The 59973-nt window shown below is 35.5% G+C and overlaps 6 protein-coding genes across 13 annotated transcripts; 2 read left to right on the top strand and 4 right to left on the bottom strand.

Annotated features, from left to right (window-relative positions):
• Positions 1–2973: 2973 nt before the first annotated feature.
• LOC115951955 (receptor-like protein 9DC3) lies at positions 2974–5789 on the bottom strand. The gene is made up of 2 exons (XM_031069066.1): positions 4920–5789; positions 2974–4341 (listed from the first exon to the last, which is right to left on the bottom strand). Exons 1-2 carry the CDS (start codon positions 5787–5789, stop codon positions 2974–2976), a joined length of 2238 nt encoding a protein of 745 aa, XP_030924926.1.
• A 4201-nt stretch (positions 5790–9990) lies between these two features.
• On the bottom strand, positions 9991–11907 carry LOC115954022 (receptor-like protein 6). The gene is made up of 2 exons (XM_031071874.1): positions 10569–11907; positions 9991–10452 (listed from the first exon to the last, which is right to left on the bottom strand). Exons 1-2 carry the CDS (start codon positions 11671–11673, stop codon positions 10436–10438), a joined length of 1122 nt encoding a protein of 373 aa, XP_030927734.1. The 5' UTR covers positions 11674–11907; the 3' UTR covers positions 9991–10435.
• Positions 11908–15941: 4034 nt separating this feature from the next.
• On the bottom strand, positions 15942–30562 carry LOC115952972 (importin-11). Of its 2 annotated transcripts, none has more exons than XM_031070361.1 (24): positions 30057–30562; positions 29781–29890; positions 29102–29174; positions 28447–28508; positions 26990–27131; positions 26521–26739; positions 26274–26340; positions 24692–25091; positions 23943–24090; positions 23654–23814; positions 23084–23183; positions 22388–22462; positions 22116–22250; positions 21627–21716; positions 20219–20395; positions 20025–20129; positions 18797–18955; positions 18156–18200; positions 17843–18064; positions 17193–17299; positions 17041–17097; positions 16864–16936; positions 16487–16742; positions 15942–16248 (listed from the first exon to the last, which is right to left on the bottom strand). In XM_031070361.1, the coding sequence occupies exons 1-23, from the start codon at positions 30195–30197 to the stop codon at positions 16581–16583; spliced, it is 3030 nt and encodes a 1009-aa protein (XP_030926221.1). In that variant the 5' UTR covers positions 30198–30562; the 3' UTR covers positions 15942–16248; positions 16487–16580. The 2 variants fall into 2 exon arrangements, with proteins under 2 accessions (XP_030926221.1, XP_030926220.1); XM_031070360.1 differs by having other exon boundaries at positions 16010–16248; positions 16448–16742.
• Positions 30563–33044: 2482 nt separating this feature from the next.
• LOC115953610 (eukaryotic translation initiation factor 3 subunit J-like) lies at positions 33045–38473 on the bottom strand. The gene is made up of 7 exons (XM_031071348.1): positions 38196–38473; positions 37243–37308; positions 36330–36448; positions 35520–35650; positions 33884–34031; positions 33642–33798; positions 33045–33431 (listed from the first exon to the last, which is right to left on the bottom strand). Exons 2-7 carry the CDS (start codon positions 37253–37255, stop codon positions 33340–33342), a joined length of 660 nt encoding a protein of 219 aa, XP_030927208.1. The 5' UTR covers positions 37256–37308; positions 38196–38473; the 3' UTR covers positions 33045–33339.
• A 4519-nt stretch (positions 38474–42992) lies between these two features.
• On the top strand, positions 42993–47012 carry LOC115953132 (transcription termination factor MTERF4, chloroplastic-like). 7 transcript variants are annotated; one of them, XM_031070648.1, is made up of 4 exons: positions 43099–43325; positions 43414–43496; positions 44627–44704; positions 45139–47012. In XM_031070648.1, the coding sequence occupies exon 4, from the start codon at positions 45167–45169 to the stop codon at positions 46739–46741; it is 1575 nt and encodes a 524-aa protein (XP_030926508.1). In that variant the 5' UTR covers positions 43099–43325; positions 43414–43496; positions 44627–44704; positions 45139–45166; the 3' UTR covers positions 46742–47012. The 7 variants fall into 7 exon arrangements, 6 of the variants coding, with proteins under 6 accessions (XP_030926507.1, XP_030926508.1, XP_030926509.1 ...); XM_031070647.1 differs by having other exon boundaries at positions 43098–43496; positions 44627–44709; XM_031070649.1 differs by having other exon boundaries at positions 43099–43496; positions 44627–44686.
• Positions 47013–49603: 2591 nt separating this feature from the next.
• LOC115954317 (pre-mRNA-splicing factor ATP-dependent RNA helicase DEAH7-like) lies at positions 49604–58601 on the top strand. Its single transcript, XM_031072239.1, has 15 exons — positions 49604–49700; positions 50090–50154; positions 50951–51236; positions 51767–51940; positions 52080–52174; positions 52552–52646; positions 53462–53570; positions 54200–54377; positions 54487–54716; positions 54849–55025; positions 55662–55733; positions 55834–56010; positions 56305–56366; positions 56466–56618; positions 56788–58601. Exons 2-15 carry the CDS (start codon positions 50149–50151, stop codon positions 58385–58387), a joined length of 3414 nt encoding a protein of 1137 aa, XP_030928099.1. The 5' UTR covers positions 49604–49700; positions 50090–50148; the 3' UTR covers positions 58388–58601.
• Positions 58602–59973: the final 1372 nt, after the last annotated feature.

The raw sequence follows: 59973 nt of genomic DNA, 5'->3' as shown, positions 1-59973 counted from the left end.
TTTGCTTTTATATTTTGCTAGTTTTTGTTACAATTATTGCTTAAGCGACTGAAATTGAGCAGGAATTTCATATTCCAAATAAATTGGTTTAAAATATAAAACATAAAAAAATAACCACATAAAATTCCAAGACCATTATTTCTTAGTGGCATTGCCTGGAAGAACTCAAATTTAAATTATCCCTCACAATGTTTTGTGAGAAAAAAAAAAGAGTTATATAAATGACATTTTTATATTAATAGTTAGTGCATCACCTGTATAAACTAAACTAGTGGTAGACCCACGCAATGCGCAGGAATAAATAATTATTTTGTATAGTAATGTAATGTATAATTATTTCTCTAAAATTTTTGAAAATAATTTGTTCTCCCTAAAAATTAAAGAATTTCTATTAAGTCCACTTAGGTCTATTTTGGTCTCATTTAGTCCACTCGGTCAATTTTGGTCCCCTTCAGTCCATTTTAGACTGATTGGGCCTTAAATTGATTTTTTTTTTTTTTTTTTTTTTTGTAGGTTATCTTTTCAAGTTTAGTTCAAAAATTCTTTTTTTTTTTCTTAATTTTTTGGGTTGAATAGTATGAAATTTTATTATATTTGAGCTAAACTCTATAGTTTGAGTTAAAAAATACAAAGAAAATAGACATTAGAAATTAGAAATATGAGCCTTAAAATGCAATAAAAATGATAAATATTCAAAAGTCTCATTTGGTCCACATTGGTTCTATTTGGTCCATTTTGGTCCTATTCAATCCATACAGTCCTAATCGGTCCATTCGATCCTATTTAGTCCATTCTATCCACTAAAGTTCTAGTCAGTCCAATTCAGTCCATTGGATGAAATTCAGTCTACTTCAGTCTTATTTGGTCCATATTGATCATATTTTGTCCATTTCAGTCCTATTCAGTCAATTCTGTCCACGTTGATTCTATTTGGTCCTATTTAGTTCTTTCTGTTCACTTTGGTACACTTCAGTCCTATTTGGGCCATTTGGTCCACTTTGGATATATTTTGTCCATTTTGTCCACTGTGATTTATTCGATCCATTTAGTACACTGGGGTCATATTCAGTCCACATTGGTCCTATGTAGTCCAATTCGGTCCATTCTATCCATTTCAGTCCAATTAAGTCTCGTTCAGTCCATTCTGTCCACTTCAGTCCTATTCGGTCCATATTTGTTCTATTCTGTCCACTTCGGTCCTGTTTGGTCCATTTTGTCCACTTTGATTCTATTTGGTCCAATTCGAAATGAGTGGAATGCAAAATGGAAGAATTCTCAAAGAATGCGCTATATGGTGGAATCTAATGCTCTCAGTATCACATGTGAGGTTCCTAGACACCTTTTTATTTTGAAGGTTCCTAGACACCTTTTTATTTTGAAGATTTATCAACCAACATGTGAGCAAGCTATTTATGATGCACAATACCATTTATTTTGAGATTTGTTTTTGCTCTAAAAGAAAAAAAAAATATATATATATATATATATCTTGCTAAGTAATTTCACAATAAATTTATTAAAATATAAATACTAGGAAAATAAAATTAGATATTTTTTAATATAAATAAATAAATAATTCATTAAAACCTATATTTAGGTGGAATGTTTAATGTATAGTACCTATTTTTCTTTCATAAAAACAATGTCACGTGACACTAATTACAAGATTGAGCAGTGGTTGGACCTAATGCTCCCCCACACATGGATGTGGTTGAGCACTGGTTGGACCTCAACTTCATCATCCAAGATTGCCTTCGTAGAAAAAGGATTCTATTTGAAGTTGACCAGTAAATTTGTTTAATGAAGCTAGATCTACAATTTAAAGCAGTGGCCAGTTAGACATTTGATCATCCACAATCAATAGACTCATAAAATTTGTTTGATCGCAAGACAAAGACGTGTACCCTGGATATGTTCCTTAAGTAACACAGGAAGAAGGCATCCTCAATGTGGTTGTTACAATCAGGATGTACTCCTAGAATATAGGAACTTATACATGTTTGATGTTCTTATCAGATTCTGTTGGCATCTCAAGTTTGAATCCGTGCATGAGTGCATCTAAGATGCATGGACAATGCACATAATAAAATAAGTTCATCCCACCCATCCCCGAAGCTTCTACTAGACCCACTTAATATTTTTTTTTCCCAATCTCTGTGCCAGTGAGGTAGGGATGTTGCCATTGCTCTTCCCTGACTTGCAGCTGTTAAAAGATAAAAACTGATAATTTGCTGCAGCCTATAAGCCACCATCTGATCTAAATTATCCAATCAATAACACCAAAACTACGGCCTAATACAAAAAATGCAGGCAATATCATGTCAAAATCATCACCATCAAATTTTTTTTTTTTTTTTTTTGCTTGAAATGTTATTATTTTCTGTTAATTACTCATCCAAAAAGTTATTAAAAAAAAAAAAAAAACCACAAATGCATCTGGGAGAATGCTTACCTGGTCTGTCACCACATATTTTATTATATTTTGTTTTATAATTTTTTTTTTTTTTTAAGAAAGTCACCACATCTTGTTGAATGCAAATTTTGTCATACAAAAATGTTATTAATGCAAAGATTGCATGGTATGATAACAGAGAAACCCACATGTAAAGATGTCTCAGCAATCTCGTTCAAATTTATATACCCACACAATCTCTTTGATTTTCTTCTTTACTGCCGCTTTTATTCCAAATACATCAAAACCTAAAGAGAAAACATAAAATTAAATAAAAAGTAACAACTCTTGCATGACATACCGAAAAGGTAATGCTCTAAAAAGTTGTACTTATACCTAACCCCTCTTTTTTTTTAGAAGAGTGATATGGTATTTTATTCAAATAACTGAAAAATCAGAAAATAACTGGAAAATTAGATACTTATACCTAACCAAATAAACTAAATAAGCCATAAAATAAGCAAGCCAAACAAAGATAAACTGCCACTAGTACCACACACTTTGCCGCAACTACCCTATCATTAGTGCCTCCGCCCTTGATTTATGCATGCTCGTCTTCGATGGTATTTAATTCCAAGATTCAGTTGAGGGAAGATCCTGATAAGAATGTCATCAACGTGTTTGAAATACCATCTACTCCACCTCTTCCAAAACATAAGGGGCCAAATGACAATCCCAAAACCAAAAATAAATCCTAGTTCAACATTTATGAAATTCAAATGAGTTTCTTTAGAATTCAAATGAGTTTCTTGAAATGGTGGAGGTGACGATCTTGGCCCTAGATTGCACTTTTTATTCAAAGGATATCCACATAATCCTTCATTCCCTTCATAGGACACTTCCGAAAATGTGGCAAATTGCCTCAAATTTGGAATTGGTCCGACCAATTGATTGAATGAAAGGTTTAGAACTTCAAGGAAAGTTAGATCATCTTCAAATTGCATAGGGATCTCCCCAGTAAGCTTGTTGCTTGACAAGTCCAATGATTCTTGCTGAGTTAAGTTTCCCATAAATGGTGGAATGTGACCACTGAGAGCATTATGCGACAAGTTGAGAACAAGTAGCGATTTGAGTTCTCCTAATTCTTCTGGTATTGGCCCATCAAGATTGTTGCAGGATAAGTCAATTGAAGTGAATAGAGTTAGAATCTTAACCAACTTCATGTCTAGACCTTTATTGGTAACCGTTATCACATCTTGATAATAACATCCCATGACTTCTATTTTTCCAAATTGGAGGTGTTCAAATTGTGACTGAGCATCATCCATCATTGCCTTCCAGGCAGAAAGGGATTCTCTGGGAAGCCGACCAGTAAATTTGTTTGAAGCGAGGTCAACAATTTTAAGCATCGGCCAAGAAATATTTGGCCCTCCACAATCAATGGACCCATAAAATTTGTTAGATCGCAAGATAAGGACATACAACGAAGATAGGTTCTTCAAGTAACATGGGAAGGCATCCTTTATCTTGTTGTTCCCCAGGTCTAAGACTTCCAATTTTTTGCAATTCCCCAGAGACTCTGGTACCACTCCTTTAAATAGGTTTCCATTGAGATTTAGAGTTTGTAAACCACAATTAACTGAAAAAGAATCAGATATATTGCCACTGAGTCTGTTTCTCCTCACATCCAGCACCATTAGATTCTCACCCATCTCATAGAAGCATTGGGGAATGGTGGCACTCAACAAATTGTATGACAGGTCAAGAACTTGCAGATTTATAGCATTGCATATTGATTCAGGGATACTGCCAGATAATTGGTTGTTTGAAAGAGATAAGAAAGCAGCTAAAGTAAGGTTGCTGCCAATGCTATCATGTATAACAGAGCTGAAATTATTCCTAGAGAAATCCAAATATGTGGGAGATGCTGGGAGAGTTGGGAGTTGCCCCTGGAGTTGGTTGGAATGAAGATCTAGGAAAGTTAACCTAGAAGGAAGATTGTGTAAAGGCCCTTCCAGGAGGTTATAGGAGAGATTTAAGTAAAGAAGATTAGTAAGATTCCAAATCCAGTTGGGTATCTCTCCAGAAATCTGGTTGATTGAAAGGTCTAGAGTGATTAATTTGGATTGGTTTTTCAAAAAATCAGGAAAGGTTTGCAAATTTCTAGAAGCCAATCTTAATGTCGCAATTTGGGGAAAGGAAGATAATGAAGAGTTAGTTTCTTTATATTCAATATTAAAGAAAGCTTCTGGAAACTATTTGAGAGAGAAATCTATTCTGGAATTGATTAGAATGAGAAAAATGAAATTAAATTGTTTTACACTGATGCTCTGCTTTTGATACACGAATTAACAGAGCTAAGAGGGAAAACCAATAATCTAACTAACTCTTAACAGACTAACTAACTCTAATAATACAACTGTACACTCCTTAATCCTCTCACGTGTTTGCTGTCCCATGTGCCAATCACTTAAGCTAAGTGATGTCGTTTTTCTTTCATCTTTCCTTTCTTCTTTTTCTTGTGCACTCTGTCGTTTAGATCATCACTGCAGCAGCTGTGTCGTTCTTCTTTCTTTGTCTTCATGTCTTCTTTCTCAATCACATATTCAACACTCCCCCTCAAGTCATGATTTACAGAATCATTGACTTGGCTAGTTGAAGTCTTCAGATTTGGGGAGTAAATATCAAACAAACCCAGACAGTTGATCAACTTGCTAAAAGCTGGAAATCCTAAAGCTTTGGTGAAGATGTCTGCTGTTTGAAATTGACTTGAAACATGAAAGGTTTTAATTACACCTTCTGTTATCTTGTCCCTGACCAAGTGACAGTCAACTTCTATGTGTTTTGTTCGCTCGTGGAAGACAGGATTTGCTGCTATATGCAATGCAGCTTGGTTGTCACAAAGAAGCTGAGCACTGCATGGATGATCAACTTTTAAGTCTCTTAGTAATTGAAGAACCCACACAATTTCACAGGTTGTTGTAGCCATTGACCTGTACTCTGCCTCTGCTGAAGACCTAGAGACTGTACTCTGCTTCTTGGACCTCCATGAGATTAAAGAATCTCCTAAGAACACACTGTAACCTGTGATTGATCTTCTGGTGTTAGGGCAGCCAGCCCAATCAGCATCACAGAAAGCCTTTACTTGCATTGTGGAGTTGCTAGAGAAAAACAAACCTCTGCCTGGAGTGCCTTTCAAGTACTGCAACACTCTATTGACTGCCAGCATATGAGGCTCTCTTGGTTCAGCTAGAAATTGACTCAACCTATGCACTGCATAAGTGATGTCAGGTCTGGTTAAGGTGAGATAGAGCAGTCTTCCTATTAGTTTTCTGTACTGACTTGCATCTAGAATCAGCTTGCCTGCATCTTTTGAAAGATGTAAATTTTGTTCCATTGGAGTCCTAAGTGGTTTTAGACCCCAAGAAGCCTGTATCATGCAGAATTTCCAAACAATACTTCCTCTGGTTCAAACTTATACCCTTTTCACTTCTAGCAACTTCTAAACCCAAAAAATACTTCAATAAGCCTAAGTCTTTTAAGCCAAACTTATTATCAAGCAACTGCTTCAAGTCAGCAATGCAGCTAGGATCATTTCCTGTGAGCAAAATGTCATCTACATATACTAGTAAAGAAGTGAAAGAAACTCCTTTAGTGTATATGAAGAGAGAGTAATCTGCCTTGGATTGGATAAAACCAAAATTCAACAAGGTGGAAGAGAACTTAGCAAACCATTGCCTAGAGGCCTGCTTCAAGCCATACAGACTTTTGTTGAGTTTGCAAACCAAAGGACCAAAATTAGAACTAGAAAGACACTCCCCCTTGCTGTGAAAACCAGGTGGAAGGCTCATGTAAACTTCTTCATCCAAGTCACCATGAAGAAACACATTGTTTACATCCATTTGGTGAAGAGCCCAACCATTCACAGCAGCCAAAGACAATACCATCCTGACAGAAACAGATTTGGCTACAGGGGAGAAGGTATCAGTGTAGTCAAGACCCTCCCTTTGTGTATATCCTTTGGCAACCAAACGAGCTTTATGTCGTTCAATAGAGCCATCAGATTTATACTTAGTCCTAAAAACCCATTTACAGCCAATAGGAATCTTGCCAGGAGGAAGAGAAGTCAAGGACCAAGTGTTGGTAAGTTCAAGGGCTGCAATCTCCTTATCCATAGCAGCTCTCCAATCAGGGGATTGAACAGCTTCTTGGAAGGAAGAAGGGTCAGGGGAGGTGGAATCAATGGCCATGACAAATTTCTTGTAATGTTTATTAAGGTTGGAATAGGTGAGACAAGCAAATATGTCATAAGGGAGGCCAGGTGAAGGTGAAAGTGGGCTGGAGGTGACAGATTTGCAAGAATAATCCTTTAGGGAAGATGGAGGGTTATGTGATCTAATGGATTTCCTGAGAGGCCTAGAAACAGGCATAGAAACAAGATCATGCTCAGAATCAACAACAAGTGGAGTGACATGTGGAATTGGGGAAGGTAATGGAGAAATGGAAATCTGATCTGCAGAAGCATTATCTGCAGAATCAGGGAGTGTAGCTGGACTTTCATTTAAGAAGGTGGAATCTGAAACACAAGAATCAGGAACAGAAAGAGGCAAAACAAAAGAAGCTGAATCAACAGAGGAAGAACCATTAAGGTTCTCAATTGAAGAAGAAGATCCGGAGGCAAAAGGAAAGATGTGTTCATAGAAAATCACATCTCTAGAGACAAAAATGGAATTTGTTGCCAAATCCATGACCTTGTACCCTTTAATACCACTGGGATATCCTAAAAAAATACATTTTCTTGCTCTTGAGGCAAATTTGTGTCGGTTTTGACAAAGTGTGGAAGTAAAGCATAGACAACCAAAAGTTCTCATATGGACATATGAGGGAGATGTGTGAAAGACCATTTCAAAGGGAGTTTTATTTTGTAATTGTTTGGAGGGTAGCCTGTTGATGAGATAGACTGCAGTGAGGATGCAGTCACCCCACATTTTCAAGGGCAAGGAAGAATGAAACCTCAAGGCCCTTGCAACATTTAAAATGTGTTGATGTTTCCTCTCAACAATTGCATTTTGTTGAGGGGTCTCAACACAAGTTAATTGATGCAAAATACCCTTTGATTTGAAAAAATCTTTCATAAAGAATTCTGTCCCATTATCACTTCTAAGACATTTGATTTTTGTACTAAATTGTGTTTCAACCATGTTGGAAAATTGTTCAACAAGACCCTGTGTTTCTGACTTGGATTTAAGTAAATAGACCCAAGTACATCTAGAGTGATCATCCACAATGGTAAGAAAGTATTTGTAACCTTCAATAGTTGGAACTGAAAAGGGTCCCCAAAGGTCACAATGCACAAGATCAAAGATACAATTAGAGACATGACTGCTATTAGGAAAAGATAACCTCTTTTGTTTGGCAAAATGGCAAATGTCACAACAGGCTGCTTTATTAGGATTTAAACCAGATACAAACTTATTTTGTAATGACAATTTTGCATAAGAAGGATGCCCTAAACGGAAATGCCACAAATCAGCATTATTGATAGAGTTATTACTAACAGAAGGAATAGAAATAGGCATCTGTGATGAGGCAGCAAGGGCAGATGAAGGTGGAGGACTTTGTTGCAGAAGATAAAGGCCCTTTGATGCTTTACCCAGTCCAATCATGTTCCAATTGGCCAGGTCCTGGATAAAGCAAAAAGAACCAAAGAATACAAGGCAACAAAAACATGTTTTAGTGAGTTGGTTGACTGATATGAGATTAAAAGTAAAGGAAGGGACACAAAGAACCCCATAGAGAGTGAGTTGATCTGAGACATGGACTGTGCCTATGTGAGTAACTAAAGCTCTCTCTCCATTTGGTAAGTAAACGTGAGTGTTAATGGTAGAAGTAATGGAGGTTAAGCAAGCTACTGAATGAACCATATGATCTGAGGCACTAGTATCAATGATCCATTCATTGGTTTTATGAGCATGCCTATCAACTATATGTGCAGAAAAAATGGAATGGGAAAAGTTTGGAGGCAACCAGAAGGGATTACCTAAAAAATTTGCAAGATAAGGCATGGAAGAACTGGGGCCTGTAGCAGCATTAGCACCATTCAGTGGAGACTGAACTGAAGCAGCTTGGTGATGAGAGGCCTGAGAGCCATTTGATTGAGAAGTAAGGAAAGAAAGTAACTGCTCACATTGGCTCTGAGTGATAGGACACTGAGGTGCATTGAATTGAGATTGGGCTGCCCTAAATTGAGGTTGTGGCATGGTCAATTGTGGTGCATAATGCATCTAATCAGGTTGGTTATGAAAATTGGACATAGACTGAGAAACAACATTCCCAAAGCCACCATTGTTGCAAAAGAGATTTCCAAATGATCCATTGCCACTGCTGGAAACCTGATTAGCCAATGCCTTCCCTTTGTGCTTATATCCTGGAGGATACCCGTGCAATTTGTAGCACTTGTCTGCTACATGACCAACAAATCCACAATGAGTGCACACAGGCCTTTCCTTCTTTGCATTGCCATTCTTTCCCCCTTGATTACCCTGAGGTACACCCTGATTCCAGCCTTGATGAACTTGATTCCATCATTGATGACCTTGATACCCCTTTGAATTAGGGTTATTAGCATATAAAGCTGTTGGTTCAATGACCAAATCAGCTTGACCAACTTGCCTACGCTTTTCTTCTTGTAAAATCAAAGAATATGCTTTGTTCAAAGCAGGTAGTGGCTCAGTAATTAAAATATGACTAGTAACAGTGGAGTAACTGTCATTGAGTCCCATAAGGAATCGAAAAACTTGATCCTTTTGCTGAGCACACAATTGATTTCTTTAAGAACCACAAGTGCAAATACAAGTACATGTAGAAAAGGACTGAAAATGCACAAGTTCATCCCATAAAATCTTGAACTTAGTGAAATAAGAACTCACCGATAAGGAACCTTGTGAAAGTTTCGAAATTTCTTTCTGAATTTCAAAGAATCTTGGAACATTTGGCTGAGAAAACCTATCACGCATGTCGATCCATAATTCCCTTGCAGTGTGAATATACATAACACTGGTAGCTAGATCCTTACTCAAGGAATTCACCATCCATGAAAGGATTGTAGTGTTTGCTCTGTGCCATGCATTATACAAAGGATGGGAGAGATCAGGTGTAGAAATTGAACCATCAAGAAAGCCAAATTTGTTTCTACCACTGAGAGATAGAAACACAGCCCTCGACCAACTGAGATAATTTTCTGGACCGATCAACGGTTGAGAAACCAGAACAACATCAGATGGTGGAATGAAATAAGGGCTCGAAGGATTGGTATTCACATCATCCATTGAAGGAGCTTGATTGGATGATCTACGATTCTCAGTACCAGAAGCGTTTGGAAGAGTTTCAGAATCTGAAGCAGCGTTAGAGACGGAAGCCATTGATGAACTATTGAAGCTCTGATACCATATTAAAGAAAGCTTCTGGAAACTATTTGAGAGAGAAATCTATTCTGGAATTGATTAGAATGAGAAAAATGAAATTAAATTGTTTTACACTGATGCTCTGCTTTTATACACAAATTAACAGAGCTAAGAGGGAAAACCAATAATCTAACTAACTCTTAACAGACTAACTAACTCTAATAATACAGCTGTACACTCCTTAATCCTCTCACGTGTTTGCTGTCCCACGTGCCAATCACTTAAGCTAAGTGATGTCGTTTTTCTTTCATCTTTCCTTTCTTCTTTTTCTTGTGCACTCTGTCGTTTAGATCATCACTGCAGCAGCTGTGTCGTTCTTCTTTCTTTGTCTTCATGTCTTCTTTCTCAATCACATATTCAACAAATCGAAAAGCTGTTGGGAAGGTTTCTCAACTGCCGAATCTTATTAAGCTGAAAGGAGCCACTAAATTTGTTTGAAGAAAGTGAGAGAACCTTAAGACCTCGAAGTTCAAAGATAGACATTGGTATTGGCCCTTCCAAGTTGTTGCTACTTAAATCAAGAGTGCCCAGTAGGTAAGAAGAAACAGAAAAGTAATTGAGTTGACCAGAAAAAAGGTTGTCAGAAAGCTCCAATTTCTGCAACAATGGAAGGGAAAACAGAGAGACGGGAATACACCCTCCAAGTGAATTGGAACTTAAGTGAAGGTTAACAAGATTCGGAAGATCATTCCAATGAGTGGAAGTAATCTGACCTGTTAATTTATTATGAGAAAGGTCTAAATCGGTCAAATTCTTGGCCATGCTGAATGATGGAATCGGTCCGGTGAAGCTGTTGAATGACATGTCCAAATAAACCAACTGAACAAGATTTGCCATGGAGTTTGGGATTGCCCCGCTGAAGTTACAATTAGAAAGATCTAATCTGGACAACATTGTAAGGTTACCAATTGCATCTGGCAGTGCCCCTTGAAGTAGTTCGTTATTTGATAAGTCAAGCGTCTGCAGTGTAAGAATTTGAAAGACATTTTCTGGAAATGTTCCATTCAATCCACAAAAACCGAGATGCAAGGACGTCAAATTTACAAAATTTGCAAAAAATTCTGGAACTGGAGCATTAAAGGGATTACCATCGAGATGAATAATTGAGAGGGACCGAAGCTTTGATAAAGAGGAATCAAAAGGCCCTGAAAGATAACAATTAATCATGCTCAACACCCTTAGATTTGGCGCTAAAGAAGATAAGGCCTGACACCATTCATTTCCTGGTGCTGATATATTTACAGCATCAAGATAAAGTTCCTCTAGTTTCCCAAAATTCTGAACTAGCGTAGCTAAATTTGGTTTCTCAATTTTCAGCATAGAATCACTCAAATAAATATCGATAGACAAATCAAGGGTAACCAACCTGCTCAAGTTTGAAATCTCAATGGGAATCTGCCCCTCAAAGCCAGCGTTTGACAGGTTCAAATAAATCAAATTCGTCAGATTACCAAACTGAGATGGAACAAGAGAAGAACTCAATTTGTTGTAAGCCAAATTCAGGTTCTCCAGATACTGGAGACTGAAAAGGCTTGAATTGTGAAGTCTACCAGAGATGGATTCGTTGAACAGGTTGAGACCAATAACACGTCCCTCCTCGCTGCCGGTTACACCTTCCCATAAACAGCAATTTAGGCTTTCGTTCCAGTGTACCAGTTTTGTGGACAAAGCACTATCGAATTTGAGGCTGTTCTTCAATCCGATCAACAAATCTCGCTGATCATGAAGACATTGGTCAGACACGACAAAGATACAAAAGTTGACAAACAGTGAGCATATGGTGATCAAGAAAAGCCATGAAAAGAACGGAATTTTCATTGTAGGCTGTATAAGATACACTCTTACAACCAAGAATTGAAGAGGTGATGAAATTAATGGTTGGTTCAGGAGGGTAAAGACCCATGAGCATGGCCTTTTTGACTTGTGACCAAAAAGCAAAAACCACTCGAGTTTGGCACAGCAGGTCAGCAGAGTGTAGAATGGGAGGTAGATGATACTCTGCTTCAATTGGAGTAATGGTAAAAATGGTGATGGTTGATGTTTGAGAAATAATTGGCTCCAGCGTAGGGATTACAATGTAGTTTTCTCATTTGCAAACTTCGCACTCAACACGGTGCCAGTGGCTCTACTGTAGACAATGTAGTTGTCATTGTCTCTTTGACTCATCGCTACTCATTAGACAATGTGTAATTTGTTAGATTGAAAATTTTATTAACCAAGGCTAGGACGCATGGTTTATCTGGGTAATAACTGCTAACTGCTAAACCAACAAAGATTCATATTACGTGAGATATATTTATATTTCACTCACATTTTTTTCTACTATACTGGAGTGGAGGATGTCCCGCGTGCAAGTACATTATAAGTTTATTATATAAAAATATTTTGTAAGAAATTATCTTTATAGTTTAGGTATAATACTCAATAGATTTTATTTTATTTGAGAATTAGTTATATTACATTTCAATCAAAAAGTTTCTCAAAAAAAAAAAAAGTCATTTATAAAAGGGGAGTGTAAATTATTATAATTGATATAATTCAGTACATAAACATATGTTTGAATGAACTCAAATATATTTAATTAAATGTTTTGCTAATTTTTGTTTTGATTATGGGTAAAATAACTGTAGGGATAAAGGCCCAGGATCATATGTTGGGCCTTGAGCTTAGTCCGAGGACATTGAACGGTCCAAAAAGGGCCAAATAGTCATTAGGGGTTCCAATCCAAAGTCTCATAAGTAAGGAACGAATGGAGGATGATCCAAGGAGGAACTCCTCCTCGGATATGATGAATGCAGCTCAAATATCTATTCCAGCAATTAGAGTGATCCTCTAGAAAGTTCCAATGATAGGGACGTGCCGCATGAACATACGACAGAAAGCTCCAATGATAGGGACGTGCCGCATGAACGTACGAGAAAGAAAGAAACCCAAAAATATCTAAAGAAAAGTTGCTACCACCGCATTAAATGCGTTGCAACTATTTTTCTAGCCGCATTTATATGAAGAAAATCTCAGAACAGTGTTGCCTTGGCTATCACGACTCATAGAAAGCCTAAGAGGATGTTTGATAGGATAGATACTCAAGTAAAGGCTTAAACGATCAACAAGTATAGGATCAAGATGGCATAAAGGGAGTTATATAAGGTGATAGACCCTCCATGAGAAAGGGATCGGAAAGAAAAAGAGAGAACATTGTTGTAATCTAAATTGTCTTTGATAACGATCAAGGAATTAGTGAATTGAACAACACGGATAGTGATGATATTGAAGGCCTGAAAGATAAGAAACAAGAGATCGGAGAAGACCAGGGTTGACCAGCCACAAACCCTCCGATGATAAAGTTAGTATTTTCTTCTGAAACAAAGAATTCTCAACTTAAAGAGATTGTGTCAGAAGAAAAGGCTAACTTTACCATTGGAGGGTCTGTGGCCGGTCAACCCCGGTCTCCTCTGATCTCTTGTTTCTTATCTTTCAGGCCCTCAACATCATCACTATCCATGTTGTTCAATTCACTGATTCCTTGATCGTTATCAGTTTCCAGACACCATCTCTTTAAGTTGAGAATTCTTTGTTTCAGAAGAAAAGGCTAACTTTACCATTAGAGGGTTTGTGGTCGGTCAACCCCGGTCTTCTCTGATCTTTTGTTTCTTATCTTTCAGGCCCTCAACATCATCACTATCTGTGCTATTCAATTCACTAATTCCTTGATCGTTATCAGTCTTCATATCCAGTTGTGATCAATTTATACTAGGTTATCTTCTCGGACTGAAAGTCTATTAATATTATTTGTGTTTGATTGTCATTCAGTTCAGTATTAACCATTGTCAAACTCGTTAGGGCCTAGTTCTTTGACCCACTCTCTACAAATTTTATTGTTCTGGGCTTATTGGTCCTAGATCCCATATATCTTGGACTTGAACTGTAAATCTGGTCCTTACAATAACTAAACTAGAGCTTCAAAGAAGTCCTTTTTAAAAATAACCTTACAAATTTCAAGACCCTTAAGTTTTAGTGCCATTGCTAGAAAAAACTCAAATTAAAATTCCCTACCAACCTATTGTGAGCAAAAAAGGAAAAAAAATCACTAAATTTTCTTTCTACAATAATAATTAGTACACCAACTATAAAAAGATAATACCTAGAAATGAATGCAAGTAGTACATTAAACACACAGAAATTAATTATTATAGTGTCATAAAAAATTAAGAGTATTCTATTCCTTCAAGAAATGTGTCATATGACAAAACTTTACACTATTGCAGCTTGGAATAAAACTTTTGGAACAAAATTATTAGTTGAGAAATTGGGATAACATATACTAGACCCCTTTTATTTTGATTATTTATCAACCAAGACATTAGCAAGCCATTTATGATGCACACAACAATACTATTGCAAAGAGATGATAGCTACTTTAATTTGACCCACCAATTTGTGTATATATTCAATCATCACACACCATGTTTTAGTTTGAGTAATTCATAAAAATTTGATGCATCCCCAATGTCCCATATCAGGGTCCTTGTAAATTTATAGATTTGTCACTGGTCAGAACGACAAGAAATTTTTTGTGTAAGATCATTATTGTTGAGAAATCTGTTAGTGTTCTTGCTAATAGGAGCCCTCTAATTATTTTTCCGAGAAATAGGTCATTCACTAATTCATAGCAATCGTGAATTTTAGTCAAAGTATTTTTTGTTAATGGGAGGCAAAATGACTTGTAGTTTATTCCTTTCAGTGTTTTTCTTTTGTGACAATTTTTAATTTCTACTAAGAGCCTATTGGGATAAGCGTTTTGATAATCAAAACACACGTTTTTGGATGAAAATGCTAAAAGTCAAACGCTCGGCATTGCGTTTATAATGAAATCACGTTTTCAAATTTCCAAAAACTCACATTTTCAAAACACAATGAGCTCAAGCTTTTTCAAAAACACCAGTGAAAATGCAAATATGAGTTTACTATCAAAGTTTTTTTTTAAGTGTGAAATTCTTAAAATATCCTCACAAAATTGCATAATGACCAAAATACTTAAGAAAAATTTATTGGCTTGACACCATCGAACTCCTCTGTGCTTTTGCCCAGTTGCCTCTGTCTATCTCCTATCATCCAATTGTTAACTTTTTGTTCCCTTGTCTCTCTTAGCTTGTTGCTTCGTTGTCATTGCAAGGATTAGTTGTCCTCATTGTTTTGCTTGACTAGAATCTTATGGGCAAGGGTGAAAATTGGAGCTAAAGAAGATTAGTGGGTGGCGCTGTAGGGATGAGAAAAGGAAGACAAGCAAGTAGAAAAGTCGTGATGTGTTGGTAGGCCTGGAGAAGATATACATGGGCAAAAAATGTGGTAGGTGTCTAGGAGATAGATTCTTTTAAAGTGAGTGTCCTTTTCTTTTATTTATTTATTTTTAAATTTTTAAGAAAACTTTTTCTTATTTTATAACAAGTCATTACCCTAAAAAAAATGCTATTATTATATGCCTTAAGTTACAAGATGACAAAGGAGCCTTAACAACATAGTTATGCCCATTTTGGTAAATTACACCTACCTCATACATTTTACACCAATTTTATCAAAACATTCAGTTTATAGAAGCCACACTTTTTTTTATGGTTTTACCAATCAGTTAAGTGTGATTTGATAATAATATTTTCAAAACGCACGTCTTAAAAACACTTTTAAAAATGCACTTTTTAAAACAGCATATCCCAATAAATCCTAAGCCAGGCTTTTAGTAGTGATTAACTATCCCAAGAGTGGTCGGGCTTCTATAAGGATAGTTGAAAAGATTAACTAGAAAATTCCAAAGGCTAAATGCACAACACAACCTTTGTCAGCATTTTAACATTTTTTGTTATTGTAGATAATAGTGGAAACGCATACTGAACCACAAGTTGTTACACTCCCGGGTTCAGCATAATAGTAGCTCAAGCAAGTCTAACATCCGTGCCACATAGCACAGTACCTAAATTTTAAATCTCAATTCTCAGCAAAGGGAGTCTGGTGTTTAGAAGTTAGAACAGAGGAATTTCATGATTATTTTCATCTCAGGGTTTGATGAAATTTACGAGACCGTGGAGAGAAATTAGGGGTCAATAAGCATAAGAACAGCACAAATTTCCTTTTCTTTTCTTTTCTTTTCTTTTTTTTTTTCCTCTCTGAAAAAATTTCATTTCATTTGCATTTCTCTGAACTCAATGCCACCACCCTCTACACCCGGTATATAATGACAAGTGCAGATCCGCTAGCTATTTACAAAGTTTTGTGCTATCAAATTTGCACATACAAATGAATTTGAAACTATAATTGAGATTAAAACCCAGCCCAAGCAATTATAAAGGAAAAGAAAGAATGTAGACCTCGCAAATCCAAGCACAGTAGCTTCCATATAACCTGGACGAACAGATATATCACCTGTTAGATGCTAGCAAATAACACATATAAGCACATCCCTACATTTAAAACATAAAGCAATCTGGGCGTATTGAAAAAAAAAAGTTAAAAGAGCACATGCATTCAACATCAACCTTTTAATAGGAGAATACCTGCTGGAGGGAATTACAGAAATTAAAACAAGTGAGAGACATTATACCTAATCAGTAGAAAATTTACAGGTGGTTGAAAAACTGACCCCATATCTTCTCAATCTATGGAACAGTGGAAAATTTGAAGGGTGCAGGACACGAGCACCAACTGATAAGAGATCATACCAAGTGTTGCAGCAGCTACGGCATCTTCAATGCCTTCTTCAATTGTTCTAATGCTGCTGGATGCATGTTACCAATGGCAGAATTAAAAGATTCTCCATGAAGGGCAGCACATGTTTGAAGGTTCTCTCTGACTGAGGTCTCTAGTGACAACTGGTTGATTGGGTCGGAATACTTGATCTGACAGAGCAAGTAACAAATCCATCACTAAATTAATCATAAACCATCATCATCTAAATCCAAAATTCATGTTTTATTCATCTGAATTCAGCACTTTCAGGCATATCACCAAAATGTTCACCTGTCTTTTTCTTAACTCTTTACTCGGAATGGTGCCCTCCCCATGGCACCTGCTGGAGCTCATATTTTCACCACTGCCATCACAAAAGAGAGAAATAAGAACAAAGAATAGAAGCTGATTCTAAAATGACAACTGAGAATTTGGATAACAAGTTCAATTAAGTATTAGAGATCCAACCTGGACTCTTCCTCAGATAAGTCATTGTTTTCGCTCAATATTACAGTTGTGCATACACTGTATAAATCAAAAGGCACAATTGCAAGACTTAATCAAAGGTTACCCAATATTCATTTGCAAATAACGCGCAAAATACAAAGATGAATCCATACCTCAAAATCTGATCAAGTTTATCGAGGACTTGAGGCAGTCTCAATGTGAGAATGATTGAAAGGGCTAAGCCAAATGTCTTCCTTTGGGTGGAAGATGCATTGTCTACCTGTGACCAAATAAAATAATTTGGCAATAAAAAAATGAAGCAAGAACTTAAAGTAGTCAAATCAATGCTTGTGATCTTAGGTGTTGTACTTATATTCATATCATTAAGATCATTATAATAACAATTTTCTAATTTCAGGTATGTCACTATGATATAAATGTCAGAAATTAGTTATGTACAAGACTAAACTGTTATAATTTCTGTTTATGGATCAAATCAGTCAGTTTGAAAATAAATTAGAGCTCAAAAATATCATAAAAGTTAAAGGCTCACTTTTTATTTTGGGCGGAAAGGATTAGTGTAAGGTAAAAAATATTAATGTTAGAGCATGTCTTTCAGCAAAACTTATCTTAGTTCTCAAATCAAGGTTAGCCAGAAACACTTAAATTTAAAAAACAAAGTCTAAATACAGAGTCTATGCTCTGAATCTATAAAATGATGCAATCTAGGTTTCTCAAAAAATCCACATACAAGTGATGTGCAAAAGAACACTTCAACAATCACTGAAAGTATCCTTATCATGGAAACACATGCTCTACTGACCTTGTCAAGCCAAATGTCAACCAGACAAAGAAGTATATTGTCTTTAATCGGAACACTCGCCTTCTGAAGCAGTAACAAAAGTGATGGTTCTGACATTAATTGAGCGAGGTAATTGGTATTCATCACTAAAATTCTTGCCAGGATGGCAGCAGAAGATGCTTTAACGGCAGTCTTAGAAGGATCATAGTCATCTCCTCCACTCAAACACATAACAATCAATTTCTACCAGCATCGAACAAAGAGTGTAAGCTTTATAGGGGACTTCTTGATGGATTCAGTATATCAACACAAGCAAAAAATAGATCCCACTTACTTGTAAAACATTGCTGATCAATGGAGGCACTTCAGCAGGGAAACACTGCAAAGTAGCAAAAATAAATAAAAAGATATTAGTTGGAACTTTAAGATCAAATTACTGTTATAGCAGTTTTATAACCTTCAAACTACCATAAACAAGTATTAAACTGGGGAAAATGAAACAAATACATTGTTTTCTAGCAACCCAAGAGGTCCCTTGGATGGATCTATTATTAAAGGGGAATCACCATATATTCAGCAAATCCTAAAAAATCGTCTACAAGTGCAACAGGATTCTTTAAATAACCATTGTCAACATTAACAAAATTCATTTCATGCAAGTATCAATCGCAGAAACGGAGTAATAATGACATTTCATAGTGAACCCAATGAGGAGTAGAACTTTTCCAATAAGTGAAAAAGATATAGTTTGCTTCAAAATGTAAAAATAAATTTGAATATAGTGATACTACATGAAACAATATGAAAACTTTCTCTAGACAATAAAAGAAATGCATGATTAGATGATGGAGAAGAAGATCTGCAGTCAAATTGCACTAGGCAGTCTTGGCTTCTCAATTACAACCTCCAAATACTCCATCTTCATTCTATCTACTACCCTAAAAATCTGCACTTCCCAATATGAAATTGAAGTACCTGTATTAGAATATCAATGACTGGAAGAATTGACAGAATTCCTTTGTCCGTGACATTTCCGACAACAAGATCAAGAATTCTAGCCACACTGGAAGCATGCATGCTTAGAAACTCAGTTCCGCCCAAAATAATGTAATCCTCAATTATGCTGACAGCAACCTATAATAATTTAAAGTAACAGAAGAATATTAAAGTAACAGAGTAACAAGCAGTTGAAGGCCAAAAAAGAACAAATTAACAACCAAGTCCAAGGGCATCAGACATTTAAAATGTTTTTTTTTTTTTTGTTTTCTTTTTTTGGAGGGGGGTGGGTGGTAGTGGGGACCAGCATTTCGTATAATATAAAGGGGGAAAATGAAAAACACAGGAGTAAAGAAAACATTTGAGTACCACAAGGTATATAATTAGAAAAATTTTTAACCCATGAGGTGTCAATACTCAAATAGAATTGCATTAAACAACAGGGTGATGTAGGTGCATTTTCCCCTTAAATTAATGAGGAAAGATATATATAATTTTTCACAGCTAAAATGAGTGTAGTTGAAATGAGAATGTTATAAGACCAACTATGCTCTATGTTACTAAATGTTGGGCTATTAAGAAGCAACATGCTCATAAAATGAGTGTAGCTAAAATGAGAATATTAAAATGAATACATGGAAATACAAAGAAAGATAGGATTCAAAATAAAGAAATTAGCTTAAAGATAGGGCCCTATTAATGAAAAGATGAGAGAGTCGCTAGAGATGGTTTGGTCATGTACAAAGGAGAGCAATCAATACACCAGCGGGGAAGAGTGAGTTGATTCAAGTCAAGAAAATGAAAAAAGGTAAAAGAAGTCCTAAAATAACATTAGTAGAAATAGTGAAAAAGGACAAGTCAATTAAGGACGTGATAGAGAGTATAATTTTAGATAATATAGAATGGAAAAAAATAATACATATGACTGAACCTAATTATTTTGCAAGAATCCAAGGTTGATCCCAAAATTTTAGGACTAAGGCTTGATTGTTATTGTTGTGTGTTGTTGTTAACATTTATTTAGGTAATGGAGTAATCCACCACATTAATATGCCATAATGGTTCATAAGTTACAATTCATAGTTGGGGAAAAAAAAGATGGCAAAAAGATCACACACAAGTCCTATCCACCAATTAATAGCATATGTATGGAGAATATATTAACACCCATGGAGGATATTGTAATCAGAGATCCTGTAAGTCCAACCTGCAAGTGTTCATAACTTCTTTCCATAATTTCCACGAGACATGGGAAGCATGCTAATAGTTGAGGCACCAACGATGGGGCATGAGAAAGTGTGGCTTCCCATAACTGCACAATCACAACAATTGAAATTAGCATGTTACACTACAATAAAATGATAGCCAGTTAGATAACTGAAATCAAACTAGCAGACTAACCAGCATGCTATCCTCTATAAGTTCATCTGGGCTATTTATCTCAATTCCCTTCTGCAGAATGGGCAGTAGCATGTTGTAGCAAATGGGTGATTGACCACCAAGTGCAACCACAAAGTTCCGCAAAGCAATAAGAAGCTGAATCTGCAGCAGGCTTTCACCAGAAGACTCCTCCCAAACCTTTTCAAATAAGAAATAAAATAAAAATAACTAAAAGAATGTAATTCGAATAAGTGCAGAGCCAATGATTCTGAAAAACATCCCTTACCCCTTTGATGAAGTGAAAATCCAAGTTGCTAAGATGAACAATGTTTCCAGACAATTACTTATTTCACTATAACAAACTTAATAATTCAACATCTCTATTAATTGACTTACAATAGCTGGTCAACTCAATTAGAAACTCAGATTTTATAATCTTTACATCCATCATTACATTAGATGGTACACAATTGGAAAGGTTGTACCCAGTGCACAAGGCTCTCGCTTTTATGGGATATAGTAGGAGTGGTTGGTAGGCAGCCTTGCTCCCAATTTTTTGAGAGATCACTTTCCTGATTGGAACTCATGACACATCGCTTGGACAGAGACACTTGACGTCACACCAAGGTCCGACTTCTTAGATTATATTCTTTATTGGAATCCAGAGTTCATTAGAGAGGTGCATTATTCGGAATTAGAATCAATAACTCAATTGTTGGATGACATGTATGCTACAAAATTATGCCATGGGGGTAACTAAACTGAAATGGATCCCTTTGGAATCCAAAGGCTTCCAAGTGAAGAGCATTTGGAAAGTTTGTGTACCAACAGGGATGGCATTTTTCTTGGGGTGTGTGACATTAGATAAGACATTGAGTACAGATAATCTAAAGAAACTGAAGGTTGGTCATTATAGATTGGTGCTTTATGTGCAAGAAACAAAGAGAGAATATGGCTCATCTCTTTCTACATTGTGTGGTGGCTCAAGAGTTGTGGTCTTTGGTTTTCTGTCTATTTGGGGTTTTTTGGGTAATGCCTTATTCTGTTTTGGAATTGTTATGGTGCTCAAAGCGATGTTTTGGATAGACAAGCAATATGGAGATTTGGAAAGATGCTCCTTTGTGTTTCTTAATTTTGAAGACTTTATGATTGGACTTTGTCTTCTCATACTTTTTCTACTACAAACTTCCTAGATTTCTTGGACACTTTGAGCTTCTGTTAATTATTTTTGTTATTTTTTTATTTTTTTCTTTTATATTTTGCTTGGGATTTCCTTTGTATACTCTCCATGTACTAGGGTTGCGCACCTTATGGCCTTTATCTTTTGATGAAATTAATCACACACATACATATATACGTATTTATTTAAAGATGATACAAAGTTCTTCTAAGCATTAAATGACTAGACATAACTCTTACTGAATAATACCTTGTGAAAAAATTGCACCAAGTTTTCTGCAAATGGAATGACTTCACTAACATGTGCAATAAGAACAGAGACCGAATTCAAAACCTGAACCTGAAATAAATGAAAGAATAACAAGAACGTCGGGTAAATTACCAAGAAAAAATATAATTAAGATTATAGATTTGAATTTATCTTACATAACATCCAAGAGTAAAGTTTGTTCTTGCAAAACCCTAACCAATTGTTTGATAATATGCAGATTCAAAGAATTGTAGAGCATTTAGACAGGAGCAAATGCACTGCAAAATTGCAGGTGCATTCCTGTATCAAAAGAAAATAAAAGAATTGTATTGCACACCAAATCTTCATGGTTTTATCGCTTGAAGCATGATTGACATATAATCAAATTAAGCAAAAGGTAAATAAGAAACAACAAGGGGAAAAGTTTGATGAGAAAATATTCTCTCCCAAAGTACTAAACATGAAAGTGATGAGAAACCTATGTTTTACCTTGGAGTCAAACTCCTGAACATCTTCAACCAACTTAAAGCACGAAGCCCAACATATTGGTAGGAGATCAACAAATTCTTGTTCTGAAAAGTTCGCATCTTCAACATGTAAGCACAAAGACCGACAGGCTGCCAGCTTTGAAAAAGAATGCAGAAATTCAATAGTTGAACAGGATATAATAATATAGATTTAGGAGGCAGGAATATGTCAGAATGATACAGAAAGACCAGCAGAGGTGATGTACTCAAGAAAAATGGACCCATGCTACATACCCTGATAGAAAGGTTTTTTTCTTGTAACAATTTGATTAAAGCACAGTATACTTGTCTTTTGGTGTCATCTTTAACCTGTAAAAAGTGTAAAAATCAGAAATCGATCATCAAATATGCCTCTTTATTTGTGACTAAGGTATGAAAAAACAATGGCTTGTCAAAAACCAAAAGAGGAAGCATATTTTATCACAGGATTGAATAGCCATAACAAATGTCAATTCAAAAGAATTGAGCATTATAGATTCAAAGATTATTGCAAGTATCCAATCCTGAAAACGAGGCTCGCCAATGGCCACATAAGAAAACCCTGTCACCCTTTTATTAGAACTAAGAAACTAACCAACCATTATGCACAAAAGTAGCATAGAGGGTAGACCATAACTATTAACTAATAGCCTTGAAACAGACAGTAACTTAGAGGGACTGGCTTATGACTTCAGCCAAGGGCGCACACTTTTTGCAAGCAGAGGACACATGCTAGATTTCATTGAATGTAAGAATAACATTGTAAGCATGATTTCTTCAATGGCATAGAAGTTTGAAGCAACAATCTTGGACTAACTATTGATTTTAAAAGGAGGGCAATACTGCTTCATTGCATCTTTCAGTGTCTATTCTGCCTTGCATCATCCTCTTGACAAAACTGAGAAGCTAAAAATTAATATAACTCATTTACTCCAAAGAATATTATTTTACCTCAGAAACCCACTGTCCCAATATCAGTGCAACTTTACGATGGATGATATGCATATTTGGATGATCATTTGAGAGTTCTGGGGATAGTGCACCATTATACCTGAAATCAATAGTTTCCTGGAGAAAAGTCAAGAGTCCGGGTATAGCAATTACACTTAAAAGCATGATAAAATGGAATGACCATATTGGATGATGAAAATGCTCAACCATACTACAGTGACAAATTCTATGAAAAACAATTTTAAATGAAACATCAGCCAAATGAAGATGGTTACCAAACAAATTTTCCTAATTTTCTCTTAAAATTTTTGTTTTTGCCTTTTATGAAAGTTATCTATAAAAATTTCTTTAAAAATCAAAAAATGGGCAAAATGACTCCCCATAATGCTAATTAAGTGTTTTTGAGGAGCTTTAAATAACTATTGCATCCATCAAATGCTAAGCAATGCGGTACTAACCGATTGCAAAATTATTTTAACGGCTGCAGCAGTTAATAGTACCTAAATTTAGATAGGCTATGCAAGACATGAAATGACCAAACACCATGCATATAGTGAAGAATGGACACACCAATCTTTGAAGCTCAGGTAGTTTGAGAGTTCATAATAAACATAAGCAGCAGCACCATAAGCAGCATCCTTCAGAAGCAACCCTGGAGTAATTTCAGTCACTGAAGTCGGGCAACCTTTCATAGCCTCTTGAAGAAGGGAAACAACAACAGGACCGAGCAGCTAAAAGTAAAAGTCAAGATCACATAAGCACACATCCTTTATCAGAAATAATTAGAGAGCTTATGCACTAAAACTAACAACAAAAGATTTATAGAAGGGAAATTGTAAAAAAGAAAAACGCCACCTACTTGGCTATGGTTTTCAAACAGTACAATATACAAAGCTTCGGCACATGGCCTCAATTTTTCTGTCCACTGAACCATGTCCTGCTCATGATGAAAAGATTCTGGGTTCTGGTACAACTCCTCCAAATCACTCGCTGTTAAAACAAAATACCTACCAAGACAGTAATAGCACAGTTTTAGTACAATGATTTTCTGGAAATCAGACACCATAACCAATATTTGAAGGTTTTTCATTGACAAAGTTCTAGCAGAATAACAGCATTCAAAATCTACATCTAGACTACAAGTGTAGAAAATTTTATTTATTTAATATTAGTTCTCCATGTCATGATATATGAATGCCATCAAACAGGTGTACTAGCTTACTCCATGCATTTCACTCCCAGAATCAACAATATCTCTTAGAACAATAATTTAAACCTCTAAGCCTGATGAAGAACACTAATAATATCATGCTATAGCCCTTGCACCTTAGTGCATCCTGGCTCTGTCATAATGCTTCCCTAGGGATTTCAGTTATGGTGAGGAAGATCACTGATTGCATTGATTGCGCCTTCCAAGAAGTTTTTTACATGAGCCTTTGGAAAAATAATTGAGTTATGGAATTAAGTAATATTGACTTGTTAAATGCATGCATTCTTCCCCTCGGGGCCCTTCCTTTCAATGCGTAATAGCCTAAAAGTGGATAGGAATTAATCAGCCATGATAGGCCCGACAAATTAATGAAGTGAGGCAGAAGTCAGCACCAATACCTTCTTATCAATACATTACATAAGAGTACTATCCGTTCATTGGGCAGAAGCGAAGTCAATACACCACCAACAGCATTTGAAATGTTTTTCTTTATCTGCTCTTGTGTAATCTGATTTTCATCCATCACCCGACCACTGAGACTAGGCTTGTATTCTTTACATTCCAATATGCACTTCACCATTACCATACATTGAATCAAGAATTGCTCAAACGATAACAAATCTGTCCCAGGATCTGTTATTTTATTTAAGCAGAAATCCAGAACAGGAAGAAGCACACATTTATCCCCAAATGAATAAGGATGTCTGCCTTGAATTGCTACTAAGACCTTCATCAATTTAGTACATGCCCTCTTTGTGAAGTCCCAAAATTTAGGATGTACCTTCTGAAAAGATGAGTCTGCAAAACAAGGTAACATATGCAGAAAAGATTAACTTACTTGAAAATTTGCAACACAGAGAGAGAGAGAGAACAAAAAAGAGAAAGGATTGGGATTAGTTTCCTATCCCCTCCAAAGGTATGAAAACCAGATGGAAAAAAGCATGAGGGGAAAATAAAATTTGCTATTGCAAATCAAATGGGATTCATCTACAATATGTTAAGTACATATAGCTGTACAGGATTATATTGGAGACCTCGCCAGCTCACCCTCCATCCCTTGTTTTTGGGTAGGGGGAAAAGATGCCAAAGCCATTTGGTACAAAGACCATTGACATGTCCCTTCCTATGTCACTAATAAATTAACCAGCAATGAACTCAAATAATTGAAATTCCATAGCTGATTATAATGTACCTTGAACATCACTTTACAAACAGTAATAAGGGATCCTGTCTAACTTATAAAAATTGACAAGTTGTAGGTTTTAAAAAGTCAACTTTTCATTTTTAAGATCTAAATTGTCGCAGGATAAACCAAAAATGCGACACTGAATTCATAGAACAAGAAATAAGAGTAGAATATTATGCCTATATAGACTTATAAATCCTTATTATAACCGACATGGGAAACCCAATTATTGAATTCAAAAGTAACCTTGACTTTAATAAAATAAAATACTAACAACCTAAATAGTACCTAATAAAATCTCGTTGACAAATAAAAACACAATTGACTCTAAAAATAAATCTTTCCTTATGCTTCCCATATCATAAATACATCTAGGATTTGAAGGAAACTTAGTGGACAAGAAAGTAAATCTAATTTACTAAACCTTTATTATTTCTTCAATTGTCCCTATTTCATAATCACTAAGTTCAACGAGGTTAATCATAAAAGGCAATATAAACACTAATTTATGTTCTCATAATTTTTACAAAACTAGAAAGGTAATTCAATATTTTGATAACAACATTGTCTTTTATAATTAACTGCAAATCTGGGTTCTGTTTCAAGTGAACTCTTTAGGTATGTATAAAAGCAAGAGTCTCTATAGATTTACATTAGTTGAAGTAATTAATTATTACTTACTCAAAAACTTATATAAAACAAGGGAAAAAGCAATAGAAGAGGCATAAAGCAATTCAAAATCACTGCGATGTTTAAGAGTGTGTGCGCGTGCGAGTATGAGAGAGAGATCTCACAGTATGGAAGAAATGACTGAATGGCATTCAAGAGGACAGGAGAAACCTCCTTGACTGGCCGGACCTCCTGCAAAAAAGAGATGAGTCAGTTAAAACATTGACTTCAATAGATCCAGCTAAACTAAGGAAAGGAGTAAAATGGCTAGGGTGTGGGGGGTTGCACCAAACTCTGAAAAATTTTATTAAAAAAAAAAAAAAAAGAAAGAAAAGAAAGCAAGAAACAAATCCATTAGATGAGAATAACTACCTGTACTTGTTTTGCATCACTTGGAAACCCAGAAATTATAAGCTGGCGTATTATCTTTAAACATAATAACCATCTCTCACACTGTAAATAAAGTTCATCATGGTGCTGATTTGGATCATTTGAATTATAGCTTTGAGAGAGAGTAGAGAAACCATGCAATATGGCCTGCACATCTCTCTGCCAAATGTGCCAGCTATAATCAAAGAAATGGGATGAAATCTGCAAAATAACGTCCGTAAGTACAATCAGCCCAAAAAATATTCATAATTGTGAAGTTACATTTTAATGTATATGTAATGTATATTCATGATTGCCGGTCCTTCCATTACCACAGAACATGTGCAGAAACTGCATTGCATAAGAGCTAGTTCTTAATGGCCCTTTTTTGGGGGAAGGGAGTGTGGGGAATCTTATGTTCATGGAAAACGGAAAAAGAATCTGTGGAATAAAAAATAACATCAACCCATACCTCTGCAAAGTTCCTTTGGTCCGAAATAAGACGTTTAGTGGACAATTCCTTTAAGGACCGAAAAATAATCATAAAAATCCGGTGGGAAGTAAGAACATCTGCCGATTGAAGCTGTTGTGCTAAAACTGAAAAGAGCTCTGGCCTGGATAAACCATTGGGTTGGCAGATAAGGATAGTGAACGATCAAAAGATGATGGATTTTTTTTTTGCTAAATAATAATGGAAAGTTAAATATACACACATACACACAACAACCACTAGCTATGATGCAACAAAACTTTTATGCATATTGCTCCAGCTCAACATAGAGGAAGAAGAAAAAACCAATAAATAAAATTGAACCTTCGTATAAGAATCAACCAAAAATAACACAAGTTTTCTTATTTGGATGAAACTATAGTTCATCCCATGTAGTTTGGCTTGTGGTCACCTGCCACCCTGTGGTTTGGGAAGTGATATTCTACTCCCATGAGGTTTATTTGGTTATGTTTTGTTTCTGTAATAGATGGAAATTGCACATAAAAGGCTCATGTTTCAGGAGGCATAATGTAAGTAGAGAGAACTTGGGATGGCTAGGTTACACTTTCTAAACCACATATTGTTGAGTAAAGGGGTAAAGTTTTCCTCTAAACCAATTTGGAGGAATCTCCAAAACCAATTGTGTGGTGGTTCAAATGACCTTCCACGTGTTTTATTTCAAAGAATCATTACGCCATTTAAACAAATCACATGAATTATAGAAGTCATGTGACTAAATGTACAATAGGATGCTCATTTGATTTGCCACACAATAAGTTTGAGGAACGTTCTAGGAAAATTTTGTCCTTAGTAAAAATAAACCAAAATGCATGGAGAAAAAGTGTATTGATAAATTACCAATTCTCCCAAAAACTTAAGATCTTAGGAAATGGTGAATTTAATCATTTAGCCATAATTCTAACACCCCTCCCCCTCACATGTGGGCCTAGACTTCCCATTAGTATGTGAGGCCCAACATGTGAGATTAACTTTTTAAATGGAAGGTAGAGCAGAGATGGTGTTCCAACTCAAGACAACATGCTTTGATACTATGATAAATTACCGATTGTCTCAAAAGTTTAAGTTATTAGGAAATATTGATTTAATCATTTAACCATAATTCTAACATGTATATTCCTTTTTTCTTGCAACCAAAACATCACTAGGTAGTGCTCATTAGAAGTTCTCTCTCTAATGATCAATTCATCTTAAGAGATGTTAAAAAGTAAGTTTTTTTATTCAAGGATACATTATGGAAAACACATGTTCAATTCAGCTACACAAGTCTTTTAACACTAGACACTTCATATGTATACAATTCATGCAAGTACAAAATGATTAAGTCAGACATTCATCAACATAAGTTTTATTTATTAGAGAAGCATTCACAATTCCAAAAATTTTGGAATATTGATGGAGAGAGAGGTCAAAATGTTTACCATTCTTTGGGGTAATCAATTCGAGCAATTTTGGATATAAGCACAGCCAACATTAGAGCTATCTGTATAGGAACAAATATGGTAAACACAGGAAATTAGCAAATATGATTACTAAATCAATTGAATTGATACACACAAAAAAAAAAAAAAAAATTAAGTAAATTGTTGAGGCATTCTAAAGTGTGTATGTGTGTGTGTCAGAGAGAGAGAGAGCATCTATCATTGGCCTCAAAATCTACCAGAGATAATACAAAAATAGATCATATATCTTCAAATCATGAATTGATGAAGTCAGCATTATAGCCACTATGAAATAAGGGCTCATTCAGGCATTCAAGGATGATTGCATTGCCCCCATTCTCATTTAGGAGTCAGTCTTTTAGTTCATCACCTTGAATAAACCATTTCTAAAATGGTAGCCACTGAAAGTGGAGTTAAGAAATAATATAAATTAAATCATACAATCCACTTTGGTGGTAGCTTTAATTTTCTTTAATAATCATGATTCAAGATAATAGCATGAGATATTTCATGAAAATAAACCAATACATTAAAATAGTTCAAAAAATCACACAGATGTTTAAAAATAACTCTATAAACAACCAAAAAAGGAAGAACAATAAGCAGCAGAGGAAGAACAAGTTTCTGGAAACACCTGATAATTCTCTTCTCTCAAGTGCGACAACAGTTTTTGCCTCAGGTGTATTTTCTCCTCGTTGCTAATTCCACTGAAACATAAAATTCCACATTACACATCCAGCCTACAACTGAAAAATTACATGTTTTATACATAGCTAACGAATGTACTTTACTTATAATAGACAAATAACTTTGAATCTCTACCATGACAAGCACTACCAGTATACAGCCTTTTAGGAGTTAGGACTATCCTCAAACTAATTCTTGTAAATGCCAAGATTCAATCATCAAAATACATGTTTTATACCGTACAAATACATATACTTACAAGAGACAAAATACTTAGAGAGTCTCTACAGAAACAAGCACTACTAGTACATGACCTTTCTTGTAAATGCTTAAAATTACCTGTTTTATACACAGATTAATATATATAGCTACAATAGACCATTACTCCGAATCTCCACCACAACAAGCATTACTAGAACCTTTCAAAACTATCATCAAGCTAATTCTTGTAAATGCTGAGGTGCTATAATCCAAAACTACATGTTCAATACACAGCACAATGAAATGTACTTATAAGAGAGATTTCAAGTCTCTACCACTACAAGCATACATGAATATTTCAAGACTAATTCTCACAACAATGTGAACACTTTTCAAAAATGAAAAATAAAGTTTAACAATCTTACGAAGAATCACGCCGATTCCTCCAGTACCGATTGATACTGTTCTTGAAGTAAACCGAAGCCAGCAAACGAATATCAACCTGAGAAGCTAAATCCTTCGCAGTAATCACTTCCTGCATTATCCATGAATGTTACGGTTTCGATTACGATTGCGAACGCATTTCAAAACAGGTTTTCACAAATTCAAATTGACATGCATTGAGCTAGATTGCGACGGGAGCAGAACAAAACAAAAAACCGCGTAAGAACCCTAGAAATAGAAGATTGAGAAGCGAGTACCATGAGGCAAGAGCAAAAGCCAGGTCTGCTTTCGGACTCAGAGAGCGCCGACTCGGCCGGCTTGCGAACGCTCTCGTCGCCGCTCATTGAATTCGCGAGCAACGAGTACATCGCCGGTAGGTCTGAAGCTGAGAGCGCCATGGACGTCCGTACAAATTTGAGCTCCGATCGATGAAAAATCTTCGTAACAAAATTGGAAAAAAAGAGGTTTTTTGGTCTGTGTGTATTTAAGAATTTTGAATACTAAAAAAATAATAGAAAATAAAAAGGTGTATGTTGAATCTTGGAAATTTGTGTGAAAATTTTTGGTACGGAAATGGTGATGGAAGATTTGGAATTTGGGAAGTGTTTAAAAGAAATGAAGGAGTGAATGAAATGATTGAGACGCTGGTCGTCGTCGTTTTGGCGATCCTTATATAGTGGTGCTCCAAAGCTGGCAACAGAGATAGAGAGAGAGACCAAAGACTAAAGTCTACAACAGTAGTACGGTGTTTGTCTTCAATTTGGGTTTTCCTGCATCCATCTAATATTCAATGATTTTTTTTTTTTAATACAATATTCAATGATTTTTACTTCTTCGTTTTTTTGAATAATTTTTTTTTTTTCACAATTTTTTTTTTTTTTTTGAGAAGATTCTTTTCATAACTTGTATGGGAGGCGGTATTATTATTAAATAAATTCATTATGGATCAAAATTTTATTGTGTACCAATTACAATATGACATAAGCATAGGTTTTGGACAAATAAATTATAAGACTTTTGCTATTATGTTTATTAATATTAATTAATATGTAAGAACTAATAGAAAAGGGCTCGGTTTAGATGTGATGCTCATGCTTCAAATGGATCTATTGATTTGGAATAACTCAACTATACAAATGTATACAATAAAAATTAGGTATGGAAACCATAGGAGATGAGGTGGAGGCATAGGTGAGTGACAGAGGGAGAGACTAAGAGATGTGTGTGTGTTTGGGATGGTATCATAATTTTATAACAAGTGTATAGGATGTGTGTAGAAAATTTAAACCATAATATGTATTGTAGGGATAAGAGCCCAAAATTATATATTAGGCATTGCGTCTTGGCTGAGGACGTTAGTTGGTCCAAAAATGAATAAACAGTAGTGAGGGTGTTAAGCTCAGAGTCTCATGAATAGGTTGCAAATGAAAAGGTTGGGGAAAGTTGTCCGAGGGGGAGTATCTCATCCATTGATAGGGACATGTATTACAAACATACAAGAGAGATGGGAGCTTAAAAATATTTAAAAGAAAGTTGTTACCACCGCATTGAATACTCTATAGCAAACTCTTCGGCCGCATTAATGAGGAAGTGATCTCTGAACAGTATTTGTTCAACCTTACAGTTACTCCCAAAGACTTCACGAGGGTGTTGATGGGACAATGATCAATATAAGCAATCTACTGTCCACGTGTAAGGTGAAAAGAAGACAGAGATAGTATAAATTAGAGAAAGGACCTTGAAAGAAAGAGATCGAGAAATCAAGAAAGAAACACTGTAGCAATTAGGAATCAAATTTGTAATCAAACTTGTGAGAAATATATAAAAACTGATCTCCTTGGACTATATTGAGAACAATCTATTTTAGTTTAAATCAATCTATCTTCTTGTTCTTGTCATTTGAATCCATATTATTTGTTGTCCAACTCATTTTAGCCCAATTTTCCAACCTATTCTCTACAAATTCATTGTTTTAGGTTTTTTGAACCCAAGTCCATCCGTCTTTTGGACTAGGGACTTAAATCCGGTCCTTACACACACACACACACACACACACACACACACACACACACATATATATATATATATATATATCTCTCTCTCTCTCTCTCTCGGATTATGGATGTCAAAAAGTCTCGCATAGGTTTTCCTGCTTTAAAGAGAGGAAGTGTGGGAATGGATTTAATTGCCGGTTTGCCCTAACTCAAGTCTCTCTCTCTCTCTCTCTCTCTATATATATATATATATGAACATGAATTGCAATATGACAAACATCAAATGCATGTGTAATTACAAGTCGATTAAGCTCAAAGGTGGCAAAACTCGCATCCAATACCAACTCACAGATTAGGTGAAACTGTTTGTTGTTCATTTTTAGGTAGGCAATCATGCTCAAATTGATAATCGAATTAATTTTGAAGTTTTTAACCCATAATTTTTTGTAACTTCTCGATCTAAAACACCCTTTGAATCCACTTTGTTCCTTGATGAAACAAACAACAATGTAAAGAAATTGATTCCCACAACAATAAACAAACCGACAACAATGAAACATGCATAAATAATTCCCAATTTCCTATCAGTTACTTCTTAATTCAAAAATGAAAACCACTCAAATTCCGTTATGAAACAAGTAACAACAAAATGAGAATAAAAACAAGAAAATAAACAAATCCTATAAAAAGAGTGAGAAATATAATTAATTTTGAAGCACAATACATGTAACCTTAGCTCTCATAGCTCGACAGCGTTGTGGTAAGGATGTCAACAATGAGAATCTATACAGAGAAGAGATCGTATTAAAATTTTGCAAGTATAAAAATATAAGAAGGAAATGTAAGCAAACGGTAGATTTATATTCATCTTTAAGTTTTAAAATTTTTAATATAAAAATTGTGTTTATTTATGATAATTTTCAAATCTTGCCAGCATAAAGAGTATAAGAAAAAAAATATAATTAAATGGTGAATTAAAAAAAATATTTATTTATATAATAAATTCAAACTCATGGTGTCTGCTTCTTGATAAATTTTATTATTATTATTATTATTATTATAACTATCTATCCTTTGATTATAAAAGCAACTATGATATTTTGCATAGGGTTTAACCAGTGGCTATTTATCAGGCATGTCAATAAAGATCCTGTTGGCATTTTATTTTTCTAATTTTTCCATTCATTATTATTTGCGACCCTTCAAACGTGCATCACATTTATCCAATCTAAAATATTTGATAATGCAATGTAGAAGGACTTAAATAAAAAAATCTCAATAACTAGTAATTTTACTTTCGACAGGGTCACAAATTTTTCAATGACTCAGGCAAACACAACATATAGTATAAGCAGACAAATGTTGATCTACTAGTATCCAAAACTAGCAAAATTGAACATAAAATATAGGAAGGCAATCTGCCACAATCTCTTATTCAACAAATACAGCAATAACACTCGTGAATATTTGAGGGGGACGCCGGAGGAACTTATCCCTTCTTCAATGTTTTAAAAGCAAAATCCCATTTCTGACTGGAACAAAACACTCACATGAAATCATAGTCATCAAGAGCATCATAGGAAGTAACGGCAATATCATCATCTGGCTTGTCAACATGGAGCTGCTTTTTCTTAGGGCCTGCAAGGCAAGGAAAAACAATTGAGAAACACCAATTGATAAGTTATTGATAAATTCCTCATTACAGAACAATTGAGGACACCACCTGAAACAATGGAGAGATAAATTCATAAGATACGTATGTCAATGACCATCCATCACAACGGATTTACAGACCCATGTGGGATCCTCTTTTAAGTATACAGGAAGTCAAAGTATACAAAAAGATACCTTTCTTTTTACCAGCATTTGCTTCCTTTTCTGCTTTTAGCTTTTCATTTGCAATTGCCGAGACAGAAGATGCAACATCTTTTGCATCTGCTGCTTTCAAAGTAGTCATTGACAGTCTCATTACAGCCTTGAGTAAGGTAATATAATGGTAACTTTTCTGTATCAGAGAAGCACATATATATTAACAAAGTTAGATATTCACCTGACCTTTGGTCAAAACAGAGGAAGACAATATAACACACCTCAAATGGTCGCAGCTTATTTGATACGAGCTCGGCATATTCCAAGAAATCACTTTCTGATTTGGGAATAAAATTATCAAGAGTCTTCTCATCTCCTCTCTCACCAAATAGTTCTTTAGTAGATTTATAATCTGCTTCTTCCACCAGCCTGTCATGGACTATATAGTTGCAGTAAACATCTTTTCAGTATACCAAAAACAAATAAAATGTGCCTATTATTAAGTTTTTACAAACCTCCACACTAATTGTCTATTAAGATAAATATACAACTTCCAAATTTGCAGGGTCCATTCTAATAAATCATAATTTGCATTTGTTTTTTCAATGATTTTGCTCCTAAACAAACTTTAGTAGAAAAACAAATGCAGGCAAACCCATAATTTAAAACAGAACAATGTGCATCCTATAGCATGATGCAAAAACTTACCAAGAAAACTGTTCAAAACTATGGGCAACATCCACCATCAACTACGCACTATGATCAGAATAACAAACAAGGTCATTGGGGGACACGTCTGGATGCAAAACACAGACAAAAGCACTTAAGATCTGGGCTATCAACTTTGTTCTTTGTCCAGTTAAGTGGTCTAATTTTTATTTTTATTTGCTAAGCAGCATAGTGATCTCATTTTGCTTAAGGTTTTTTAAAGTTATTCTTTAGGCATTGACAAAGAACTGGGTTTAGGTTTTAATTATGGTCTAAAGCAGGAACAAGTACATTGATGATAAGGAGTATTTTAGCTCATATACCAAGTAACTTGGAGAAAAAAATTCAGTCAAAGCCCATTTGTATTATTGACAGGTGAAGAAAATTTCAAATCAGTATATATACGTCAGCATTGGACAATTATTATTTTCTCTTCGAGCCTCTTAGTTCATAAAATTTAAGCTAACCTAGCAGGAAATTTTATTTTGATGACGAGGAAACCTGGAGACCATGCAGAGCATCGTGCCTTTTTACCCACTTAAACCCCAGACGACCAGACCAATGTAATGCATCCACATCACACGGATCAGGTAAGTCATTGGCTTCGCCAATGGGACAACATGGCCCCTAGAAATTGTTTGCACCCAAGGGCATTCAAACCTTAGTCTTGGAGGGAGCATACCACCAAACCCAAGGCCCTAACACATAGACATGTCAAACCATCAACATTGCCTTCAATGCTCACACATGAATATCTACAAAATCATCAATCGAGCTAGCGAAATCAGCTCAAATAAGGATCAGTTCAGCTGTAAACTTAGCTTCAAACTTAACAAAACCTCAATTGATGCAGTTTCAGTTAATTGTTTTCTAGATATTATCAATTTTATTGTGCACAGGAGAGTCCAACTTGAAGCTGTTGGTTCATAAGACTTGCAGGTTGCAGTGTAATGAGAGAAACCAACTTGCATCACCAGGTACCAACAATCTGAGTCTAGCATTGCAAAAAAGAAATGCAACTTTAACACATTATGCTGCTCAAGAAGATAGTGTAAAAAATAATATTTATTGCTGCCCCATAATTTCAAGGGTTATCTGGAAATCATTTACCATTCATCAGATGAGACATAGACATGCCTACAACTAATTTATTATGCAAAAGAAGAAAATAAATCCACTGTTAGCAGTAAGAAGTAATTAAACTTTTACCGTTGTTGGCGAAGTTTCTCAGCTACAGGATCTAGTGGCTCTTCTTTTACTACTTCCACAGTTTTTCCTTTCTTTTCAGCAGCTTTCACTTTCTTTGGAGCCTTTTCAACTGGAGGTTTAGTTTCAGGTGCCTGGTAATCACATATAGACATAGATTTTGCATAATATAAACAAAGAACCACCATAAACATGAGGTAATGGCATGTCATTCCATATAACAGAGTTCTTAAGACCACAACTGCATACTAGCAAACTCTAATCCATGTTCCATTAAAACATATGTATCCAACAAGTTGACAGTGAAATAAATAATACTTTGGAAAATCACCAAACTAAAACAACTTTTAGTACAAAAAGAACAATTAACAACATGTGCAGAGGAGAATTTATGCAATCACCACAATGGACCACTGAAAGACAACATTTACATCTTTTTGTTAAGGTCCACGTTAGTTGGACTTATTGGTTTGCCCCAGATGGGCCAGACCACTGGGGACAACCATGTACTACCTCCAAAAACCAAACTTAAAAATAGCAAAACAATTTTCAAGAAATTGTGTATTTTTTTTTTAATTGAACTGATCAAATAGAAAGGTCAATAATGAATAAACAGGATCTGAATACAAATAATATTCTCAGTGGTTCTAGAAATTGTTCAATTCAGAACAAATAATACAAATGCAACAAATGCCTCATTATTTAACTAATGAATCAACCAATTAATATGTGGCCCTCTATTCCAATCAACAAGTGTGGTAAGAAAGAAAATACTAAGGGTCTAAGAGATTGCATTTAAATCATCAACCATACCGGTGTAGGTTCATCTTCATCCTCCCATGATTCCTTCACACCATCATCGTCCACATCTTCATCATCCCAGTTATTTTTAGGCTGCTCCTTTGTAGGGATAGGTGGAATCTGCTCATCCTCTGGAGGGGCAAAAAAAGATAGAGCATATGCCTTTGTAAATTTATATAGCAGACTCCAACAGAAAAGAAAAGAAAACATAAAATAAACCTAAAGATACTATAAAGGAAAAATTAGAAATAAATTCACTAATATTATGCCCACAATTGCTAGAAAACAACACTGACTATTGTTGCTGTTACTGCATGCAAATTCTTTACATCCCTTCTTTAATTATTTTGATGGATACTATTATTTTTAAAACCTAAAATATGCTTCAAAATATATAAAATATATCTAAATACATGTATTTATTAATTATTTGATTGCCATCTCACTGTACCATGTCCTAAATTATTTAGATTTGCTAACTGCTAAGTCACCACGTCTTGTGACCCTTATCGTGTCCGTGCTTCTTAGTGCATCAATGTATTCAGTTTTGGTTAGTCAGGTTTTGGTTAGTCAGATAGAAGGGGATACACAGAGCTGGAATGTTTGAATTCATAGAGATTTTAATGTTTGGGCCTGAGATAAGAAACTTTTGTAGTGGACTATATGTAGCGGAATAACAGCACTATGTAATAGGAAGTCACATTCACTAGACTTTCGTTACAGACTATAGCTGCTAAGTGGTCCTCTTTTTCAAGTTTGGGGGAATTTCTAGATGTTTGTAACTTTAGATTATCTTTGTAGTTTCTCTGGTACTATTCCTGTGTATATGGGGGACACTAATTTTTTCTCTCATCAATTGATTTCTTCAGTTACTTATAAGTTATAAATGGCAGGCATAATTAGAAGTCAGAAAAGAAAGAATTACCCCAGTCCTCCATCTTGTTGTCACTTTCTCAAAAGAAAAGTAGTAACGATCTTGCAAAGAGTGATTCTACATACAAAGAGATGTAAACATTAGAAAAATAATTAAAAATGAACTCCACATAGCTTTTAACAATAATACACTATCATCAACTTGGCAGAAGTGACTTAAAATACTTTTTCAGCATAACCAATAACTGAGGAATTATCAACTTATAACCAAGAAGCTTTTTTGATCCAAAAATTGGTATCACAGTATTTAATTAGGTCCTTAAAAAGCAAAGAAAAACCCATGTGTGTCTGTGTCGGACATGGACAAGGCTGCATACATGTCTATGACGTGTTCCGCAGTATGGACATAGTACTATGTAATTAAAACCAATCAACTTCATGGACTTTACTACCTAATCAGAAAACCGAAAGAGGGCAACAACCACACATATAAATGGAAGACCCATATGTAATACACTTAATCATACTGCAGCAGCAATCCCAGCAACAAATTCTAATTGCTTTTATATATATAAGTAATAAATTTTATTCACAAATCAACAAGTACACACTGGGTATACTAGCTGATAATCACACAAACAACATATTCTGATTGCAAACTATATCAGGATAGACATTAATACATACCCATAATACAAACCGAATTCATTATATACCTATGAGTCTATGGCAATCAAAATAAGCATATAGGTACAAAAAATTCCAGTCAAAGCCCACAATTTCTAAGTAAGCAAACAGGAATAATACTTCCAAAAAAATTATAATAAATTCATAAACTCTATCAATCTCTTATGATCAATACAACAAGATTGATTGGCTTACAAGGATTTGTCAACGATGTAGAGTTTACACTTTACAGTACAAATCTCTGCTCGTTTATATGAAAAATAAGCGAAATCGAAATAATCGGAATTCAAAAAGCTGAGATGAAAGTTGATGAAATACCTGAGAAGATGCCGAGAAAATCGAAGGAATTGTTTTTTTTTTTGGGTGGAAATTCGAAATTTTGTGCAGCAAAACCCTAATCCTTCGATGGGTTAGAAATAGAGAAAGACGCAAATAGAGAACTTGGTCAAAATATGCGAAAATTTATGTTGAAAACGAAAACAAAAACAAAGATTTATTGTAGACTCGATTCAGAGTCCGAGGTGAAAGAGGAAACTAGAGAACGTGGGGTTTAGTAATAATTAAGAATCCGTTTAATAAAAGTAAAACCTCACGGATGTCGTTTGCCTAGTCCTGGTAATGGGTCGGATCGGATCCATCCATTGTATCATAATTAAATAAACAAAAATTTTCTTAAAAAATATATATACAATTAGGGCTTTCTGTGGTTCTGGTGGGTCAGGTTTTAGCCCAACCTGCAACCGACCTGTATAAGATCAAGTGAGTGCTTTTTCCAACCCGCAACCAACCTGTAATAGTCAAGGGTTCGTCGGTTTGAGTTGTCGGCTGGTGACTGTCAGTTTTAGGTGAAAGTGATAATCATCAGAATCTGTCGAGATCTAGTGGAGATCTTGCCAGATCCATCCAAGATTCGGTGAGATCTCACCGGATTCAGCGAGATTTCTTCCAAATCGTGAGGAGAAATCACTGGTTCAGCCAAATCCGGTATTTATTGTGCTATAAATCGATAGATTTAAGTGAAAAAGTGGCCGAAAATTTGGAAAAAAATGGTTGGAGTTAATGGTCTTCGGGCGGGTTGGGTTTCACGGGTTTTAGAGGAAGAGACCAAAAACCATCCTATCTACATTGGGTTTTTTATGTAGAGACCCGAGTCCGACTGCGGGATTAGGTGGTTCTAGGTTGGGTCTGAGCGGGTTGGGCGAGTGGGCAATTGATTTGGAGAGCCCTATATACAATTAAGAAAATTTTATTTGGAGCAATATCATTTTTTTATATCAAATTATGAAATTTTATTTATTTTGTCATTTGAAAGTTGTGAAATTCACAAAATTATGTTGATAGAAATCTTTTTTTTTCTAAAAAAAAAACATTATAAAACTAAAATTTAATACAAAAGACCATTGACAAAGTTGAGTAGTTCTTTTTTCAACCCATTTGGTTTTAAAATATTGAATAAGTAGACTATAGATTAAATTTATATTTTTATTATATGGTCTAGTTTACTTATTATATGGTCTAGTTTACTTATTAATAAAAAATAGATTAACTTTATATTTTATTATATGGTCTAATTTACTTATTAATAAAAATCCAACGTATTGAAATGGAATCATACACGTAACATACATGTAAAAAATAAAAATATAAAGGGAGTAGCATAAGTAAAAAAATGCAATAAAATTCAAACCCTTTGATAATACTTTTTACATTTCTTACGAAATACATATAAAAAAAAAAAAAACTTTGGTGTCTAAAGACTAATAATTATGAATTATAAAATAAAAAGAAATTTGCATGGGACAAAAACTAGTATATCTAGAAGCTTAAGTGTAATAGATTCTAGTTAATTCAATTAGTAAAGACTATTGTCATCGAATAAGAGATTTGGGACTTAAATAAGTAATTATCAAAAGCAAACGTTATAGGTTAAAACTATCTCTTAAAAAAAAGTTTAAGTATAGCATTTATTGTTGCTAAACTCCTTTTAAGTCACACCAACCTAGCATTTTGGTCTATTCAATCCATTTCAGTCTTAATTGGTCCTATTCGGTCCACTTCACTTCTCTTTAGTTCACATGTCGTATTCAGTCTACTCTAGTTCTATTTGGTCCAACTCGGTCATATTTGGTCCACATTGGTCCATTATATCCACTTCGATCCAATTTGGTCATATTCGGTCCATTTTGGTTCTATACCACTTCGGTCTTATTTGATCCATTAGGACCACTTCAATCCTATTCGGTCCATTCTATCCACTTTGGTTATATTCGGTCTTAATTGGTCTATTCGGTCCATTTTGGTCTTAGTCAATCCATTTGGTCCATTTATCTCCACCTCGATCAATTCCGTCCATTTTAGTCGACTTCAAATAAACTCATAAACTCCTCCTGCCCTCAACATTCTCATCATTGCCTTTCACTTTTTATCCCTCACACGTATCTTATAGTGCCAAAATGTTCAAAACTATCTCATTAGGGAGGGTATCAAAACTATTTCCCCAAGATTCTATTTGGGGTTTTTTTTTTCGTTATAAGTCTGGATGGAGTTTGTTCCACTAGATCTTTACAATTGTTATGTTTCTGATTTTTTAAGTATTAATTAAGTTTGCTGAGTTGCCATTTTCCTCAAAAAAGAAAAGAAAAGAAAATGATAGTGTATAAGATTTCCTAATTAAATTCAAACACATAGTTGTATTAACTATTAAGCATTAACTAATGAAATTCATACCAAGTATATAAAAAAACTAATGAAATACATACAATGTTTTTTTTTTTTTCTTCGAAGACAATTAATTTCTATGTAGTCACATGTTTGAATTTAATTAGAAATACCAAAATTACTTTAACAAAGTTTTACCCTTAATAAAAATGACTTGCAAAAACAGATTAAGCTCCTTTAAATTTGGAAATGGCAAAACCTCCCACTTTGTTTAACCCACCCCACGTTATTTGAATTTTCCCGACCCAAAGAGGTGATGGGATAGGATGGGTTTTATTCACCCCGGCTTGCCTTGAGAATGTATTTAATTATTTATACATATGAAATAAATATCCTAGTTATAATTTATAGTTTTCTTTAAATCTTTTATTATCATTTTTAAAATACTAGTTTTTCTTTATTTTTTTGTACTTATGAGATTCTTATTTTTCTTTACGTTTGTTAAATATTAATTAGTAATATTAGCAACGTGATGTGTTATACCATGTTGTGTATGCTAGAGTGGATGTGAAAGAGAAAGCATAGAAGAGGAACACTGAAAACACGAGGGTTATGTGGTTCAGCCTTACGGCCTACATCCACGGAGGAATCCCTTAAGGGCTACATCTTTATTGTATGAGAGTGTAGTACAATAACCTCCTGTGTTACAATGAACCCTAACATGAGTATATATAGGCAACTAAACCCTAGACTACTAGTACAAGCAGGAATGGGCTTGGGCCTATTACATTGAGCTAATATGTCTAATATATATTTCTAACACCCTCCCTCAAACTCAAGGCGGAAGCTCGATGAAGGCTTGAGATTGGATAAGCATGAGAAGATCACTTGGAGATGCCTTGAAGAATGCCTTTGAAGAAACCATAATGAAGAATGTGCCAATTGACTAATTTCGGAGTCTCAAATGTAGAAACGAAGTCCAAAATTGGAATCTACGCGAAAAACTGAGCAAGATAGGCCATTTTGGAAATTTTGACTTTTGGTCAAATGTCAACGCAAAAAGTCAAAGTCAACTTGTCCAGGGTCAAAGTCAACAGTCAAAGTGCTCATGGGTCAGTCCAGGTCAACGGTCAGCTAGGTGACGTGGTGCTGACGAGACGACACTACTGACGTGGCTGATGATGTGTCGCTGACGTGGACTAGGGCTGATGTGGAGGTGCTTGCATGGCTGCTGACGTGGAGTGATGATGTCATCCGGTGACGTCAGATGACATTAGCAGTAGTTTTTTGGCGCTGGCAGGAGCGTGTGATGTTCACCGGCGCGTGGAGGAGAAGCTAGAAACCCAGGTAGCGCGTGGAGGCGCGTGCAACATCGGTTGAAGGCCATATTTCTTCCGTAGGCAGATCGGTGGTCGACATGGCCGATAGGACGACGCGTGTGGCCAACGGATGAACTACACAATCGGAAATCGTGGCGGTGCGTGGGAAAGATTCGGAAAGGCAGGCGGCGTGTGTTGGCGCGTGAGACGTCGTACGATTACCAGATTCTCAGGCTAAGTGGATCGGTGGACGACAAGGTCGGCTTGGCGGCGCGTGTGACTGAGATCCGAGCTGGGAGTCGAGAATATTCGACGGTGCGTGTGAGAGTTCCAAGAGCCATTGGTCGGGAGTTGTGGCGTGTGCGACTGCCGTTGGAGGTCGGGTTTCTGGGTTTTGGTCGCGATATGCCATGGAGCACGTATGTCTTGTTGGTTTCATCAGGCGAAGGCTTGATGTGCACAGATCTGATAGAGAGAGACACTGATTGCTTGGGTTTGAAGATCTGGACACAATAATGAAAGCCATAGCGGCTGCGAGATGCCGTGGAGTCTAGATCCAACCGACAAGCATATGACTTTTGATGATGGTGTGAACATGAGAATCTTCTTTGCTTGCTAAAGATGTTTGTTTGATGCCAAGAATGAAGTCTAGCTCTGATACCATGTTAAATATTAATTAGTAATATTAGCAACGTGATGTGTTATACCATATTGTGTATGCTAGAATGGATGCGGAAGAGGAAGCATAGAAGAGGAACACTGAGAACACGAGGGTTATGTGGTTCAGCCTTACGGCCTACATCCACGGAGGAATCCGTTAAGGGCTACATCTTTATTGTATGAGAGTGTAGTACAATAACCTCCTGTGTTACAATGAACCCTAACATGAGTATATATAGGCGACTAAACTTTAGACTATTAGTATAAGCAGGAATGAGCTTGGGCCTATTACATTAGGCTAATATGTCTAATATATATTTCTAACAACGTTCATCTTTATCTCATCATTCTCATTAGGATTAACAGCACATTTTTAACTTTCACCAAACTTGACCTGCCTTTCACTTACCCATAAGGCCAAAATAAAGATAAGACATGTGACCTCGTCTTATCTAATTGTCATCCCTATTTAGAATTCTTAAGATAATTATACTTGGATTCATTTTGAAACTTGCGTATTAATTTTTACCAAGCCGAATATTTAAGAAAGCATTTATCATTTGATGACTCGCAAAATCCATGTAATTCTATGTTGATGAACAAAAATATCCAGATCTTTTTGGGTATCTGTTTATTCCTTTAAATAAGTGCAATTAGTTCCAATGCACACCAGATTATTACTAGGTGGGATCCCATGAGTTGGGGTGTCATTCGTTTCAAAACAAAAGGAATGGATAAAGCTAACTAGGAACTAGTAAGTCTACCTTCGGGCAAAAACAACCTCATTCAACAGCCTCTCTCTCACCAAAAAGTAAGGCATTGGTTTTGTTGGAAAGCTGTCATTTCCTGGGCTTATATGGTGCCTTCTTAGTTCTTACTGTGTGTGACATGTATATCAGAGCTTGAGATTGTGGCTTCCTCTGCGTCATCTTCAGCTTTCTCGGCCCTCTCTTCTCTGTTCCAAGCACTCACAGAGTCACAGGTCAGTATTTTACTTTGCTTAATTTTTGTCACTATCTCTCACTTACCACTTTTGCTTTGTAAAATTTTGAACATTATCTGAATTCTTACCAACTTTTCTCAACTGCGTGTTTGTAGTTTGGCTGGTAATTGAGTGTTGCCCTTGCTTTTGAGCTATGCAAAACCCCAGTTGTATGCTATTGTGGAGTTTTGTTATTGCTTACAATCTGTTCGTTGAAATGCTTTCTTGGGTCTTGAATAGGTTCTTGTCAATAAATATACAAAAATTTTCTCTCTGACTCTTGGGGTTTAAATTTGTTGAATGGAATTTATCTGTGGAACTATAACAACACACTGTCTCTTTTCTCATATTTCTGTTGTCTAGAATGATCATGTTTTAACTTCATAGCATTCTGCTGTAGCTAAAACTGTTTTGAAGGACGATGACTAACTTCTAAGTGGTAATTAACTGGATTCAATGAATTGGAATAATAAATTATATAGAATTTTTTTTTGGGGGGGGGGGGGGGTTTAGTGTATACAATTTAAATTTGAGGTACAAACATGGAAGAAATTTGGATCTTGCTGTTTGAAAGTGGAGGAAATTTGCACATGTTTGGTTACTTTAATAGATGCTGAGTCTTTCATAAACGGTGCTTTATAAAATACCCACCTGTAGCACTCAATATCCTAAGATACCATTAGTTGTTTTAAAGCATACATGTAAAATATGCCTTCGATACATGCCATTAGCCCTCCCTAGTTATCAATTGTTGCATCCTCTTATGAGTTCAAACCTTATTGGTGCCTTTTCAAATCTTTGGGTTGTTGTTCTGTTTAATATGATATGGGTAAATTTAAATTGCATAACAGCCATTAATTATGTCATGTGATTGGGAGCAGGCAGTGATTTATTTATTTTTTTTAAATGTGACCTTAGCTGCCGTGGGAAGTTCTCTCATCAATGTTTTTGCATACATTGCCTCTCTAAATGATTGATTTTTGTATTCTTTGTAAAAGTTTGTGAATTGATTGTGTACTTGGTTTATATTATATTCATGTTATAAAATGAAAGTTTTGGTTCATATATTGGTTTTGGTTTTGGTTTTTTGACTTTTGCTTGTTTTGTGTTTGGTTTTGATTCCATTGTAGAAATCAGCAATTAAGGAATAGTTCCATCAAGCTTTAGCTCAAGTGGCACCTTCTCCCCTTGTAAGAGCAAAGTTGAGGGTGAGGTTGTTGGTTTTAACTTTTAAGACTCACACACCAATAAAGAAAAAAATGAAGCATGAAGCTTTAGTCAAACATGTGTAGGTTTTGTCTTCTAGAACCTCAACTGGGTAAGGAGCTAAGCCAGATTGATTTTTTGGTTTAATGACACAGAGAATGGAACATATGATAGAAAGTGGTTTTTCAGCTTTATTGTTTATTCTGAGGCCATCATTTAGGAAATTAGCAGATTGCGGGCATTTCACACAACTTCCCTAATAATGTTTGTACTGTTATACTGCAAGATTTTATTCCCTTGCCTTCTTTTTTTTGTGTTTGTGAGTGTGTGGTTTTTCTGGTCATAGTAATAAGCATACTTGGTTTGTTAAAATAACTTATTTAGCGTGTGAAGAGCATCAGCTTTAACCATTGATTTATGTATTGTCTCTTTTCAGATGCACTGATACTTCAAACTTTTGAAGTATGACGGTTAGAAGCTATGCTGGCATCACAAAACCTGGTTTTTGGCTTGTACATTCAGAGTTACCTGTTCTTACTCTCCTTAAACCCAAGTTATCTTCCTTATCAATTCTAAAGGTACTGGGTGACCACAAGAGAGGAATAGGGTTAATTACAAAATGTCAGTACTCTGTAGCTGATAGAACATTTGCATCGGGTTCTGTGGGTTCATCAAAGTCCAAGCCAGATGCTGTTCGTTTGGGTCGGAAACAAGGAGGTTCCTCATCCCTATATAGTCGTCCTAGTTTATCAGAAATGAGGAATGAGAAAGCAGCAAATCGTGCCAGGGTTTATGAGTTCTTGAGGGGAATTGGCATCGTTCCTGATGAGCTTGATGGTTTGGAGCTTCCTGTGACAGCTGAGGTTATGAGGGAGCGTGTGGATTTTCTTCACACATTAGGGCTTACAATTGAAGACATTAACAACTATCCACTTGTTCTTGGCTGCAGTGTAAAGAAAAATATGATTCCTGTTCTCGATTATCTTGGAAAATTGGGAGTTAGGAAATCCACTTTCACTGAGTTCTTGAGAAGATATCCACAAGTTCTCCATGCTAGTGTTGTTGTTGACCTTGCTCCAGTGGTCAAGTATCTTCAAGGAATGGATATCAAGCCCACTGATATTCCTCGGGTTCTTGAGAGATATCCAGAAGTGTTGGGATTCAAGCTTGAGGGGACCATGAGTACATCAGTGGCATATTTGGTTGGAATTGGGGTGGCAAGAAGAGAAATTGGAGGGGTATTAACTAGATACCCTGAGATTTTAGGCATGCGTGTTGGCAGGGTAATTAAACCTTTTGTGGAGTACCTGGAGAGCTTGGGCATTCCAAGATTGGCTGTGGCTAGACTGATAGAGAAGCGGCCTCACATCCTGGGTTTTGGATTGAAGGAGAGGGTAAAACCCAATGTTGAATTTCTTTTGGAGTTTCATGTTAGAAAAACATTACTTCCTTCTGTAGTAGCACAGTATCCTGAGATTATAGGACTTGACTTGAAGCCAAAGCTTCTCAGTCAACAGAGTTTGTTTAATTCAATTATTGATATTGGTCCTGAGGATTTTGGCAGAGTTGTTGAGAAGATGCCACAGGTTATTAGCCTCAGTAAAGCACCTGTGATAAAGCATGTGGATTTTCTAAAGAATTGTGGATTCTCCTTGCAACAAGTGAGGAAGATGGTCGTGGGGTGTCCCCAATTGCTTGCTTTGAATCTCGACATTATGAAACTTAACTTTGATTACTTCCAAATGGTGATGAAAAGGCCTTTGGATGACTTGGTTATTTTCCCTGCATTCTTTACTTATGGCCTGGAGTCTACCATAAAACCAAGGCATAGGATAATTGCCAAGAAGGGCTTAAAGTGTTCTCTTGCATGGCTTCTTAATTGCTCTGATAACAAGTTTGAGGAGCGGTTGAGCTATGATACTATTGACATGGAGGAGATGGAAACGGAGCCATCATTTGATATGAATACACTAATGGAACCAAGGAGCAGTGAGTCAGCTTCTGATTATGATGAGGACAGTGATGATGATTATGTATAAAAATCAGGAGTCAGCTTCAGCCAATGGTCTGCGGTGGAATATCTAGGCTTTTCTCATGCTGGATCTTCGAGTAGACAGTTTAGATGCAATAGTTAAATGGTAAAATTTTTTATCTGTGTACTTACATGTAATGGATCAGTCTGGTGATTACATTTTCTTTTTTGGTCCTTTTTTAAGGCTGTTGTCTAAATATGCTGTCTGAGGCCTGGCATATAGACACTTGGTAAAGCATAACCGATATAGTTAACTCTCAGTGCTTGAAAACTGATAATATGGACTTAATGCTTTGGTCAACATTGCTGTAAAATAAATACAAATGAAATCAAGTTAAGGATAGGCTTGCAGATTGACAGAGGAGGGAAGACGGGGAGTGGGTCTGTGGATGGTCCAAAGTTGAAAACGCAGTAAGTTGTTTTCTTCAAAGTGAAGATGAATGCTACATGGCAATGGTTCGATTTTGTAGAAAGTTGAACTAGGATCCTAAAACACTAGGATTTTTAGGATGGGTCAACTAATTGAACTACAAAGTTCTTGACCACTGGTTTTTTTGCATTACATCAAATCATGGACAAATACATTACATAAGATAGTATTTACTATTAATTGATGGCATTCTGGCATCAATGTTTTAGGCCATTTTATAGTCTCTCCATACTTGGCCATTATGCATATCTTATAAACGCAAATTGTGTTTATTGTTTTCAATTTTGTTATTCGTTATTTCAAGTTCCAACTTAATGGCAAAGAAAGTTCTCAACAATAAAAAGTTCCAACTTAATGGCAAAGAGATAAATAATTGAGATTTGCCCATGAGTTAAGTTGATGCCAATTTTGGTGTTCAAACTCTACCTATACCAAAAACTGATTAGTGTTTTAGTTTAATAATAAAAAGTAATTATTATAAAGTGAACATTATAGGTTGAAATTCCTATCATATTTATCATGAAAATAAATAAATTGATATCATTCTTTAGCATTATCAATATCTAATATATTAAGTTTAGAAGTGGAGCCCAGATATGATTTTAAGGGGAGTAAAAGTTATTAGTGAACTACACATGCACACATGTGCATACAAGTACTTGGGACCAATTTGAATGGTAAAAATTTGTTCATGCGAATACTGAGGGATATTTTAATACAAGAATTAAAAAAAAAAAAAAAATTTGTTATATTGTGTTTATCTGTTACGGTTTTGTTACAATAGAACAAGGAATTTTGCATTCTTTACTTCAAAATTCCATTTGTGATTCTTGCGAAAAAGATTTTAGTAGCTTGACAAAATTCAAATATAATTTTCGTGAATACTGATATTTTAGTTAACATACACTCCTTAAATGATAAACTTGTAATATTTTTAATGAATGCACTTATAGTCTTATACACAAATTTTCATTGTGAACAATTAATTATTGCATTAGGAATTTCATATAATTTTTTATCACTTTAAGGGTAACAATAATGTACTTTTCAAAAAAAAAATTCATTTAAAAAAAAACTGGTGATTTTTTATTTTTATTTTTATTTTTAACACTTGTTTTTTCTTAAAACTTTTACCAAAAAAAAAAAAAAAAACAGTTTATTCTAAAAATAAAAGCGGGTTATGTTTCTAAATTTGGGGCATCCGCAGACCCTAAGCCCATAATTATTGTAAAAAAAAAAGTGTCCACAATACTAGTACTACCTTGGAAATAGAGAGTCTACAAACCTTTGTAGAAGTGTTTGTAAAATCAAGCCACATGACTATATATCTTCTATCTTTCACAGCAAAGTTGCTAAAAAATATAGTTTTTAGTAACTCAAAACACTATTTTATCTATTTTAACACTCCACTTTATAATACAACCAACATCAAAGATTTTAATAATATAAACAACATAATAAAATAATAATCCCAACACAATAAACAACCACAATAAAATAAAGAGGAGAGAGAATGAAATATTATACTTATTTTTTTATAGCTTTGGAGCTATAGTAGAATGTCAAATATGACACTTTACTATAGCTTGGTTGCTAATTTTTTTAAATTTAGCAACCTTGATGTAGCTTGCTTTTTTGTGTTTTGGTTGCTAAAATAAGTTTTAAGTTATTTTAGCATTTTTAGTGTGAGTGCTTAGGCAAGCTTGTATGTGTTTGTAGTTATTTTGGTATAGTGTAATTAGCAAGCTTGAAACGAATGAATAATGAGAGGCAATGACCAAGCTAACACGTGATTAATATCTCACTTTGATATCACAAATCAAAGAAACTAATGGATTGAACTTTCACTTTTGTTGTTAGTCTAGACTCTAGAGGTTGGAATGGAATTCATGAGCAACCATTAATTGCACATTACATCCAGCATGGGCTTATTGGTCTCATCGGTGTTCCAAACCCATTGGGGGACACTTTAATTAGTAGATATCGATGTAAAATAACTCTTTTGCTCTCCAATAAACCATACCCATCTTTATTTTTATTTTTATAATAGATAGAAATTATAGTTTAACCTAATTTAAGTGTGAAGTTCTCTCCTAAAAAACTTGAATTCTACCCTTTACTCCTATATCTCACAAACACTTAATACGTGTGAAAGTGATCATTGTGTCAATTGTGTGCAATGATAACCCTACCCATCCTTAATTTTACCTTTTTGCTGTTTTGTTTTTGTGGGCCCAAGTTGGTTAGTGTCGTCGGGGTAGCTCTTGTTTGAATCGTGGCTTGCCACAATGGATTTTAAAGTTGGGCCTTGTGAGATTATTATTTTGACAGGCCCATAATTAATACTGCTCTACCATGCGAAGTCGCAAACCGACATATAAACAAGTATAAAAGGGGCGTGGGTTCTGGATTTTCTATATATATTCAGACCACTCTCCCTCCAACAATACTCTTACAAAGTTGACCTTGCTTGTTCAGTAAGAAAATCCGATCGAGGTAAGGAAATCGTGAAGAACTCATCAACCACAGACCAAAGGTTAGAGACGAAGCCTTTCACATTCTCCTTTTTGATTTTCCTTCGTGATTTTCAACTACAACCCTCAAATCTCACCGCATTATTCATCTTTTCTCTCCATCCAAACACTGTCATATACATAGCTACTTTAGTTAGGGTTTATAGAAGTTTTTAGCCTAAATGCTTACTTAGGGAATGTAGATGTTTTACTCTTTCCTGTAAATTGTTTTTCCTCGACTGCCAAACATGGATTATGTTGCACAAATTGGATTTTTTTTTTCATTTATTTTTCCTTAGGGTTTGGGTTCTTAAGAATTTTCCGAACTTCCAAACAAACCTTACGTTCGAAGCCCCCTCTTTAATGTATTTTACAATTGGAAAATTCTTACTTATATCGTTGATATATGCAGGTACAGTGTTATTGTTGTGAGGTTTCGAGTCTTTCGACATTGGAGCTCATCGTATTGATATGGAGGTTAGTGTTTTATTTTTATTTAATTATTTATTTATATTGTTTTCATCTTGGGTACCAAGTTGTAGTGCTATTTAAGATTAGCTAGATGAATGTTATTGTTATGCATACATATTTTTTTTACATGTAACATATGATTCTACTTTGGCCAAATCCCATTATATTAACCACTCAAACTTTAATCCACAGCAAATATAACTCAGATGGCTAACATGGTCTTTGCCTTTTTGGTTTTGCATTAAACAAGCGTTTGTGGTTTGTGGTTTGTGTGAAATTATTCATAATACTTGGTGTACTACATAGTACATAGACACTCCTCTCTCACACTAGCTTAGCATGTACACCGGGTGTGCGGTATAATTTCTTGTAGTTTGGAAACTTCTGCCATTCAATTTGGTTGGTCTTGTTTGTTGGTCAACTTTTGGCTGCATGATTGAAATGAGTTTCTGGGAATGCTGTACATTTTAATTCTGGCTGGCATGACAAATGTGGGTGCCTATGTGGTTCATGACTACAATTCTGATGGTTTTGGTGGGTTTTCAAGAAGATGCATGGCAAAACATGTCTTGATTTATGACTTGATTGGCTCACTTTGAATTGACCACCCTTTACCTGACGTTTGTGTTTGATCACTCTTATTGTATTTTGATGCTTTGATCATTTTGTTGCTTTCCATTGTTGATTGTTGTTCAATTTGTTCTCAGTATTTATGTATGCAAGAAGGCCTTTGATAGTGCTAATGTAAAATTTATTCAATTAATTATTTAACATGTTCCAAATTTCACCTTTTGAATTGAAGGTTCCTGCTACTGCTAGTCGACCCCAAAGTTTTGGGCATGATTGGTCTAGGAGTCCTGGGTATCACAGGGATGAACGAAGAAAGTTGAAGGTGGATACTAGAGATGAAAGCAGGAGGTTGAGACACAGTGTCAAGGAGACTAAACACCACTTTAAGGGAAGTGACACATGTGGTCCATATCGACATGAGTATACTGGAGATTATGGAGGAAAGCGAAGTAGAGATGAGTACAGTGGAGAATTTGGAAGAAAGAGAAGTAGAAATGAAGGTTCAAGCAGGACAGTTGGTATGTAATTTTTTATTTTCTTTCCATTATAGTGTATTTCCTTTGTTTCTAGAAAAAAAATACTCATAGTTTCAAAGAAAAGAAAAAATTAATTGGACGAGTTTTGCTGATAATATTTAATTGTAATTGGGGATTCCGTTGCGGTCAACTTGTACACTTAGGTTTCTCTTTTTATAATTAAAATTTTCACGTTACCATTAAAAGAAATTAATGGAATATGACTGAAGCTGGTTACGTTCATAATATTCATTTTTAATATTTTTTAAAAATATAATTTTTAATGACACATTTTCGTGATTGCTGCAGATTTGTTCCTCCTTTTATTTTCCCCATTTTAGTATCGAACATGGACTAATATAACATAACAAGATCTATCAAAATATTAAATAAAAAGTTCCTAATAAACATGTTATTGATTATTTTGTTGCAATTTCTGAAATCACTTGTATTCTCAATATTTTTACAACAAGCTGCATTTATATTTTATAAAAGAAATTGCAACAATATTGAACATTCCGTTGATCTTGCAGGCCGGTCTGACTGGGATCATGGGAGATGGGAATGGGAAGATACACCAAACCGGAGTAATTGCTCCACTAGCAGTAGGTACCATCAGCCTTCACCGCCCCTGATGTTAGCCGAGGCATCACCTGATAAACAATTAGTTTCTCCATGGTTGGATGGCTATACACCTCGTTCTGCTGGTATGCTTAATCATAGTGTATTTTCTGTTTTGTGAATTTCAAATCTGTTTTTTTTTTTTTTTTTTTTTAATACCTGAAATGGCTATTGTAGCTGCTGTTCTTGGAAACATAAATTAATTTAATGCCTGGGATTGGACAGGTTGTTCTATTTCTGCCTGGGACCACATTCTTCCCTCTCCAGTTCCAATACGTGCTGCTGGTTCTTCAATTAAATCCTCAAGATTGAGACATGAGGTATATTATTCGTATGGTTAATGTCTGAGAGACAGAATTCCTCCCACACCCCATCTCACTCTCTATGCAGGAATTTGTCTTTTTGAATGGTCAGGAATGTGTATCTGTTTTTATTATTACACATACAGAATATATGTCTATATTATAAATTTATAATTACATAGATAATACACATGCATACATAATACTAACACTCATGCCTGCACACACACACACACATGTACATATTTTGCTTTTGAGAAAGGAAGTATATTTTTCACATTTAATGTTGGTGACAATTGTGCGTTGTTATCATTTGTTATTGAAATAGTTTTCTTGTAATCTTGCTGCTATGTCACTGCTCACTGCTAATTTTATCATATTTTGACTTCATCTAGGATGGAGAAGCAGGTGAGGATTCTTTGCCCAAAGAACTCACCCACGAGATAACTGACATGCGTGCAAAGATGGAGTATAATTTTGATCATGCATGGTAAGTTTAGTAATGGACTAGTTTTATTTATTATTTTTTTGAGAGCTTCAGGTTCATGATATCTATGGGATCTTCTGTATGAGAGATGATTTACTTCTATGGTAGGAGTCCTCCCTCCTCTAATGTGGACCCCACCATGGGTCCCACACTGGGGCCCACACTTGTTTTGAGAGGAGGGAGGACTTTTCCTGTAGGAGTGAATAATTTCACCTTCTGTACGATGGCTGAATTTAGTGCATCATCTGTGGTTAAGACCAGCCCAGACTGCATGAATGTTTTTTCTTTGTTATCTGTGGACATCATGAATTTTTTAAACTTTCAGTTGGTTGTGTCCACTCTGCCCAATTAGCATTTCATCTATACAATTTTTTGGAGATCTTCTCCTAAGCATTAAGGGTAGCACATTTTAATTGTATTTATTACACCAGAATATACTCCTAGATATTGACCTTAATCCCTGGGCAGTTGCTTTTTTTAAGGAAAGAGCTTTTAAGTGGTGGTTTATCCTTCCTTGGTTATATGATTCACTCATGAGTATTATTTATCAAAAAAAAAAAATGATCCACTATCGTGAACCTTGTTCTACTATCATGGATTTTCTTTTGTCTCTTAGTATAGCTTAGTGTTTGTTTGCTTATTTTTACCTCTTTTTTCTACTTGTTCACTATCGTGAACCTTGTGTATTTTTCATGCTTATCCTTTTTCAATAAAACTTTTTCTTACCTATAAAAAAAAATGAGAATCATTATTATAAAGTTTATATTTGCTTTTTTTGCTGTCAAAATTGTTTTTAACAATATTATTTTGTCATGTAGGTATGACAGAGAAGAAAGTAATACAATGTCTGATGCAGATACCTCTTCATTATTTTTGGGGGATGAGGCTTCTTTCCAGAAGAAAGAAGCAGAGCTGGCCAAAAAAATGGTATGTTGTAATCGTCTGTAATGTTTTTTTTTTTGGTTGAAAAACATGCTTGAACCATATTGTTTTGGGTGTTTTAAGTATTATGCCATTGCTGTTTTTTATGGAAAGCCTGGTGGTGTGCAATTGTGTAAAGCCACTTCTGTTGCTTATATATATATTGGGGGGGGGGGGTGGTTTCAATTATTGTTATAAGTTGTTGTTGTTTTTGTTTTTTTTTTTTTTTTTTGTCAAATCCTACTGTGAATACCATGTTTTGCTATGGATTTCATGAATGCTGTAAAGTCTATTTTACAAAGCTTATATTTAGAAGTACATAAAGAAGGTGATAATATGGGGTCACACAACCATTAACTAAACATGCATATGTGAACTTGGTTTCTTGAAGACCTCCCTCCACCCCCACTGCCCAGCTGGGGGAACAAAATAATTTAGTTTGAAATTTTCTGAATTTATTGAGGAAATAAAATATAGATTTCTTCTCCATGTTACTTTAATCTAGCTACTATATTATAAATAATTGATGTTTACTATATTTTACTTTATTGATGTTCTTAATGATGGAATCATATGGTTTCTGATTTTGGACAAGCAAGTTTAAGGTTCTCAAAAAGATGTTATTTTTAATACAGGTTCAAAAAGATGGGATTAGGATGACAGTTGCTAAGAGCAAAAGGTTGGCTCAACGAATTGCTGATAATGTTCTTTGGGAAGACCGTCAACTTCTGAGATCTGGAGCTGTGAGAGGCACTGAGGTAAAGACTGAATTTGATGATGAGGAAGAACACAAGGTTACTCTTCTTGTACATGGTAAGTAATTGTGTGATAGGCCTTTACAATAATTATATGCAACGTGTGGATTTGCATGCATGCATGACCGCTCTAACTAAGTTTTCTACTGTATATTATTCTTGTCCAGATATAAAACCTCCTTTCCTGGATGGGAGAGTTGTTTTTACTAAACAAGCTGAGCCGATAATGCCAATCAAGGATCCCACATCAGATATGGCTAAAATTTCACGTATAGGATCTGCTTTGGTTAAGGAAATTCATGAAAAACAAAGTATGAACAGATCACGTGAACGCTTTTGGGAGCTTGCAGGCTCAAAACTAGGTGATATCCTTGGTGTTCCGAAAGCTGCAGAACAGGTATTTGAATAAAGATATAATATATATTTTCCCTTGTGCCTATTATTTATATATTATATTTAACACTGATATTTTTACACTTTTCTGCTAATATGGCTAACATGTCTAAACTCCTTTTATTTTTCACTAAAGACTGATGCAGATTCAACTGTAGTTGGAGAACACGGTGAAGTTGATTTCAAGGAAGATTCCAAGTTTTCTGAGCTTTTGAAGAAGGGGGATGCTGTGAGTGACTTTGCAAAGTCCAAAACCATACAAGAGCAACGGCAGTATCTCCCCATCTATTCAGTGCGAGATGAGTTATTGCAGGTTTTATTTTCTCCTTTGGTATATGTTTGTTTACTCGTGTTATAAGTGACATGTGATAGTGATCAAATAACTGCTCCCTGACATTTCACTAAATTGTCCCTTCTCGGAGCACTGCTTTCGGAATTGATTGTAACCATCAACCACTAAATTGATGGTTACAATCAAATTTTCTTATCTAACTTCATAACTGTTTGAATATTCGAGTAAATTTTGACTGGATTATTTGGATCATTCAATATTATCTCCTATTTTTTTTAGCTGGGTCTCTAGATTTTAATGATTTGTAGGTTGGAATTAAATTTTGGAAGTAATTTACATTCATCGTGAGAACCCATCTTAAAGGAATATTTTGGAAAGACTCTATATCAAGCTATATTTTTGTACTTCTTTGGTGTTGTGGTCTGCATATTCTTTTGCACAGAAAAATTACTTTGACAGACCAATGACATGATTAACATCTTGAAATTAACCCTAATAGATATTTCAGTGCTTCTTCTGTTCTATGTCCCACTGATTGCCTGAAATGGAAATGATTTTTACAGCACTTCAATTTTATTTTGTTGCCATGGCTGTATCCTTTGAAATGTCTAAACCTTTTTTTGATCTGTTCTTTTTATTCTGTTTTACATTGGATAGGTAATTCGTGAAAATCAGGTGGTGGTTGTTGTTGGAGAAACAGGTTCAGGAAAGACAACTCAATTGACACAGGTTCTTTAATGCTTTGGGTTTTTTTTTTTTTTTCCACACAAATTAGAGTTTAGACAGCATTGTTTGTAAGGCATCAATTGATATCTGATTTTATTGACAGTATCTGCATGAAGATGGGTACACGGTGAATGGTATAGTTGGTTGCACCCAACCAAGGCGAGTGGCGGCTGTGAGTGTTGCAAATAGAGTCAGTGAAGAGATGGAGACTAAGCTTGGTGATAAAGTTGGCTATGCTATTCGTTTTGAGGATGAGATTGGGCCGAACACCATAATTAAGGTGAGTGGTTCTTTTATCTTTAAAGGGAAACTAAACTTATGAAACTTTCCTTATATGCCTTCATTAATCATTATTCACGATTCGTGATTCCTTTATGTGAGTATTATTATTTGAATTAATATTATTTTATGTGTTATTGTTCATAATGGTTGAAATCACCAATTGATGCTGTATGTCCCTTTAAGTTTTTCACCAGGCACAAAAGGTTATTTATGGAGACTATTATTTAACTAAGATGTGTGTCTTGACCTTGATAATGTTACATGCTAAATCTTTTTGTTTGCAACTCTACAGTACATGACCGATGGAATACTTCTGCATGAAACACGGAGTGATGGTGATCTTGAAAAGTATCGGTATGGAAAGTTTGAAATTTCATACATGTCTACATTTACTTGTAATTTGTTCGCATTTAAAACCAAAATCATTTACCTTCATTGTTGTTACTGTGGTAGTGTCATTGTGATGGATGAAGCGCATGAAAGGTCTCTAAACACTGATGTGTTGTTTGGGATACTCAAAAGAGTGGTTGCCAAACGCCGTGATTTTAAGCTCATTGTGACATCTGCAACCCTAAATTCACAAAAGTTTTCAAATTTTTTTGGAAGGTAACCTTTTTCATTTTATTAGTGACCATACTGCATCTACTTTCTTAGCCTAGCCTTTCTCTCTCTCTCTTTTTTTTTTTTTTTTTTGGGTGGGGTGGGGGGGGGGTGCTGGAGGATTTTGTATGTACTAATTGATTGTGCTTAATTAATTTCTTTGAATTTGTTTCAGTGTACCCGTTTTCAACATCCCTGGAAGAACATTTCCTGTGAACATCTTGTACAATAGAACTCCATGCGAAGATTATGTTGAAGCTGCAGTGAAGCAGGCAATAACAATTCACATCACTAGCCCTCCAGGGGACATCCTCATCTTCATGACTGGCCAAGAAGAGATTGAGGCTGCCTGTTGCTCCCTTGCAGAGCGCATGGAACAGCTAATATCTTCCACAAAGAAAGTGGTTCCTAAACTTCTGATACTCCCTTTATATTCAGAACTACCGTCAAAGTTGCAAGCATTGATATTCCAGAAAGCTGAAGCTGGCACCCGAAAATGCATTATTGCGACCAATATTGCGGAGACATCTTTGACAGTGGATGGAATTTATTATGTAATTGACACAGGGTATGGGAAAATGAAAGTGTACAATTCTAGGATGGGAATGGATGCTCTTCAAGTATTCCCTGTCAGTCGTGCTTCTGCTGACCAGCGTTCTGGACGTGCAGGGAGAACTGGGCCTGGCACATGTTATCGATTGTATACAGAAAATGCATACATAAATGAAATGCTTCCAAGTCCTGTTCCAGAGATCCAAAGGACCAATCTTAGCTATGTGATCTTGTTGCTCAAATCTCTTAACGTTGAGAACTTGCTAGATTTTGATTTCATGGACCCTCCTCCGCAGGATAATATACTCAATTCTATGTACCGGTTATGGGTCTTGGGTGCTCTGAACAATGTTGGGAGCTTAACTGATCTTGGCCGGAAAATGGCGGATTTCCCTTTGGATCCCCCACTTGCTAAGATGGTCTTGATGGGTGAACAGCTCGGATGTCTGGAAGAGGTTGTGACAATTGTGTCAATGCTATCGGTGCCATCGGTATTCTTCCGGCCAAAAGATCGAGCAGTAGAGAGTGACGCTGCCCGGGAAAAATTCTTTATCCCCGAATCTGATCACTTAACATTATATAATATTTACCAGCAATGGGAAAAACACAACTTCAAGGAAGACTGGTGTAATGTCCATTTTTTGCATGTTAAAGCGTTACAAAAGGCTAGAGAGGTAAGATATCAGCTGCAGAAAATTCTTCGGAAACTGAAAATTCCATCATCATCTTGCTGGCCTGATTCTGACCTGGTTAGAAAAGCTGTCTGCTCTGCATTTTTCAATAATGCAGCAAGGTTAAAGGGAGTGGGGCAATATGTTGATTGCAGGAATGGAATTCCATGTCATTTACACCCAAGCAGTGCTCTGTATGGTATGGGCTGTACGCCAGAGTATGTGGTTTATCATGAACTCCTTTTGACAAAAAAGGAGTACATGCAGTGTGTTACGTGTGTAGAGCCCCAGTGGCTGATGGAAGCGGGGCCAATGTATTTTTCAATTAAGGAGTCAAATACGTCATTCCTGGAGCATAAGAAGAGAGAGGAGAAGGAGAAAACAACAATGGAGGAGGAGATGGAGAATTTGAGGAAAGTGCAGGCAGATGCTGATAGAAACAACAAGAAAATAGACAGAGAAAGGAGGGCCAAGCAGCAACAACATGTGTCGATGCCAGGCTTGCGGCATGGCTCTTTCTTTAATCTGAGACCAAAGAAGCTTGGTTTGTAAACATAGCAGTACAGGACCTAGCAAATAGAGTCCCTCATTGCTACATGTTATTGGCTTTTTATTTATCCTCTTTTTCCCCTTGTAAGAACGAAGCTTTTATTATCCAATATAGGTTCTATTTACCTACTGTAGTTGGTTGATCGGCTTTTTATATATATATCCTTTTTTTCCCCTTGTAAGAACGAAGCTTGTATTATCCAATATGGGTTCTATTTGCCTTTTTTTTTTTTTTTTTGATAAGTATGGGTTCTATTTACCTACTGTACTTGGTCGATCGTAAGGATATCTGGTACATAAACTCACACAAATAGAACGAACATTTTTCTTTTGATAAATACGGAAGGCACGAACATGACACAACAAAGGTGGGTGACTTAAAGTTGGTCGATTGTAAGGATGTCTCGTATAAGTTGCTAGTTGGTCTGCACAAAAGTTGGCTTTCTGGAAAATATGCTTCACCTCGACATTCCATGCCTAATGAGCCGGTTTCTGTAAATTTCTGTCCATTAAATTTTTTTTTTGGTTGTGGTGTCCTTTGTTTGGAACTGTATAGTATGGGTAAATTTAGAATGCATAAAAAGATAGATTTTTTTTTTGATTGAAGGATACATGCTTGTTATCTCGTGGGAATGATAAATAGTGGACAACAATAACGTGAAGAGTATACTTACGGCAACTAATTTGTGAATGTTATCGTGGACAAAGATGAAAAGTTTTACTAAAATTCCTACTATAAAAGCTTGTTTCTTACTTTCATCCTCTTATGAGTTCAAACCTTACTGGTGCCTTTTCAAATCTTTGGCTCGTTAGTCTGTTTATATAGTATGGATAAATTTAGAATGCATAATGGCCTTAATTATCGCATGTGATTGGGAGCAGGAAGTGAATTTTCACAACAAAAGAAAGTTATCTTAGCTGCCGTTGGAAGTTCTTGCATTGATGTTTTTGCATACATTGTCACTTTAAAGGATTGATTTTTGTAATATATATATATATATATATATTTTTTTTTTTTAAAGTTTGTGAACTCTTTTAGGTTGATTTTCTGCTTGGTCTATATCATATTCTGTTATAAACGAATTAAATGAAAGTTTGGATTCATATAACTAATTGGAATTAGAGTTTTTAGCTTAAAACAGAAAGAAAGAAGGGTTAGAAGTGAGAAGCAGTGCTCTGTTTGGTTCTGGAGAAGATGTATGTGCTGAGACGTAGAGAAAACTAAAAAGGCTCCGCTGAACTGAGCCCAATTGCTTATTGTGTGTGTGGTTTTATTCCATTGTAGAAAACAAGAAATAAGGAAGAGTGTCATAGAGCTTTTGCTCAAGTGGCACATCCTCCCCTTGTAAGAGCAAAGTGGAGTGTGAGGGTGTTGGTTTAAGACACACCTATGAAAAAGGGAAGCATGAAGCCTTAGTCAAACGTGTGTAGGTTTGGGGTAGCAAGAAGAGCAATTGGAGGGGTTTTGAGCTTTTGTCTTCTGGAATCTCAACTGGGTAAGGAGCTAAGCCAGATTGATGTTGTGGTCTAATGACTCAAAGAATGGTCACGTATAATAGAAAGTGGTTTTGAGCTTTGGAGGTCATTGT

Source organism: Quercus lobata, chromosome 7 (genome assembly GCF_001633185.2).
Source record: "Quercus lobata isolate SW786 chromosome 7, ValleyOak3.0 Primary Assembly, whole genome shotgun sequence".
NCBI lineage: Eukaryota > Viridiplantae > Streptophyta > Magnoliopsida > Fagales > Fagaceae > Quercus > Quercus lobata.
This window is presented reverse-complemented; position numbering and strand designations above follow the sequence as displayed.

Bases quoted from the DNA above. Each gene is read 5' to 3' on its own strand.
- LOC115951955 (XM_031069066.1), bottom strand. From the start codon at position 5,789: ATGGAACAAAATTTACATCTTTCAAAAGATGCAGGCAAGCTGATTCTA. The intron at 4,342-4,919 runs GTGCACAAGAAA...AACCAACTCCAG, and splicing joins GTGATGATCTAAACGACAGA to GGGCAACTCCCAACTCTCCC.
- LOC115954022 (XM_031071874.1), bottom strand. From the start codon at position 11,673: ATGAAAATTCCGTTCTTTTCATGGCTTTTCTTGATCACCATATGCTCA.
- LOC115952972 (XM_031070361.1), bottom strand. From the start codon at position 30,197: ATGGCGCTCTCAGCTTCAGACCTACCGGCGATGTACTCGTTGCTCGCG. The intron at 29,175-29,780 runs GTAAGATTGTTA...TTTATGTTTCAG, and splicing joins AGGAATCGGCGTGATTCTTC to TGGAATTAGCAACGAGGAGA. The intron at 22,463-23,083 runs GTAAAATAATAT...CACTTTTTACAG, and splicing joins TGGGACAGTGGGTTTCTGAG to GTTAAAGATGACACCAAAAG.
- LOC115953610 (XM_031071348.1), bottom strand. The intron at 34,032-35,519 runs GTAAAAGTTTAA...AGTCCATGACAG, and splicing joins GAGAAACTTCGCCAACAACG to GCTGGTGGAAGAAGCAGATT. The intron at 33,432-33,641 runs GTATCTTTTTGT...CTTGCCTTGCAG, and splicing joins AAATGCTGGTAAAAAGAAAG to GCCCTAAGAAAAAGCAGCTC.
- LOC115953132 (XM_031070647.1), top strand. From the start codon at position 45,167: ATGACGGTTAGAAGCTATGCTGGCATCACAAAACCTGGTTTTTGGCTT.
- LOC115954317 (XM_031072239.1), top strand. The intron at 51,941-52,079 runs GTATGCTTAATC...GGGATTGGACAG, and splicing joins CTATACACCTCGTTCTGCTG to GTTGTTCTATTTCTGCCTGG. The intron at 52,175-52,551 runs GTATATTATTCG...GACTTCATCTAG, and splicing joins CCTCAAGATTGAGACATGAG to GATGGAGAAGCAGGTGAGGA.